Source organism: Lytechinus variegatus, chromosome 1 (assembly GCF_018143015.1).
Source record: "Lytechinus variegatus isolate NC3 chromosome 1, Lvar_3.0, whole genome shotgun sequence".
NCBI lineage: Eukaryota > Metazoa > Echinodermata > Echinoidea > Temnopleuroida > Toxopneustidae > Lytechinus > Lytechinus variegatus.
The window spans coordinates 57,341,623-57,405,984 of record NC_054740.1 but is presented as its reverse complement, the minus strand read 5'-3'; the positions used below and the strand labels follow the sequence as shown (position 1 = coordinate 57,405,984).

Sequence of the window (64,362 nt, the reverse complement as noted above, 5' to 3'; positions counted from 1 at the left end):
GAGGGGGGGGGGGGGACGGTGCGAAACTCCTGTAGCCCTGGTTTGATGATAGAGATCTCCATGGGGGTTGCGGCCCCCCATTGGAATTGCACTGCAGCTTCACAATGCTTTGCCACTGCTCTTGGTGGTCGCAACGCAAATCAAATTTATACTACTACTACTACTACTACTACTACTACTACTACTACTACTACTACTACTACTACTACTACTACTACTACTACTACTACTTCTACTACTACTACTCCTACTACTACTACTACTACTACTACTACTACTACTACTACTACTACTACTACTACTACTACTACTACTACAACAACTACTACTTCTACTACTACTACTACTACTACTACTACTACTACTACTACTACTACTACTACTACTACTACTACTACTACTTCTACTATTACTACTACTACTACTACTACTTCTACTACTACTACTACTACTACTACTACTACTACTACTAATGACAGTAACATTATGATGTTAATAATGATGATATTGATACATGAGGCTTATAAAGCGCCCAATCCACTGTCTGTAGAATGCTCAAGGGGCATAAAGAAATCAAGAAGTAAAAAGAAAGGTTTTAATAACCCTTTTAAAGACTCGACAGAGATACAATATGTGATGTCTTCAGGAAGTCTGTTCCATAGTATGGAACACGCATGAGCAAAGGACCCCCCCCCCTCCCCACACCACCATAATATGTAATTAAATGACTTTCTATTCTGGTTGCAACAGTAAAATTTCTGACATTATCGGGTGCTAAGGTTAAAATATTATTTCCCTTTGTCTAGACTGCTGAATTATTAATTCATTCACTATCAATGTCTGATAAAAGAGAGTAGAATAACCATGGCAACATGGAAAGCGACTGAACTTCATGAACATAAAATCCTGCAGTGGCGGAACCAATAATAGATAGACATTATGGGGCGGGGTGCGACATTATTTTTCCCATCGCAGTTGTGGAAGCCAATATGAATCTTCAGGACTTGCATACTCTTATTCCGAAGACGCAGTATTCAGAAATATTGGTTTCCACATGCGATGAAAAAAATAATTTCGCGGGCGGGGTGAGGGCATCTATTTTTATAATGATATGGGGGAGCCATAGTTCTACCTCCCCCTCTCTCTGTCAAGGTGAAATATTAAGCATTTACATAACAAATTCTTATGTTTTCGTTCTTCTTTTTAATTAAAGGAGGGTGTGTCTTTTGTTTTTATGCATTTTCTCTTGTTTTTCCTGAGGTGCCTGCCACAGCAAGAGAAATGGTGCATAATTACGCAACCAAATATCCAATACCATTGTACATGTTGTACATGAAGCATAGAGCAATGAAGGTATAATTCCCCGTGTTTAATATCCATTTCTCTCTCTCTCTCTTTCTCTCATCCTATTTTAATATGCACAATTAAAATTCCCATTAAGGGGATCTGATAGCTGACGTTGTGTGAAATTACCTGTTAATTGAAGCGCAGTATCATATACACCCAGGCACTTCACTTTGGAGCTATCCACCAAAGTTCAAGGCTGCTATCATTGATAAAATTGATTACTGGTAGTTGTTTCCGTCTTTATCATTTTTCCATTAATCAGTATACGCCATGATAGGATGATTGGACCTAGTGATAAACGCAACCCTGAATTAGCCCTGAATGTAAACCAGGACGCGTGTGTATTGGCAAGGTGATATTGGCTTATAACTTCCAAACAAATTTATAATTGAAATAGGACACCGAAAAAAAAATCATTACGTCCGTACGCAGTATTATCACGTACTTACGTAATAAATACCATCAATATGAAATATTACGTACATACTTAAAAATATATATTTTTTGTTGTAAACAATATTCGGTTTGGGGCTTCGTAAATTTAGCTGCCAGGGTAACAAAATTACCCTAATCTCCTCAACCTTTTTCGTACATTAAAGTGGTACTCCGGGTTGAAAACATTTGTGTCTTAATAAATAGAGTAAAATACACATAGCGTAAATGCTCAAAAAAAAAAAATTAATGACAAAAATCTCATAACAAATAAAGAAGTTATTGGATTTTAATGTTTAGCAATATTTTGTGTAAACAGTGACTTTATGCACGCCGTGATGAATATCCATTAGATGGGCTGATGATGTCACGTCTCCACTTTCCTTTTTTTATGTTAGTACATTATGAAACCATTAATATTTCATATTTTCAAAACATGTATGTATGATATGTCTCCCTCTGATAAAATAAATTGCAGTAATGAATATCTAATGCATTAAATCGGGGGAGCGTTTCATGGAAGGACTTGTCGGACGTTTAATCCGACAAGTCCCATTTTATCCGACAGTTACAGTAACAGTGACTCTCAGCCGATCATAATCAAGGAAAGATGTCATGCAGATCTGACAACTTGGCGGACAAAATTGTTGATGAAACGGTCCCTGGGTGTCGATCAATATTTCAATCCTTGGAAGACAAAATTTGAAGACCCCCTCCCCCCACAAAACAGAATATAATTATGTAAGTGGAGATTATCAGTTTGCCCATTGTTTATCCACATTGTGCTGCACTCGACCCAGGTGAGGTGAATGGGTACCCGGTAGGATTTTTCCTTGAACGCTTTAGCGCCTATTAGTATGGCGGCTCAGCTACAGCCGCCGGGGTAATATTATGATTATCAAGTATCAAAGCGCAGTTGAGTATATGCACATAGTAACTGCGCTATATAAATGGACATATTATTATTGAATATTCGTGAAGACACGCAAAGAAATGTTTCCCCGAAATAATGAAAATCTTGTATCATAACTTCGTTATTCCGTGTACAATTTTTAATAAAATGTTCCTTGTTTTGTCTATTTTTTCTGTATCTGATCAAATCATATTATTTTCAGCCTTGCGTAGCCTTTTTATGCTCAAAATTAATATCAGAATCCAATGCCTCCATGCAGTATTATCGATCATTTAAACTTCTGACCATGATAATGCGTATTTATCATCAGAAAGTCATTGTCGAATGCTTTGTTGTACTGTCATATCTGTTATTTTTATGCGTAATCAAGGTATCGGATTGCTTTGGTTCTGATTTTTTTGACGAAGAATCGTAAAATATGTAGAAAGAGGTCAATGAATACAGTTAACAATGTCAGGTGTATCATCAATCATTATAAACAAGTTTATTAACAATTGATCTGTGATGATTTGTCAGTCATCGTACCCGTGTTTGGATCGACGGGCTTCCATAGCTCTCAGTTGTTCGTATGATGGTAAAGTAGTTCAGGTCTTTCCCTTGAAGGTTATGCGCTTTACCTTGGTAGATGTGGTCAAACCCACTTTCATGAAAAGAAAAGAGAAAAAAAAAACAAGCACGATATTTACGAAAACATGAATTATCAAAAGCTAACATACAAAAAACATCAAAACCTTGATACACTTACATTAAATCGGGTGTGGCTCTGCAATAAAAAATGTCCCTTTGAGATGGTTTATTATACACTTTTTTGCGCGTTTTATATACATAAATGCTTAATTTTGTTTAGGGGGTGCTGACACTTCACGACGTAACCATAAAATGGTAATATTTACATTTTTTACACACGTTTACTGTTAAAAATTGGGAAGGGAGGCCGAGACGACCTCTTCAGCTCACCCCCACAACCTGGTCCCACGGCCCCTATAGGGCCATTTAATGCACTTTTGAGTTACCAATTATGCTTTATGCAAATCAACAAGGAACAAAAACTACTCGCTGATTTGCAAAAGGGTATGTAGGCATGGATCCTTCTATTTCTTGTGAGATCGACCATGTACTAGACTTGCTAGATAAAAATTAATATAGAAGTCTCATAACGGCTTAACGCCTATTGGTGTATGCCGTCACAACCCTGCCAACTAGTCATTCCTACCCTACCATGGACCCTACGTGGCTTCATCTCATGCACGAACTCATATATAGAACGAATTTAAGTTTTTATATCGATATGTCAATGGGAATACATATAATTCGTAGTGGATGAACTGGATGAAAAAGGGATCAGTGTGTGACGTATGTTTAAAGCTAGTCGGCCGATTTAGACAAACATCTATTTATATCTGTAACAGTTTGACGCAAAGCAATTATGAACAAATCCACGTGTGACACCCCCAAAAAACAACAAAATTTGAGGATAGATATATTTTCGTCGCTTTTGTTTAGAGCAGGCGGAACAGAAAACATATTATTGAGTTATGAATAACAATGAACACAGAGAGGATATATAGTATTCTTTAAATTACAATAATGATAGTAATAATAATAATAATAATTATTATAATAATAGTTATAATAATAATAATATTATTATTAATGATAATAATAATAAATACCACTACTACTACTAATAATAATAATAATCATGATGATAATAATAATTATTAACATTATTGTAATGAAAATGATAATAAAAGTAATAATTATTATAATTATGATAATATTGATATTGACATAATTATTAATAAAAGTGATATTAATCATAATTATTAAAAACAATGTAGATTGATAACCGCGATTATTCCTTGACGGGTCATCTTGTCGGCCGTGGTCATGTGAAGTAGGCAATATAAATATTACCTTTGAAATATGGGATCATAACTCGCGTGCAGCTGTTGAGCATCAGGGGCCTAGCAGAGACAATTAAGTGATTTTCCAGACGTCGTGCATTCCAATGAAATGGGTTTGACATATTCAAGTTCAAATCAAATGTAGGTCATGGAGAGTATAGCTCTCATCGGATAGGGGGTCGTCCAGTGTATAGGCCTTATCATGAAAAGAAACGGATGTAATATCTCTCCTACAGCAAGGACGGCGTCACAGGGGAGGGGGAGGGGGTCATCGCTCCCTATGATTTTTCCAGAACAAAGAGGAAAGGGGTGGGGATAAAGATTAAAGAGAAGAAGAAACTAAAAGAAAGAAGGGCAAGTTTTAGAATTAGAGATATGGGTCATGCACTGCAAAATCTCAGGTGTTGATTTAACACCAGCCCGGAATCTATTTATGTCCACACCAGAGAAGTGTTAAACAACACCGGTTAACACTAATTAACTAAAATTAATACAATATACTTATTACAGAAAAAAGCAATTCGAATTTGTACTAATTCGCAATATCTATCACACACAAATCCATTATTCCATAAACTAAAGACTCTATTTTTGACATAAATTCATTTCAAAGCTTACTGCTTATGTTCAAATACGTAAATAACATGCTCCCACCTTCATTTCACAATTTTTATACTATGAACACATCTATCCATTCATACCCTACGCGGAACTCTTCTAATTTCCATTTAATCAACCCCAAATTGCTTATTGCGCAGAGATCCATAAGACACCATGGTCCTGATTTGTGGAACTCTCTATCAGAATCTATAAAAAGATCCACGTCTCTTTACTCATTTAAGGCAAACGTTAAATCTATGTTGATATCAGAATATTTGAAGTAAAATTTCTGTGTCGATGTGTCATCATTAAAGCATCATCACCATCATCCTCTCCATCGCCTTCATCTTCACCATTTCACCATCATCTTCATCCTTATCATCTCCATCTTCATTGCTCAAATTACATTACTGCTGTTTTTCATGAAATGTACTGTATATCGATTCTGCTGTATTAATGTATTATATTAATCAATGAGTTTTAACCTGGGGTTGTCATTTTTTCAAGCAATCTGCTTATGATGACAATCCTTCTCCTGCATCATAGAGGTATATTCTATAAGGTTTTTATCTCTGCGGGACACAACCACCTCATCCATTCATCACCGTTATTATCACCCTTTTTCACAATGCCCAGCTCGTCTAGCTTTTTCCCACATGCCCAGGGAAATCGCATGGTATAGATCATAAACAGTGGGTATTAACGAATTTTTTAAGGATCCTTTGTTCTATTGATTATCTATTACCCGAATTCATTAATTTACAAGGTCATAACTCATAATTAATTTGAGCTTCCATCCACCGCACGATCAATGAAGTTATGACGCCCATATTTCCGATCCTGCTGATTTAGCCCCCCCCCCCCGCCTTCGGATGAGAAAATCAGCAACGTGATTGAAATTGTGCGGCTGCATGGGGCTTCATGAATTGTAGCACCTTCATATCCTTACAAAGCATAGAAATGATGGCCTGACATTTGTAAGAGAAAAGAAGAAATTGTACTATGGCCTCTAAATTTCATCAATAAATTACTTATGATTTTATAACTCTCAAGCCCAACCTACTTCAATGCAGTACTTAATGCCCCATCATTCCAGACTGCCACATGACTGACCTGAGATGTTCAAAATGACGCAGGCCTCAGCTGTAACACTTCACAAAAATATCTTGGTGACTGGTCATTAAAAATCCCCTGATAATTTTGTACAGTAAAAGCGTTATAGTACATGATTGACGGTATGATGTTATGCATTATTTGTTTCTCTTTGGGTGTGTTGCATCAGGGACGTCCCTGATTGCATAATGCAAACAAGCGAGGCAACGAAGCAACTGGGTTTTCTTTTATATGTGTAAAACGAAATATAAGGATATAAGGCAACATGATGTAAAATTTTGAACCTGAATATTCGGGGAGGGGGGGGGGGCTTATACACACACCCGTATGCCGTGTGGCCATGGATGAGATGAGAATGAATAATTAATAATTAAATAATGATATTTTTTTATGAAAGTAGCATGATCGATAATGTAACTGCTTTTATGAATGACTAACGTAAAGAAGGCTCATGAATATTTTGTTCAATACTCTTGATGTTTACGGCAAAGCAATTTTAATAGTCCATGATCATCATTGCCATAATCTATTGAATGGGGGAAAATGTAGATCGTAATACTAATATCCATAATTTTATGGTGTAATAAAATAGCCGAACTTAATCATGCTTCTACTCTCTACTATTCTTGAAAATTTTTCCTGACCATTTAAAACTTTCTAAATGGGCAAATTTAAGAATCGTTTAGCCAAAGCGAAACGGTCAATGTTGTAAGTAATGTTATAGAAACTTTGATTTCCCATGGATTTTTTCTCCCCCCCCTCCAAGAAAAAACTGTTTCCACTGTTTTTTGGCTTGGACTTTTTGCAGAAAAAAAATCAAATCTGCATTTTTCTCCCTTGAGCTCTTCGGTTGATTATAATCTTGTTCATCAGAAGTATAAATATAGTGTTTTCTCCAATAATATACTGTATTCCTGATAGTTGTACCTTTATGCCTGACTTTACTTGACCGATTTTCAGATCAAGATGAGATTATTGAAATAATAGCGTAAAAATAATGTTGATGGGGACCATTGTCTGTAATCCGATTATCATATTCGCAATCATGATTATATCACTTGTAGCATTGTTGGTCGTGTTGAGGTTCCAAGAGAATGAATTTTTTGGTTGGATTATGTCACATTCGATTGCCCACCAGTGTCTCTTCATCGTTGCGCTTATCAGCACATCTGTCATGTTCCTTTTCGCTTGATCAAGAGCGCAATACAGTCTTCCGATTCACAAGAAAAGATAGCCATCTCATAAAAAAACCCGATTTGAATCTCATTAAAAAAATGATCCACTGAATTGAATTTAGATTCCACCAGGACGATAGTTATATTTCGCAAAACCAGTGATAATGATGAATATTGGAATTCACTTTTTTTTGTTGCGCGCGCGCGTACAACAGTGTTTTGTTACCCCTTTTCAGAGTTTAATTCTACCATAATTATTGGTCATGACCAGTCGACTGAGTTGAATCAGTTGATTGGCGATATTCTGATTAGATGGATTGGATGGGAGGGGAGGGGACTCCGGGGGGGGGGGGGGTCTTTCCTAGCATTACGTGAACTCCATACATTACATTGTATTACCTTCAGAGTTTTCATTTTCATATTCCTGCCATTAAAATTGGCTCGCACTGGTGACGGGGCTAGGACCCCTCAAAAGTTTAACGACTAAGAAAAAAAGAGGAGAAAATGAAAGAAAAAGATAATGAAAATGTAGCAATACGCTGTTGATTTCTGAATATTATGTCAAAATCTATCACAAAATGAGATGTTTGTATAAAAGGTCAGAAATCAAGCTCGTGAACAGATCTACACATGTAATAAAACGTTCTGCGATGTCACATTGCGAAGACGTAGTCAGAAGTATATGCATATCAAAGTTTATCAATAATGACGAGAAATTTGATTGACGCAGCGATTCCTCGTGAATAACCCATTTTGTTTTTGTATGAAGTTAGCTATAAATTATGCTTAATGATAATTAAAAAAATCAAATGTAAATTCATGTTAAATATTCACATGTGTTTTCATCCAATTCTAGTTTTTAACGCAAACACACTTGAAAAAAAGGAAAGGTATAATGGAGTAAAAAAAAATCATGATAAAGTGGTAAAAAGAAACCATGGTAAAATGGGTTGGTAAGAACATTCTCCTCAGATCATGAAGGTTGATGTAATGGTTTTTGTTTTATCTTTACATAATATACTTGATTTAAACCAGAAAGTAATTTGGAATATATGATTTTGACTTGATTATGAAGTCTACACATGTGGATGTGAATAAGCGGTATCCTATGTTATACTGCACCTTATTTGTATCAGGTTGGAAGGCGGTAGAGGGTGGGACGGTTGGAGTTGGAGTAGAATGTGTGTCTCTCTCCATATCGTTAACAACTATCACTGGCAATTGCATTAATGAGTGATGATAGTTCAATGGAATCCAGTGGAGTGCATCGATTGTATCATGTTTGCCTTGACATTATTCTGAACACGATGTCTTTAGGCTTAATATCTCACAATCCTGATACTTAAAGGGATGGTCCGGTCTGAAAATATCTATATCTAAATAAATAGAGTTGAATTCACAGAACAAAATGCTGAAAATTTCATCAAAATCGGATAACAAATAACGAAGTTATTGAATTTTAAAGTTTATCTATATTTTGTGAAAACATATGCACATCGTCATATATCGTGTATATATTCATAAGGTGGGCTGACAGAGGCGTCGATTATGGGGGGCAGGGGGGGTGATCGCCCCACCAATGAAATTATTGGGGGGCAAACATCGTTTTGCCCCCCCAATAATTCCGCATGTGCCAAAAATAAAATAGATTGTAATGTTACACAGAAATCAGCAAGCGAGAAAGAAATACACAACTCGTTCTTCGTCTAAAATCGTGCTCAAAATGTCCACTTTTCAGATTGGAATATCAACAAATTTCAGCTCGCGCTTCGCGCTCGCATCATTTCTGTAACAAAAAGCCATGCTTTCCATGACTAAATTTGTGAATATATCTTGTTCTTTATTAAGCTCATATTTTTTCAGATCGAAATATTAAAATTTTCAGCTCGCGCTTCGCGCTCGCTTAATCTGCTGGTGATATATGATATATATGATATATATATATATATATATATATATGTATGTATATATATATATATATATATATATATATTGTAAAGAAATGGATGAAGAGAACAACTCGTTCTTCGTCTAAAATCGTGCTCAAAATGTCCACTTTTCAGATTGGAATTTCAAAAAATTTCATATATATATATACATATATATATATATATATATATATATATGTGTGTGTGTGTGTGTGTGTGTGTGTGATCGAGCGCCTTTGGAAAATTGATTCATGATTTTGCCCCCCCCCCATCTGAAAAATGGATCGACGCCCCTGTGGGCTGATGATATCATATCCCCACCCCACTTTTTCTTTTGTTATTACATGAAATCATAAATGTTTCATTATTTCATACATGTTTAAATGATGTATCTCCATTATGATGAAATAAGTTGCGGCAATAAATAACTAAATTGACTTAAATAGTTGTCATTCCAATTGTTTTAGTTCTTGGTAGAAAAGTTTTGAATAAACCTAATTTCATATACTAGTAATAAAATACGAAAGAACAAGTGGGGATATGACATCATCAGCCCACCTAGTGAATATTCATGACGTTGTAGAAATGACTGTTTTTCACAAAATATTGAAAATCCTTGAAATTCAATAACTTCAATAACTGTTATTTGTTATCCAATTTTGATCAAATATTAAGCATTTTGCTCTGTGAATTTGACTCTATTTATTGAGATAAAAATATTTCCAGCCTGGACCATCCCTTTAAGCTTTTGCTTTTATACTTCGCAAGATAACATAAGCTCCTTGATTAGACTTACAAGCGAACCAAAAGCTGCAAATTATTTACTCTTTGCTATTGAACATTGCCAATATAGCCAAATTAATTTTGATTTTTTTTAATCATAATTGGAGAGGGTCGTTTGATGTGCTTCCCAATTTTTCTAATCCTCCCCGTATCTAATTTAATTCATCATTCAACATTCTCTTCATGAATAGTAAGAGATGTGATTAATGACTGTCTCCTTGAAATTTAATTCAATTATATTATGGGATCATATCTGTCATCAATCAAAGAAAGAACATAAAAGAGACTTGAAATGTTATGGGATTTGGGACCTTGCCTTGCCCATATACAATCTACTTGGAAAATAGATTGAAAACCTGAATGAAAAAGGATATAAAAAAGGGGAGGAATGGTAGAAGAGGGAGGAGAAAAGGGAAAAGTAGAAGTAGATATGAAGAAAGAAGAAGAAGATGAAGGAAAAAGAAGGAGGATGGGGAGAAGAAGTAAATCACATCAACAATAACAAAAAGGAGATACGAGTGATGATAAGAAATAAATGACAAACAAAATAGGAAAGGATTGGTAGCAAATTCTTTTCTTAACTTGAGTCAAACTTGAAATTGAATTATTGGGAATGTCTTTTGTGTGTACATCGTCCAAAGTTGAAATGTGGTTAACAGTTTTACAGCAAATAACATTGTTTTCCAGAATTCAACTCAGATTATGATCATAAATGTAATATTTTGTTTTAAAAAGTATAGGGGGTGCGTAACCATGGGAGCTCCATGAAACAGCGAGTAAAATAATCTCAGGCTTGATCGTTACTTTTATTATTTATCATTTAAACCATCTTATGGTCGCTGTTTAAGTAGGGCAGGTTTGCTTTAATTGTGGGAAATTCATTTTGACTTAAGGGTCACTTCAAGCATGTCATATAGTCCAGCGAATATTGGATGACATCAAGATGACCTTGAAACTCGTAATCATTGACCATCTGCAACGAGGAAGGTCAAGTTTTGACCCATCTAAAATATCAGACTCATCCACACTGTTCATTACCATGCATGCTGTTGGGATTCGCCCCTTTCTTATCATTGAGACAATTTTACCCGACAGCATGCAAAACTTAGCACGTCAGTGAAAATAATTTAAACCTGTAAAGCAGAATCTTTCAAAACAAGAATAATTTTCTTAAAATCACCACCATATAACGTTGAGGACCATGCATTATGTCTCGATCAATAGAGGAAAGAGGGTCAGTATAGATGACACTCTGGGATGGTTTCTTATTATATGACAACCTTGTTTGGCTTCCGTCCACGTCAGATGAAAATGTCACTATCCAACAAAGTCATCATATTATACACCCAAACAAAACCGAAAGACCTTACATGCGAACAATACAGAGAAAGTTTAAAAAACGGGGTACGGTATAATGTACTGTAAATCAGGGTATATATGATTTGAATTCTGACTGCCAATCAGCGATTTGGTTCGCTAATTTACCACATTACGCGTCGAATTAAGGCTGTCTTTGATATCAGATCAAATACAAGATAGCTCTTCTTGACGTTTTCAAAGAAAAACCTAACAATAGAAAGAAAACTACAATAGACAAACAAACAGAGGAAGAAAAGTGAAAGAAAGTTGTGGTATACAATTTGACAAGATTAAGTCCTAAATGTTGCGTAATGTTGACAGGTCAAAAAAAACAACAAACCTTTAATAGACACTCACTAGCTTGCATTGAAAATTGGAGGGAATGATGTAACAGTAAAATTCATACTATGGGCTCCGTAATACAATGTTTGCAATCAATCGTTAAATACCAATGACCAATTAAGATCATCGTTGCATGCGCACTCTGTTTAAAACACTGACTGGGAGCCAATGAGTGCGGTTCTTTCATAAAATTATTTGCAAACCATTGCAAACCTTTGTGTTATGGAGCCCAGGGGCCCGTAACACAAAACATTTTCTACGATTGATTCCACTCACTACGATTCTAACAATCAAGCGTACAATAAATATCTAGCCTTTGTGTTACGGGACCCAGGTCTACGAGCAGATCATGGTAACTAGGGTCAGGGCTAAAGAAACTTGGTCCATCAATGTCATAATTCTTCCTCTCAGTCCAACTATCACCGTCTTGGCTTAATACTTGCGTTATTTATCATTTCGTCTAATGCCTATAGATGGTTTAATTTCTACTACGTCTTCTTCGCACTTCATGAATGAAAATTAGGTTTAATAATTAATCCAAATCATCTTGGCCACTCTAGTCTTAGGCAAAATGGGTTTTAGACGAAATGGATATAACCTAACTGGAAATTAGACCCAATGATGAGTGTACGATCTGGTTGAAGACGAAATGGGATTATTGTGTGTTATGAGACCAAATGACAAAATACAACGAGCTGGTAATTACGTCCATTCGATGGAAATTAAGGATCTCCTTTTGAAGTTAATGGCCCGAATTCACAAAGGTGGTTTTTACAGAAACCATGGTTTTTGAAAAACCATGGTTTCTAAATGCACGGTTTCTAAATGCACGGTTTCTAAAAACCATGGTTTCAAACGAAAACACCTTTGTGAATTCGGGCCATTGGCTCATAATGAAGTCACCATTAGATCTACTAGGTGAATATTTATACTGTACTCAGTCAAACAAAACAGTGAAAATTTCATCGAAATTGGACAAGGAATAACAAAGTTTTGATTTTTGAATGTTTTGCATTATTTGGGTGAAACAGACCTGTACTCCCGCTCACTAACGTGCAAAAGGCGAACACGTGATGTCATCTCACTTTTAAATATGTGTTGTATGCTATTATATAAAATCATGTTTATTTATATTTGTTCTACCAATAAAGTAGAATGGGCTTGACTTTTGATTAATTGTATTTTGTAATCATTGCTGAAACTTATTTCGTTACAGGGAGATATCATGAATGAAATACTTGATTATGATGTCATGTATTAATGGTGTTAAGATAATAAAACGGAAAGGGTGACATTATATCATACACATATTGCATAATAAAAGATAACATAAATATCTTCACAAAATATTGCCGAACTTTAATCTTTATTTTTCAGCATCCTGCTTACTACATCATTATTTTCGCCCCTGAGTACCCCCTGTAAACTGAAGATGCAATACATGAATTGGGCTGCATTCAACAAGTTATTTTCGACCCCCCCCCCCCTTTCTCTCTCTCCAAAAGTTCCTCCTAGCTCTCTCGCCCTCTATCCCTCCACACTTCCATTTATAATCGTAACTTTTAGCCCATAACGCGACTAATCCTTTAGTCTGTGAAAGTGAATTGTTATCATACTGGTAGCTAAAGCCACACGAAAGGGAGGTCGTTAGTCGATACTCTTCAATAGTTTCTTAAAAACACATTTGTATGAAGAAAGTGACTCTCATCCCTGAAACGTGATTTTTTTTTCCAGATTGACCACAATCGTTATCAAGATTGTAAGGTAAATGGCCCATGTGTTGAAAATTCTCTCTCTCTCCAAATAAACTGAAGAAGAATCGATATTGTGACGTCATCGATGCCTCAATCACACCAAACGGTACCAATACAGCCCGATCAAAAATATCACGTTATTTTTAAAATGCACCATCTGATAATTTAGATGTATTTGGAAATTTTTGGACAGTTCTGAAACTTAGGACAAAACTGCTGTTCCAGTTCGCCAATATTCGACAAAGACCTTTTCTTTGTCATTACTTTGACGAACTTTTTTCAATACATTTACTGGTTTATTGAATCTTCCGTACATCGCATAGTGAAAAATCCCCAGGGAACAGAGGGTGCTTTCCTCGTGACAAGAAGTGTGTGACTTTTGTAATCAAGACGCGTGGATCTTATGATTATGAATTCCTTTGATGAAAAACAAGATTTTTATGATTTCCTGACGTAGGAAATCCGTAGAAGTGGAGATATGATAGAGTGGCGTTTAGTGCATTGTTAGGTGCAATGAGCTTCCGTTATGTCATAAACATGAAAATCCCTCTTTTAATCCGGCTATAGTCTTCCAAGGAAAAATGATTTCCAAACTGACTTGGTAAAACCATAGAGCTATTCAAAACCATAGAGCTATTCAAAACGCTTTCAAGAACGAACAGTTACCCAACAGCGGAGTTATTTCAAGGATTTGTATAGCTCAACCAGCGTATCAGTAAGATATACTGAAAACCAATATATTATTATTGAATGTTGAAATATTTACGGACTTAGTTTCTTGATTTTTGTTAAAGGGGAATCCAACCCAAATAAAAACTTGTTTTTATAAGGAAAAGAAAAATCAGATGAGTTGATAGCTGAAAGTTTGAACAATATTGGACAAACAACAAGAAAGTTAAGAATTTTTAAAAGTTGTAAATATTGGTAATCACTATACCCATGGAGACTTCAAATTGGCCACATATGGGATGTCATAGTGATGTAAGGCAAGGACTACTCTTCCATGTACTCCAATGCATTTTATGGCTAAATTATCATTTTCCCAAAAGTTTTATTTCAAATTATATTTTTCTTCCATGAGGACATGAAACAATATACTACCTGGGTTATATTTAGATTACAGCCCCAGGGTAATGGGTACTAGGGAGAAAACCACAAATCCCTGATAATAAAGTACATGGCCTACGGGAAAGTTGTCCTTGCCCTTGTCATAATTTACTTACCTAGTTGCCAATTTGAAATCTACATAGTATTAGTGATCTCAATTTTAAAACAGCAATAACTTTCTTGTTGCTTGTCCGATTTCTTTCAAACTTTCACCATTCTGTTTAATTTATTTTTCTCCTTCCCAACACACCATTTAATGGCCAAGGCTGGATTCCCCTTTAATGGTATAACGAGGTTTCTTAGAAATAAATGATTACTCGATATGTAAGGAATGATGTAAATATAATGGATGTGGATGGGTCTCATACAGATTATTTGAGGTAAGTCTCACTCGCTCTCCAAATAAACAAAAATAATGATAGTAATAATTGGGATAGAGGGCAAATCGACCGGTGCTTAAGAAAAGGAAGACAAATCAAAATGTCAAAAATCTTTCATTATTATTATTATTATCATGAGCACCCAATGTCTCTTGTTGAACCGTAACTCGAGCATACTCATAGAAGAGCAGGCAGAGACAAGTTATAAATTACTTTTTTCAGTGTAACTCTTTGAATATTTTATATCATTTTATTTTTGTCCTTGCACTTTGACTAGCTTTCATGATCAAATAAGGTGAATAGTCTGGTCAGCTTTGTATCTCTATCCAAAATAAATTAATATAGATTTAAAGTTTCTATCCAAAATTTGTAAATCCTTTATAAACCTCACGTGGGTTAAGATATTATTTGTCTTAGACTTATCTTTTTTATTCTAGTTGATTTTTTTGCATTTTGATTTCTGCTTCATTCCTTTTTATTCGTGTATTCTTTTTGATTAAAATCACGATTAATAAAAGTATGCGAATGTCATGATAATACAAACCCAACCCCCTGTCCGAAGTAGTCATACGATAGAGGCTGTACTGCGGAGAAAAGGGTGGGGGGGGGGGTTAGGGGTCAACAATTCCTCATATTGGTTGTTTATGGTAGAGTAGAGGGGTAGAAAAAGAGAGCCGAAAACGAGAGAGAGAGAGGGGGGGGGGGGGGTGAAGACAAGAAGAATAGGAGACAGAAGGCTACCCACCACGAGTATTGTTGGGCCTTGGAACTAATCAATTCCTGTCATATGTCGTTTTTGCTGTCATGGCCCTGCCCGCCCCGCCCTTATTGTAATAAAGTCAGAGGGAAAGCATGCTTGATGTACTGTTGGCTTGTACTCCGGTCTTGGACCCTGCCTTTTTGGTTTGGTTTGGTTTTATTTACCCTATAAAAATCACAATAAAATACATTGCACAAGATATGATATTAAATATAAATATATAAACATGCACTTAAAAATATACGGATGGATCACTCTATTCAGAGCCATTGATATAATGGCTCTGTTCTTCCTAGAGGTCCAGTGCCTGCCATGGCAACAGTCAGTACCATGCACGGGGGCATTACTTTTCAAATATTGGGGAGAAATGAAAGGGGAAAATAAAGGAAAATGAAAGGATTAGAAGGAAAGTTCTTTTCTATACCCCTTTGATTTAATCGAAAAAAAAGATATATAAATTATATGCGCCCATCAAATTTGCGTGACGCCGCCCTTGGACTTTGCTTAAACCGAACCCGTACCAACATCTATCAAACCAGGTACCATTAAAAAAATCATATACAGCCCCTGTATGGCCATTGCATTCAAAAGACTAACGAGAGTTAGCAGTACAATAACTATAATTAAATTAGTCCGTGTCGAGTGCAAGCAAACCAAAGCAACAATAATCGAACAACTCTACACAGGTAAATGGGATCTGTGCCAAACCTTCCGACTGTTCTGACAGTCCCATGTCTTGAAAGTTTATTTTTTGTATCATCTTCATGTTTCTGCTCTGTTCGACCAACATTGATTTAAAAGAGCTGAGAGGTCTATACATTTTGATTACCTTTCGACTATTATGACTATTCAAAATGTGTCTGACTGTAACAGTATTCTAGGTATGCTAATGCCCTATTCAATGAACTGCATTCCAGAAAGAATCGCTTTTGTCATGTTTGTATAACTCAAACAAAAGATCTAGGCTAATTGTGCCGTTTTCGGTATGCGTAAACATTAAGCATGTTAAGAATTCTCGAAAAGTCATAACTACTTACAGTTTTGTATACAAAAATATACCTCAGAATTGATTCTACGGATTTGTCATTGTTTCGTCTAAACATTTTCACATCACCATCGTGATTTGGCGCAAACTGGAATACTGACGTTAATGAATGAAACAATCGTTTTCATGTATAGATGCACATAGACTGAAAACAAATATAAAGATATAACTAATCTAATATTCCATTTACCTATCTTGTGCGGTTATGTTTCTGAATTTAGACTCGTCGTTAACATCAAAAGATGAAAATATTTCCTGACACCGTAATATAATATAAAGGGAACGATTAAACTAAAAACAAATTAATATTGAATAATTACTTATATATTTTCCATGGAAGCGTGCGAGTGGTTTTATTCTCCATGTTATGAGAAATTTGTTGTTCGAATCGTATACCACGGCGCGGTCATCCACATTTTGCCAAACTCCACAGCCTCATCAGTCTCGTAAGAGCAGTAATTGAATTTGAAAGCTTTGGTTATACCGTTAAAATTCTCCCAAGAGAGTGAAGTAAGTTTGCAGATTTTTTTTGTAATGCGGGCAAAGAAGAATCCGAATATATTGCCATCTAAACTATACCATTTTTTTTTATAAAGTGCTAATAGATAACGCGATTTTCTTCATATCTTAAAAGAAATCGTACAGCAATTCAATGTGTGCGATTTTCCCCCCTTTCTTTACTTTCTTTTATATATTTGGCTTCATTTGAATGAAATATAAATTTTTTCGTTGTAAATTTGGTCGCTGTAACTTGATTCCTCATTTGTTTCTACAATCAGCAGGTTTATAGTTTGTCATGAAATATGATAAACCCATAATACCATCATAATAATTAAGCATAACGTATCAAGATGGTTTTTGTTTTCCCATCGAAGTTGATTATTTTGTCGATAATAATCAGCAACCTTTAGACTTAATCATTAATTATCTCTTCCAGTAAACATTTTTAGCATCGAATGTGAAGGACATACAATTTGATGGCGACTCTGGACCAAGTTGAGTATGCAGTTAACATGATTAATGATATCCTTCTCGAGCAATGTCTGATAGCAATGTTGTTTTGTTTTGTCTACAGGTTGGCCAATTTGTTTCGTTTGTCATGCATCTGTATCATCGAGAAGATAAAATGGATAGTATTTTGAGCTGAACCCCCATTTTTCTCGAAACTGACATGTAGCTCGTTACAATCAGAGGGAAGAATAAAGTTGGTCAATGTGAGTTTTACGCCATATAATGTTTCGATTTAAATTGTTGAAAGCTTTGATTTATCGGGTTATGTACCCTATGCTTACGCCATGCATCGCATACGATTTAAGGCCCGGTCTCACTGCACTTACGGATGCAAAGCGGATTAAATCCGTTGGAAAACGCTATGCATCCGTTGTGTACTCGTTGCGTACGTGTTGGCTCTATCCATCGAGCATCCTTCCGCTGTGATTTCATCCGCGCAAAAAGTTTTGAGCTGCACAAAACCTATAGAACAGATCAACGGATAAACTTTCCGCCGGTACGATGTAATGTACATCCGCGGCATATACGAGAAACAAACGTTCCATATCCGCTATCATCCGTTAAACGTCCGCTGTATCCTCTGCACCCTCACAACTCAAGGCCCGGTCCCACTGGGGGGAAGTTGAATTACGCATGAATTGCGAATACAAATTTCGGTCATTCGTTGTCATCCGCATTAAATTTGGCCAAAAAAAATAAAAATCCACTTTAAAATTGCGGATACATAAAAGATGTACAGCGAACAAATTACGATTAAAAGCGGAAATATCACGAATAAAAACGAATTACCTTGCGAATGCTATTTTACGAGGGATATTGCTTGTAAAATTGTGGAATGTATTGCAGACATTGCGAAAATGTAACGAAAGTAATGCGGAAGTATAACACATGTATTGCGGACAAAAATAGGATGCTAAACGATTATTGCGGAAGTATTACGTATGCATAGAGAATGCAATGCGCACGTGGTGCGGAAACAACGGTCGCATTGCGAATGTGATACATTTGAATCGAGACCATATAAAAGAAGAGCACTCCACTGTGTCAACAAGGTTTTGGCCCCTTCGCCATTCTCCAGGAACTATTTGTCCATTCTTCAGCTGCCGGTCCACAAGCCTGTTCTGTAGGACTGGGTAGCGGGTGCGCATTAGGTTGTGGAGCAGAATGCAAGTCTTCAGTATCAGCCTGACTGTGTCGGCATGGTGCTGCATGGTGGTGAGAATGACTTGGAATCTATTCGCCTTGATACCAAATGCGTTCTCGACGACTCTCCTGGCCCTCGACAGCCTGTAGTTATAGATACGCTCTTCCCTGGTCAGGGCCTTTGCACTGTATGGCTTCATTAGGTATGTTCTCAGAGAGAAAGCATCGTCGCCCACAATGAAGTATGGGACATCTTGGGTGTCATTGGGTAAGGGATCTGGATTTGGCCAACCCATAATGTCGCCGTTCTCGAGACCTTGCTTCAGCTCACTTTGGTTGTATATTTGAGCATCTGATGCGGAACCGTTTCCTGATACGTCAGCCAAAAGAACCTTGTAGCCAGAACTGACCAGGGCAACTAAAATGATACTGAAAAAGCCCTTGTAGTTGTAATATTCCGAGCCTGAGTTTGGGGGAGCTTTGCATGCCACATGCTTGCCATCAATCGCGCCGATTGTGTGAGGAAAGTTCCACCTCTGCAACCAGTCATTGGCAATTTCACGCCATTCTCCATCGTTGGTAGGGCAAGTCATCTGTTCATCAAGGTACTCTTCTGATATGGCTGTACATTCTTCTCTGACAACTTTGCTGATTGTGTTGTGAGGGACCCTCCAACCGTACTGCATGTCCCTGTATTTTGAACCAGAGGCAAGATGGCGTAGGGTTATGGCCACTTTGAGTCCAGGCTCTAAGTTCGCTCTGAAGTTGGTCTGTGTCTTGAGCAGTCGAGGAGTGAGCCGGTTCACCAGTTCGTCAAACATGTCTGGAGGCATTCTCCTAAAGTTCTGGAAGGCACGTGGATCTTCGTTACGCAGCTCCACCATCAATCTATTGTACATGCCTAGATCTAGTCTTCTGCCAATCCAAGGTCTCACCCAGACCGCTCTTTGATTTCTCCTTCGCTTTCTTTTCCGTATTTTGATCAAACGTTGAACTTGGAAGAGAAGATTGTTATGTTGTTGGATGGCTGCAACTATCAAATGTCCGTGATGATCCATGGCAACATCCTATATTCTACACAACTGTTCTTAAAATGACGGTCAAATTTCATTTTCTGTTACATTTATATAATAATCTGGGTTTACGATGAATGTTTGCTGTTTGCTGTGTACTCGCAAATTGTTCGCGAAACAGTCGTAATACAAACGCACTATTCGTGACCAGTCTGTAAGCATTCTTTTTAAATTATTATAGCTTGGTATAAAGTCGTATTAGGCACGCTATGCATTCGTTTCGCATTCTATCCCAGTCCGCTACTTATCCGCAATCCCATGTCCGTTGCGGATATCACAGGATAACTGCGAAAATTCAGCGCATACATAGAGTATGCATTGCGTATGCATTGCGCATATAAACCGGATGATTTCCGCTCCCAGGAGTTTTGGGCAGCCCAAAACTCCTGGGAACGGAAAAATGTGCCTTTGCGGATGATTACGGACATGTGCGGAAAATAACCGTCTTAAAACAGCATACTTTACGAATATTGCGGATGTTTAGCGTCTGTAATCAAATTTTATCCGCAATTTATGCGCAATCCATCCTAAATGTCACTGGGACCGGGCCTTCAGATCCACTGAAGCTGAACAACGGATGGAGGGAGGAAAGATAAGGTACATGGAACGTCTATATACATCGTTGGTAGCACGGATAAACGTAGAAAGGATGTAAGCGTATGCATCTCGTAAATAAGTAATAAAAACCCTCCCCTTCGGAGCTGTCATCCACTTCCATCCGTTTTCATCCGCAAGGTTTACGATGAACAACCGTTAAACATCCGCGCTACATACTACCCACATCCGTGCTTTTCCGTTATGTTTTCGCATTTTTTCGCCAATATTGTCCATTTCTGGAGCGGATGAAAGCGGATGGGGCCACCCGCGAAATTTTGCTCGTCAGCTGTATGTCTCCTTAATGAATACGTTTGTATCCGTCGGCCAGTGGGACCAGGTATAGCGGTTCCTCGTTTCAAAGTTATAATCTACGAAGCTTCACTTGTTTTTTTTTTAAGTTGTATTTTATTGAATTCATTAGACAAACAATACAATATCATTATTTTTCAAGTAACACATTACAAATAACCCCTACGTGATTGTTTAAATGTTCATTTTATCATAATTATGCTATAACCTCAATTCAAAGGTGTATATAGGCCTGTAAACTAATTTCTCTTCGGTGTAGCTGTCTCGTACACTCTCAGAAATGTTTTAATCAACCTACCTGGGGCCTGTTGCATAAAACTTTTTACCTGAGAAATACCTGAGGTATTTTTTTACCAGAGTTTTTTCTCAAGTAAAAAGTTTTATGCATCAGGCTGCAGGTTCATTAAATGGGAAGTCCACCCCAATAAGAAGTTAATTTGAATAAAAAGAGAAAAATCAAGCAAATACATGTATAACTCTGAAATTTTCATCAAAATCGGACGTGAATAAGAAAGTTATGACATTTAAAGTTTCACTTAATTTTACAAAACAATTCATGCACATCCTGGTCGGTATGGAAATGGAGGGACCGATGACATCACCCAATTACTTTGTATTTTATTATTTGAAGTATTTTAATTTTCTCTTCATTGTGATGTGAAACAAAGATTCATTCCTTCCTGAAAATGACTGGAAATCATTGGCGGCAGAAGCCCCAAAATTTAGGAGGGGTCCCCCTGAATTGTTTTGATGGACACAGGAAAAAAAATTGACAAGGTTATCAACCTACATTTCAGTAGGGGATCGCCAAAAAATTTTGACAAGCAAAATAAAGAAAAGGTCATCAACCTCAATTTTAGGGGGGGGGGGGGCACAAACATTTCAGGGGGTCCACGTAAATTTGGGGGGGGGGGAACGAAGGAAATAAAATTGACAAGCAAAAAAAAAAGGTTATCAACAGAAAATTTAAGGGGGGACTGTACCCCCCCACCTCAAATTTTTTTGGGGGGCAGGACCCCCCGCTTCCGCCGCCTATGCTGGAAATACATTTTTTTTTCTTGGAGTGTCAAGACATGAAGTTTGTCATGCTTATCTTACATTCCCTCCTTCTACAGACGTTAGCAGAAAATTCAGACATTGGACAGAGATAGGTGTTGTATCAAAGGAGAGAAGCTTCTATATCCGATACGCCAGTTCGGTTCCGGGTTTTGAGAAGCGTCTATGTGAAATATCCGATACGGTTCTGGATGTAGACTGGCAAATCGTTGGGCTAGTACCTCAATGACACTCATCGAGACGAATGTGAAAGACACAGAAAACATACAGTTTTAAAGTGCAGTACTATATAAGGTATGTATAATGGCATTTTATGAATCTTCCGATCCGGGAAGGGCATATGCGTTAAAGGGGGACGCTATATGCTGAAATAATCATATCTTAATAAATATAATAAAATTCACCGAGCATCGTGCTGAAAATTTCTTCAAATTCTGAAAAAATCGAAAACTTTGAATCTTGAAGTTTAGCTATATTTTCAAAAAATAACTGATATGCATGTCGTCATGAATAATCATAAGGTAAAGTCATGATGTCATATCCCCGCTTTCCCTTTTACGTTATTACATGAAATTGTAATTATTTCATATTTTAATACATGTGTGTATGATATGTTTTCTTTTATAAGTTGTAGCAGTTAATATCTAATGGATTAAATCAGTTGTCAATCTAATTTTTTTTATAATTATTGGAGGATGAAATCTGAATAAACACATTATGACATCATAGATTTGCTCATTGAATTTGTTTCACTGAAATAATGCCAATCATTAAAAGGAATAATTTTGTGATTCCTTGTCCGATTTAATCAAAATTTTCAGTTTTTGTCTCACCTGCATAGCAGAGTGAGACTATAGGCGCCGCTTTTCCGACGGCGACGGCGGCGTCAACATCAAATCTTAACCTGAGGTTAAATTTTTGAAATGACATCATAACTTAAAAAGTATATGGACCTAGTTCATGAAACTTGGCCATAAGTTTGATAAAGTATTACTGAACATCCTACCAGAGTTTCATGTCACATGACCAAGGTCAAAGGTCATTTAGGGTCAATGAACTTAGGCCATGTTGGAGGAATCAACATCAAAATCTTAACCTGAGGTTAAGTTTTTGAAATGTCATAACTTAGAAAATATATGGACCTAGTTCATGAAACTTGGACGTAAGATTAATTAAGTATCACCGAACATCCTGCATGAGTTTTATGTCACATGATCAAGGTCAAAGGTCATTTAGGGTCAATGAACTTTGGCCGAATTGGGGGTATCTGTTGAATTCCCATCATAACTTTGAAAGTTTATGGATCTGATTCATGAAACTTGGACATAATAGTAATCAAGCATCACTAAACATTTTGTGCAAGTTTCAGGTCTCATGATTAAGGTCAAAGGTCATTTAGGGTCAATGAACTTTGGCCAAATTGGGGGTATCTGTTGAATTACCATCATAACTTTGAAAGTTTATTGGTCTAGTTCGTTAAACTTGGACATTAGAGTAATCAAGTATCACTGAACATCCTGCGCGCATTTCAGGTCACATGACCAAGGTCAAAGGTCAATGAACTTTGGCCGAATTGGGTGTATCTGTTGAATTACCATCATAACTTTGAAAGTTTATGGATCTGATTCATGAAACTTGGACATAAGAGTAATCAAGTATCACTGAACATCCTGTTCGAGTTTCAGGTCACATGATCAAGGTCAAAGGTCATGTAAGGTCAATGAACTTTGGCCATGTTGGGTTTTTTTGTTGAATAACCATCATATCTCTGTAAGTTTATTGGTCTAGTTCATAAAAAGTGGACATAAGAGTAACCATGTCTCACTGAACATCTTGTGCGAGTTAGAGTAGTTTTCAAAGTCAGCACTGCTACTATATTGAACCACGTGATGCAGGTGAGACGGCCAGAGGCATTCCACTTGTTTCTTAATATTGATATTTCTGAATCTGTACAAATCATGCTATTTTTAGCCTGGCGTGTCCATCACACTTTCATTTATTTTTTAAATAGAAAATTAAGTTATCATTTAGCATATTGTTTGTTTTGTTGTTGTTGATGTTTGTTTATGTATATTCGTTTGTTTTTAGGAATACAATAAGTTGTAGCCAACCTTATTTAAAAAGAAAAAAATATCCAACCAATGATGCACATTATTACGTATCTTGATCAATAAACATTAACAGGAACAGAGAGTATTGATTCTCAATCATCGTTCAAAGGTTTGTCAGATTAAAGTGCATTTTTTAAATTGATTTTACTCAATTCGAACTAGAATGAGATATTGTCGTCTTGTCATGATTATGTAATATTCTTGAGGGTTTCTCAGAAGATAACACCACTAGGTTACCTGTATATAGATTGCACAGGGTAATTATTCCTTGGAAAATTAGTGGTCTTGGTATACTTGTCTCGATTTATAAATAGAAAGATAATAATGTACTAAAACATGGTCGTACACGGAACTTTTTTGCTTGGGTGCAAGACGTGTATTAAGGGTTTAAAAAAAGCGACGCAGCAAAGCGACCGAGCTTGTTATTGGCGCTTTTGCATTTTGTAGAGTGAAATCATAGAGCTATTAACCTCCATGGTGAAATTTAAGGATTTCGTGCATACTATTGTTGTCGATATTAAAACAATTTTCAGTAAAGAAAAGGTAAGTTTTAAATATTTCGGGGCTGCTTACTGCCATGTATCGAAACAAAGAAGATACCAGGAAGATTCTCATTGTTTATCTTTACTGCACTCACTTCAGTCAGGTAAGATTTGTGTGCCAGGCGCGAATTAATGCATCAGTGAACGCAGACCATGTCTCAAGACTGAACAGAAATGCTGGTCCACTTTTCTTTCGAATCCTAGGTCTCATCTCGAATCACTTATTATTTATGGCAAAGACAATGTATATAAAAAAATATCACTGAAATTAATGACATTATATACTCATATCCTATTCTTCTATTTTTAACACATGGCCACGGTGCATGAATGTGTTGTAAACTGACACTCCATATACTCTTAAAACAAATCAGTCAAATTGACTAGAACAGTAGTCAGCTGGGTTCAACTGACAATTATATTCTAGTCAGAAATAACTCTGTTCTAATAAAATACGACTACAAATAGTCAAATATGACTAAAATAACAGTCGCACCCAGCTGACCCTATTAACTAGTCATTTTTGACTGATTTGTGGGGTTTTTTCAGAGTGGAAAAAAGTGTGATGATATTCAAGCCAATACTAAGATGATATACATCCCGTGATTAGATTGCATTGGTGTATAATGTCTGCTTTAACGTGATAAGAAAATTATTATATATTCTTCATTAGGCCTATCATGTGCATATCAATAGATGGTGCAAAGGTGGAACTTGAGATATCGCATCATGTTTAGTTAATAGCCTATTGTGCTGACGCTGTTATCTTTGCTATATATATCTAAAAACCTAGTTGCATGCATCTTGGATTGTTTTTAAACCTCGTTGCATATCATGGATTCCACATCACAAGGGTCATTGAATTTGGTTCTTATGGTGACAACGCATTTGCTTATTTATCTGCTCGCTGTGATTTTTTTCTCCTTTTATGATTTTGTTTGTGTAAGTGTTGGTTTGAATATTCATGTTTAGTTTTCTTGCGTAAGTTGTTTCTTTGTCAGTGTTTAGCATAGGCCTGGTGTTTTTAAAGCCCTTGTGAGTTATGAACCTGCCGGATTGCCTCCTGGGCAAGTTCTTTAAATTGCGGGTGAACAGGGGTGGTATTCTGAGATCCATTTTATCTCAGATAAAATAAAATATTTTATCTCCGTTAAAATCAGTGAGATAAAATACCCTTAAAATCTCTCCGAATTGGTATTCTGAGAACAATTTTATCTTCATTTTATCTCTGTAAGACACACCTATTTTTAAATTAATATCCAATTAGAAACGCGCTTTTATAGCTCTCACATATCACTCAACCAATGAAAATCCATTCCGCTAGGAGGTGTGGCAAAGAAGTCAGATTGCGTCAATTTATTGACTCCAAATACGCTTGCACTATACGCTTGCGCGTCTTTCAGAGTTTTCTTTTTAAAAAAATGACAATACTCTTGTCTTTTTTTCGAAGTCTATTTCGCATCTTTTCAAGCATCATTTCATAGACAATATCAGTCAAGAAAACTATTATGAAATACTTCCTGATTGTACAGGGATAACTTTAAGGTGTTGTTCTCAATGAATATATAATTTTTCTTCATTTTCTTGTCAACATTTTGAGTTCATTCACCTAGAAATATTGACGAAATCACCATCGCGGAGATAAAATAGCCCCTACCCTCTTTTAAGTTTATTTTATTTTTTCTTCAAAGTAACTTTGGCGCAAGCACATCACCCGCGTTGCAATGTCCAGATACGCGATGGGTAGGTGTACGCAGCCATTGTTCTGTTGCGTATCATCTGTAGATACGCAAGATAAAATTTATGCGCAAGATAAAATCTAAAATTTTATGTGAGAGATAAAATCTCATCTCAGAATACAATTTCATTTTAAGAGATAAAATAAAATATTTTAAAGATAAAATGACCTCAGAATACCACCCCAGGGCATTAAGATCAGGCACCAATCCCCATAGCTATAGTTATAAGTGCTGCTTAATGTAATTTCATTAATATTATTCTAAGTTATTTCTTGTACAGCGCTTTGATCATATTTATGGTAAAGCGCTATATAAGTACCTGATATGTATGTATGTATGTTATATAGGTACGTATTGAATTAATGTCACTGCAGGGATTCCGGGGGGGGGGGCACTTACATCTACTTGTGGATACCATGCGCGACCAAAAAACACGTAGAAATTATGTCTTTTTCACGATAGGGCACGTTACGTACGTAACGTGAAAAGGGTGACGAAAACACAAAATAATGAAAAAAGGGTATCTATTTCGCTAGGAAAGTTACGTGCTTAGGGTCAAATTTGTGGGGATGATAAAACAAAATTAAAATGTTTTATAAAGTATGTCCTTTTTGCCCCAACACTACGTGTTTAGAGTCCGATTTGCGCGAGGTGTGGAATGTGGGGTCGTACAAACTAAATGATGTGTAAAGGTAAAACCGACGACCAAAGACCCGTGGCATAAGAATAAAATATTCCTGTACTTGTTTCCAATAATTGTTAAAGGTAGGATTTTACACGCCAATACTTGTTAAGGGGTGCATTTTCAGTATATGGAAAATACGTGTTTAGGGTGCTTTTTGAGACCCCATGGTCGGGCATGGTATCCAACCGTGAATGGAAGTCCCCCCGGAGGGATTCCCTGGTCAGTGAGTTATAAGGGGGGAGGTTAAACGGGCAAATTCCTCGAGTGACACTTTTAAGGGGACAAACACGTGAAAGAGGAAAAGGGGTGACAAAACGGACAAATATATTTATATATTTTTGAGGATTTTTGGCGAGGCAACTTCAATGTTTCCCCAGACGTCATAATACGCCGCTGATTTACAGCATCATATATCTCCGTCATAGTTTACTACTAGTACAAGAAGCTATGATCATATTACGCGGCAATGACCTTAGCATTCTATTTTTTCTAGGGCAGTTGAATTTTATGCTGGTACATAATCATGATAATAAGTACTCCTGAACTTTTAGTACTGTAAGAAATGTTTCAATGTGCAGCAAACTTAATGGGGACGATTCTTCATAAAAAAAATTATTGACTAGCAAGATATGTGGAAAGTTAAAACGAGTCGTACATTATTCATAAAATTACAATTTATATGAAAGTAGATTATCTGTTCGCTATTCAACAGTAGTTAGCTGAATAAATTACCACATAAGTACCACAAACGAACAACATATTGTAAACGTTTGCATAAATATTATATATTTTTTATTTTGCGCCCTTCGATTAACACGTCATGCATTGCCCATTAAATCAAAGAGGAAAAACTACTCTCTATCTGCAGCATAAATTTTAATTTAAGAAAATGACAAAGACGTTCTATAGTGTGGGGGGGGGGGCATTAATGAAGCGAGCAAGCTTTTCACCATGGTGTTATGTTCAACACGGGTGTATGATTTAATGCACACATGAAATGAATTGTGAAAAAATGCAATAAAAAGTACGTTTTTCAAAGTAGGGCAACTCCCACCCCGGGGCCCGACGGCGTACGGCTATGCATTTGTTAGAGAGAGAGATCATCTTGCAAACACAATGCCAAGTTATTTTTCTTTGAATAAAAGGAGCGAAATATTACCCCGACAGGGCCCGGTTAAGCCACAATAGTGTGTGTTTTATCAGAATAAAGAGAATTGGTAAATCAGATACGAAGAGAGAGAGAGAGAGAGATATATAGAGGGGGGGGGGGGAGGGAGAGTTGGACATCCCCTTTGAGTGCGTTGTCAGAATTTACATGAAACTTTACCCGCCAAATTCTTTTCATTAGGGAAAATGTCTGACGCGTCAGCCGATCGTGACGGTGATCTAAGCAGGAGAGCGATGAATATCCTCGAGTTCATTGGTGAACTTGTGATCCTTCATCTCCACATTCTCTTGGTTACCATAGAGGCCTTCCTAATATGGATGATACCAAGTTTCCTGAGGTCGAAATCTCTGGAGGGTGAGACGATGCTCATTACGGGGGCTGGCAGCGGCATGGGCAGGCTCTTCGCGCTCAAGTTTTCTGCATTAGGTGAGTGGCTTGAAGGGGTAACCCCTGCCATACTTGGGGAGCGTTTCATGAAAGGATTGATATATGCTTTTTTCCGACAAGGTTTTCATTTATTTCCTAAAAGATTTTATCCAATATTAAACGCGAAAACAATTCATTTACTTTACAGCTGTACATCAGGGCACTAGAAACTTTTTTTCCACGGGGGATGCTGGTATATGTAATTATTATTGCAGGTGCTGATCCTGAAGATTATGACACAGTATGGTCTTCAGAGTTTGAAAATGGAAATAATCATTGTGCCCACACTTATGAAAACATGCTAAATGAGTGTGAAAACATGTGTGACCCCGCCCCTCCCCGTGTGTATACTACGCAGTGTGGTAACAGATTCTCACAGATTGGTGGCATTCAGTGAAATATTCCACAGTGTAAGCCATACGATGTGACCGCATTCTGAATACACCGTGTCACCATCATCATCGTGTGAACAACATAGCATCACAGTGTGGCTAGACTGGCTACCTTGTAGATTATATTCCACAGAATGGCTAACCTGTGAATACCATTTCGCTGTGCTACTTTTAATTTCATAGTGCATCCACACCATCCAGTGCAAACAGAATGTGTTCTGACATCACAGTGTGAATGGCAGTGTGAAATAACAATGTGGAACATAGTGTGAATACACTACATCGTTGTCCACACTGTGTTTCTTCCAGCAGGAACGTTCAAAATTTTCAATCGGAAAACTTTCTTTCTTATTCATTCGAATCCATGCAGGCGTACGAGTGGTATTGTGGGATATCAACGCCTCTGCCGTTGAAGAAACGGCGAAGATGGTACGCGTGAACGGCGGAAAGGCCTGGTGGTATACCTGTGACGTCACCAAGATGGAGACGGTCAACGAGGCTGCACAGAGGGTGAGGGAAGAGGTCGGGGACGTGACCATGCTGGTTAACAACGCAGGCATTGTGACCGGGAAGTACTTCCAGGATTTGAAAGAAGAGGATTACCAGAGGACAATGAATGTTAATTCATTGGCTCATGCGTGGGTAAAGACTGATTTTTTCCTGTAATTTGTTATGGAAGTTTAATTGCCACTTAGGAGAGGCTGCAGGGAGGGCGGGGGGGGGGGGGCAGGTCGCCTGCATGATTTTATTTTTAAAGAAGAGAAAGAGGAGAGGAAGAAAAGTGAGAAATGTCTGGGTTGAATAGCTCCATTCCATTTCATTCAATTAAAAGGGGGTGGGGGTATCCTTTACACCAACGCTGCGTCCATTAATTTCTCGCTGCGTCAGTGAAAAATTCCCGTGAAGCAGGAACTGCTACAGCGAACAGAGAGCGCAGCGAGAACTGTTATTGACGTGGCATAGTCTGCGTGATCTCCAGAGACACATTTTCCACTACGTGGATCTTGAACATGTCCAAAGTTCATGTAGCAGGAGCGCAATCTGAAGAGTGCATGGTAATGACGCAGCAAGGACCTACTTAGGACCTACTAACAGCTCAAACGACGAAGCATAGATATGGTGGAATGGAACGAGAAACAACTCTGTCCATGTCTATTGTGTGGCCGCCACGCACATTCAGATGTCACTACGTCCTATACATCAGGTGAAGTTCTCGCTACGTTGTTGAAGGCCCGAAGAAAACCTAGCACCCGGCACCACCTTCATTTGATTTTCTGAAAAAAATGTGAAATTGCCAAGTGCATGCTACGTCCGCGCCAGGTTCTTCTTAAGTTTCTACTAGATTTATTCTTCGCGCAAATGTGGTCCATGCTGCGTCGAAGCGGTTCCTACATCCAGCAGATTGCTATTGTTGTACCTTCGTTTATTTGGACTTAGCACCAACTTGATATGCGTGATGGCCGTGTAGTGGTCGCATAGAAGTAGTATAGGAGACATGGATAGAGACATAGAGTTGTTGCCACGTTCTCCCGATGTCCTCAACGTCGATGCAACGTCAGTTGTTAGTAGGTCCTTACTGCGTCATTACGCACTGTTCAGACGGCGCTCTCGTTACGTGAACTTTTGACATGTTAAAAGTCCTCTGGCGGATTTTCACTGCGCTTTCTGTACACCGTATAGTAGGCCCCACTGCGTCATGGCTATTTTTCTTTGATGCGACGAGCTTTGCTTCAATGGGGTATCAGTTGGCGGTACGTCCAAATATACAAGGTGCAGCAAGTCGAAGTCGCGTAATCTCCTGGATGTATTCAGAATGTAGCGGGGATCGTTTCGACGTAGCATGGACCGCTTTTGCTCGCAGAATAAACTTAGTGGGAGCGCCACACACCACGCATCATAAACCTCACAATGACTTAGCGCGAACGTAGCACGCAAGTGAAAATCTTTCGAGAAATCAAACAAAGTTGGCGCCACGTCTGAATTTCGACAACGTAGAGGGAACTTCGATCATCTGGTGTAAAGGACCGGGGCTTGATTTCGTATCAAACCAGGTTGCTAAAATAATGTACTGTAGAGTTATGGTTTTGCCGGGTTTATAGTGATGTGCCTCCTTTAGGCTCGATAGAGTCTGTAAACGTCATTCTTTCATATCTTCTTTCTTATACCACTTCCCTCTCCTACCCCCCTCATTATTCCAAACTTCACATACCCTCCTGTTTTAATCTGTTATAACATTGGCACACTGAACTTTCACCGTGACTGTCTCAGCTGAGTCTTCTTCCTCTTGCTATTTATTGCTAACATTACTTTTTATCTCTCTATCTTTATTCTGACTTAAGACCCTGAAGGCGTTCCTTCCTCACATGTTGGAGAGGAATCACGGTCATATCGTCACTATAGCTAGTATCATGGGTGAGCTTGTAGTACCAGGATTGAGCGATTACTGTATGAGTAAATTCGCTGCTGTCGCACTCCACGAAAGTTTGCTACGCGAGGTCCGGGCTCAGCGGAAAGATGGGATCCATTTTACACTGGTCAATCCTTACAAGATCGACACCGGAATGTTTGACGGAGCGAGGATCAAAAAGTCGTGAGTGGGAACACAGCTCAATATCCATGTGTTTTATTACTTTGCAAATGGGAAATGAAAGAAAACACTCAATATAGATTATTTAAAAATGAAACCAGATTATTTGCGTTTAAAATGAATCTCAAATTAGTGTTTAGATATGAAATAATAATAATTAAACAATTTTTTCCAGAGTCTGAATTGTTTATCTCTAGATTCTATAACACTTTCTGATTGTTTTAAGATCTCTTACTCTCCAAATGCAAAAGGAGCTAATCGATCTAATCTCACTACTCTCAGCCTAGTAAGATGATGGACCAGTCCTGGTGGAATGAGATTTCATTCTTTCACGAATGATTTTTGCCTTTTTTTGAGTGACAGTGTAAAAAATGACCTTTCACAAAAAACAGTAAAAATTCACTCTTAATGGATTGAAATCTTATTTCATCAGAACTTGATCATCTCATCTCATCTTTAGCACGTTTAGGGACCCGAGTCCTTTGCATTTAGAGTGGCTATAGACCCCACAAAATCATTCAAAGTGTCATCGGAATACAACATAGACCGGTTTTGATGATATAACAAAGATAGATAACTAAATAGATAAGATGAAAATTACATGGCTTTTGTTGGCATACCATCACTCCTCAACAGTCATTACTGGTTTGCGTCCAATATTTTGAAAACGCAACACTACCATAATGCTGATTCTATTGTGTTTTGATTACAGAGCAGAGTTGTTGTTCCCTACCCTTAAACCCGAGTACGTAGCTGACAAGGTTGTAGAAGCTGTACAAACTAACACAGACGTGGTCAGGACACCTTTCATCTTCAATATTGTTGTCATTATCTCAAAGTAAGCTCATTTTAGAACGTTTGATTTTATCCACTGAAATCACTGCTCACGATGGATAGCGCCATCATTCGCCATTGGCGATTCGTAATGTGTCATTAAAGGTCAAGTTCACCCCAGAAAAATGTTGATATGAATAAATATAGAAAAATTAAAGAAGCATAAATATTCTGAATGTGCCACATAGTTGGGACAAATAAGTGTATGTCATTGTCATGATTTTTATACATTAAATTTGTCAGATGAGTGATTCAGTACTTCCTAATGATTTTTCGTTTCATTTATTCGTCATTTCCTTCTGTACACAGAATACTACCTCTGAAGGCCATACTTCTCCTTGAAGACTTCGCTGGAAACGAGAAGGCAATGAAAACCTTTGTTGGACGTAGAGGGCAGACTGTCGATGAGCAAGCAGTGACAAAGATTGAGTGATTCTTCTTCTCTCGTCACACATGTCACATAATTATGACTCGACGAATCAAGCAGATAAAAGTCGTATTGATTTTTTAAAATGTAATCGCCGATGTTCGAGAGGGAGTATTAAACTCATCGTATTTCGAAATTCAATTTAACTCAGGCCTTGGTTTTTCGAATCCTCCATGCTGTAATGGCGATATTCTCAGAGAGTAACTTGTGCATAAGTGTTAAATTAGCAGATGATGAAATTTACTTATACTGTTAAGGATGTGTGTTACCATTTTACCATTTGCTATCCTTTGGTTTTACACCACATCTCAAAATTGTATTACATCTAATACCTCGGTCACAATTACTCTACGGCGGCCGTACAGCGATTCGAAAACAGCCGTTTTAACATTTTTTTGTACCATAAAATAAAAACAATTAAAACGGCCGTGAGGAATACATGTGACCTAGGTATAATATATTTGTAGTCCAATTTAAACAGAAATAACAAAGGTGAAGCACCAGTTGTATTTTCATAGTAAATTTTCTTTTAATGCTGAGCTATAAAATCACATGTTTTAAATATTTGAACAAGATTGATAGTGGAGGTTCCGATTATACTGACTAAGCATTTTCACGTGTACGCACTGAGGTTTCCAGCAAAGTGTGTCAACAAACTTATTTACTGCCCTTAATTTTAAGGCATTATTTGTTGCAAATATATCTCTCTTCTTCATGTCAGTGATTGTGGGAATATGTCAATGTCACAGTCGAATATTGTGTGCATATTTTTAAATCTTAAATTATTGTATTTAATTAATGTATATAGCCCTTTTTCTTAATTATGCGTAGTTTCCACTCACATGACTGGTGAATTATTTGTAGATATGGAATTCAATTAGTAAATGTACTTAAATATTTCTGCATTATATTATGTATGCTGCTAGTTCCTATGACTCATTTCCAATCAATTTATTTCAGAAATGTGCCATTGTAGCAAATGATTCTCTATTTGCTGTGTACGAATTTCAACAAATAGTACTATATCTCAAATTATCTTGTCTTGTTGTCATTTCACGTCTCATAACAACAAAGACGATTGCGATAACGACGACGATCATGATGATGATGATGTTGATGATGATATTGATGATAATGATAATGATGATGATCATGGTGATGACAATAATGATATTAATGATGGTGATGATGATGACAATAATGATATTAATGATGGTGATGATGACAATGATGATAATGATGATGGTGATGATGGTGTTGATGATGATGATGATGGTGATGATGATATTGATGATGGCGATGATGATGATGAAGAAGATGATGTGATGATGACAATAATGATATTGATGATGATGGTGATGACAATAATGATATTAATGATGGTGATGATGATGATAATGATATTAATGATGGTGATGATGATGACAATAATGATGATAATGATGATGGTGATGATGGTGTTGATGATGATGATGGTGATGATGATGATGACAGTAATGATATTGATGATGGCGATGATGATGATGTGATGATGATGATGATGATGATGTGATGATGACAATAATGATATTGATGATGGTGATGACGATAATGATATTGATGATGGTGATGATGACAATGATAATATTGATGACGACGACGATGATAATGACAATGATGATATTGATGATGACAATGATGATGATGATGACAATTATGATTATGTTGATGATGGGGACGATGATGGTGGTGGTGGGAATGTTGAATTTGATACTACTTTCAATGTTCTTACGAGTGAAAGAAAACGAGAGATATCGATGAAGATAATTCCGATAACCGCAACAAGGATCAGAAACATAAATAATGACGACAATAATAAGGATTTTGATCAAAATTAAGTCAAGTGCCCGCCAATATAATAACAGTGGCATAATGAAACAAGAATTTGAGGGACATAACATGGCGAACGAGGGGAATGGACACGTAGACCTAAGTGGAAAAGCGATAGAGCAAAAATATGTATTAATTTAAATATTGATAAATGTGACAGACTGAAAATAATACCTAGAAAGTCCTCAATATCTTAAACCCGATTCATTTTATTTTTTTTCTTATTTTTTTCTAGGTCGATTTTCTTTCTTTCTTTTTTAAGGGGGGGGGGGGATGTGGGTGCCCACTAACCATCTTCACCCGATGCTAAAAGTCCACAAGAACAGTACAAGAACAGTGGACTTCTCGTTCATGTGTCCAGTCACGTGACATACGTAACATGTTTAAGTACATAGGTCAATAACACAAGGTATAAGATTACGGACGATTAAAAAAAATCGGCTGATTCATAAGGTATAAACTAACAATTCGCATGAAAATGACGTAGTGATTTTTGATATTCCTTATCTACACCAGCAAAGCCTACATAAAACAAATACAAAAAAAATGCCTTATCATGATAATTTGTTTTTATTTAATGTGCAGAGAAGTTTAATGGGACGTGTATGTATTTACATAGGTATGCAAATATCGGATACGATATGATAAGACCGTCATGCAAACTACTCCAGTCAAAACCAAATTACAATTTAAATAGTTGTAAAGTGAAATATGTCCCGGGGGGGGGGTGTCAGGTCCTTTTGCTCTGGCCCCCTACCATTGAGCCCCCGTTTTTGGTAGGCCATATGCATTGATTTTCTTTTTCTGCAAAATATCAAAAGTGGATTTAGAGCCTTTTAGAAATGAGGTCTACAGATCTAGTCTCACCTTTATGACCAGTACATGGTTCCAAGGTTCTTTTTTTTCTGGGGGCAAAGATCATATTTATTTATCTTTTAACTCGGCCAGCATTTTTAATTTTCCAAACTATTTCACTTGTTCAGAGGTTGGGTCATTAAAGAGACTGATAGACAGGAAATTCAAAATAAGAAGTAGGACAGTGAGCAACCGACAACCTGTTAATACAGCCAGCTGATTTGATCTTAAGCTGATCGATCCATCACTGATAGAACCGATTAAATTATGCTTTCTCATAAATTCCCAGATGAAAGGACAGACTCGGTAAAATCCACTGAAGTGTCTTACACGAGCTCACATGGAAGTGATCCTGGAAATAGCAACGTTAAAATAACTTCACAAAGCTACCAAGGATATCAAAACGGACAATCTCCGAGACGAGAGACAACCTACGATGATGATGATGATAAATATGATGAAGACAGAGATGAGACAAAACCTCTTATTGAATCTAATCTAAAGGCTGGTAAGAATAAAAATAATAATACTTTTTCTAATTCATTGAGGGGATTACTATACCATGGAGACGAGTTTACCTCCCTATATGCCTTTACATTCCAGCTCAATGGAATAAGCAGGCATTGATCATAGTTAGGGCCGATATCAAGAAATAGAACTCTTGATATTGATTGTTTTTATTCTTTTTATTAGAAATATAAATAGGAATGAATGCTTTATATATAAATAAGTTGTTATTTAAATTAATCACCATTTTAGTATACAAATTAGAGAGCCTGTCATACGCCCACCACCCCGCTCTTCAAGCCATGTTCGACGACGAGAAAAAATTTCGCCACGATGGATTTTTTTGCTCGTCGACGTACGGAGGATAGGCGCCAAAGTAAATGTATTGTAAAATGTCCGTCTTAACACAGAACAGCAATGAAGCCTATGTCGAAAACTGTTCAATAAAAAAATATTTTAAAAATAGTTTATTCCTTTATTCTGGACAGACGATCAATTTGCAATGTTTCATCAGCTCAGGGGCCCGTTGCAGAAAGAGTTGCAATCAATCGCAACTCTAAAAATCATGCGCAACTTGATTTTCAACCAATCAACAGCGCGCATTTGGGACTTGCGGTTGATTTTTTGACTTGCGTTTAAACGCAACTCTTTCTGCAATAGACCCCTGAAACCATAGGACAATGTTGCTCTTCCGGCTCATTAATTTTCAAGAAAAATGACTTCCTATTGTTATTCTTCATTTAGTGAGTTGAATTTGAAAACACGTTAATTTGGTTCTTGAATCATCCGAGCGTAGCTGAGCGTAAATTCCATTTTAAACCTCGGCCCGGGGGAAGCGGAACCTGCCCCCCCCCCCCGATATTTTTCGCGATTTTTTACTTGCAAGTCTCGCGCAACTTTTGAGGAGACCAAAACTAGTGACGCCTGTGTAAACTACGAAACTGCATATTAACTAACATTATGTAAGTGCATGTTTGACCCCAAATTGCTCAAATACTGACGTGAATTCAGGTAAAATGTGTATAGTAACCAAAATTCGTCAACTTTACTGACTAAAATCAAATGAAATAAATAAAAAAAAGAAAAAAAAAGAAATACATCGTGACTGACCAGAAATATTGGTAAAGGAATTACTGAGTATCACATTAGACTTCGCTGGATTATTCATGCACATTGTATGAAAAATAAGTTTTGAATGAGAATTTCTTTGGCCGGACAAAATGATTATGTCCACGTGATTCGATAAATTCAATGCTCAAAACTTACACCGGAATTGATAAGGCGTGTCAAAACGGGACAGAAAGATAGACATGTACATAAGGTCAGTTTAGACAGTTCGGTCACAAAGTCCAATATAGTAGGCCTATACATTTATAATAACTTTGATGTTTTCTTTAATACCAGCCCCAAAGTTTATCAAATCGATCACTTGCTTTCAACAACTTGTTATCACGAAATGTGAACGATGTTATCCCCTTCTGCTGTGCAAACACAGTTAAGGGTCTGATAGTGCATCCTATTAATGCCTTGTGTACAGAAGTAAAGACATTCTCGCTGAATTGAAACAGCAAGTGTTGTATGTGCTAGTCTTTGCGTTGAGACCCACTTGTTGATGAAAGTTTCAATCAGAGTCTGTGCCTGCAGACTAGTAAACCCTATGACTCGTATTGTGAACTCCGGTTTAATATGGTATAAAATATGCTAAAAGTCTTCAGAATCTGTTTACACTGCGATGCTTTTTGTCATTGCTGGAATATTTCCCATGTTTTTGACGGGGGGGGGGGGGGGGCTTCCCCAATTATTTACGATAAACAAAGTAAAAGAGAGCAGGGTGAAATATTCAATTATTTTCTGAATATAAGTTTTGTTAATATTGCAAAATTGGTTTTTTTGCAATAATAATGTTAAATATTTTTGCTCGCTCGCTACATTTTATGAATTTACGCGATAAGCCATTTTTTTTATCTATAGCCCCCCTCATTTTTTTGCTCATTACGCCACTGATTTCAACAGATTTACAACCAATTTTTATTGCTTTGAATGACAAGTGTAATGATAAATTTATTATCTGATTAAATTGATGTCACATTTGGCTACCCATAGATAAACTACCAAATTTAAAAAAGAGAGGAGAGTGAGCAAATGCCTTCTTGAGTGGGGTGCAGATCACAAAACAAGAATATTTTTTACTTATGCCAGGCTGACACTTGCACGACTTTTGGCCACGATTTTGTCGTGGCAAGTCGTGCCATTTTTGGGGCACGAATTGGGAGGCTCCCGCACTGTTTACGACTTGGTCACGCATAGTTCACGACGAGTTCACGAATAGTTCACGAATGCGTGCCCGTCAGTGTCCACATTGACACGAACTGGCACGACGAGTTCACGCATAGTTTGCGCATAGTTTACGCACTTCCCGCATTGGCACGACGAGTTTGCGCAATTCGGACGGTGTCGTGCTGAACTATTCGTGAACACGACGTGAGCTGTTCGTGAACTATTCGTGACAGTCGTGGCATGGCGCGCACTGCCACGCACTGGCACGCATCCTCCCGCATCGTCCCGACGATTTCACGACGAGTTCACGAACAGTTTGCGCATAGTTCGCGACCCGGTCGCTAAATTTTGTAGTGACCAAAATTTTGAACATTTCAAAATTCTCGTCCCGACATGGCAAGCAGTCACGACATGTTTACGCACACTTCACGCCAGTACACGACTAGTTTGCGCACTGGCACGAAGTCGTGTCATACAAAAAATGCGTGACACAAAATCGTGCAAGTGTCAGGCTGGCTTTACACATGTATATGTGCACCAGTGTGTTGGCTCAGCTGGTAGAGCGTCTCTCTCTCAACCGGGAGGTCGGGGATTCAAACCCTGGCCGCGTCAGACCACGTTAAAAGATGGGAGTTGCTGCTACCGGCCTGTTTGGCGTTCATCATTCAAAGGGGGTAGAGCTATTCAAAGCCAATCTGGTGCTTAATTGGGCAAAACAAATTTTCGAGGTATTTCATTTGTGATGTTTATTTCGAGCAATAAAACATGGATTTGGATTTTGTATGTACCAGCTCTACAATAGCTTAATCTGAAATAGCAGTATATGAAAAGTTCCACACATACACACAACCATGGAGCTATTACTATGTACACAACCATTGCCAGAGGTAGATCCAGGATTTTCAAAGGGGGAGAGATATTCTCCCGATGAAAATTTGACAAGCCCCCCCCCCAAAAAAAAAGGAGGGAGTGAGGGGCACACTTGAGTCATAACGGTATATTTACATCATTTTTTTTCATTTTGGCTCTCAAGGGGGGGGGGCACATCCATCCCGTCCCCCCTCCCTGGGGAAGATCCGCCACTGACCAGTGCGTATAATCTTCAACATCTTAATTTGTAGCATAACTCACACAGGAAGAGGGAGAGAGAAGTCACAGAAGAAGCAGTGGTTTCAAAGTATTAATAGAAGTATCAAAGAAGTACGAATATAATAACTACAAAAATAATAATGATAATAATAATGATGATAACAGTAATGATAATGATAATAATGATGATAACAAATAATCATAATGATAATAATATCAATGATAATGATAATGATAATAACAACAATAATGATAATAATAACAATAATAATAATAACAATAATAATAATAGCAATAACAACAATATAAACATTTATAAAGCGCCAGTCTCGTAAAATTGTCAATTGTCATGCATTAAACAAATTTTTAAAATGAATTAATGGATATCCAATAAATTTCGGAGCAGGGTAAACAAAACAAGAATAAAAAAGCCCCCCATTAACTTTATGAGAATACTTACGATTTTCGCCTTGAAATCTTATACTAATATTCTTATTAATATTACCATGATTGGATTTTTTTTTTGTTTATTGTCCATAGAAATAACGGACTGCTTTCCTACTCGCTATGTTATCTGTACCATGGGATACATTGGGTTTGTTCTGGTATATTGCTTGCGTGTTACGGTAAGCATAGGGGTGGCGGCCATGGTGAACTCGTCCACGCCTCGTGCCTTGGATGACAATACGAGCGGTGAATACTGTTCAGATCGAGGAGGTATTAATAGCACTAGGCAAGATGAGGTAAGTCTGTTTCTGTTCCAGTGGGAAATCGATGCAATATGAGGACCAGTCATAATCTATTGAATCCTGTAATTCTGCAATTATGTTGATTTAATTGCATTCCTTTACATTATCATTCTGTTTACACTTTGTTGACATATATTTTCATTGATTATTGTAGTATAGTTTTGAGTTGTTAGATAAGTTGTGTTGTGTAATAATTTCTGATGTAAATGCGGAAATCAAATCAATCGCAATCTCTGCCACATACAATTAAATAATATCTTACTATAATTAATGTCTTGCCATACTTCAAGAATCATCGTGTGTATAAGAGCAATTCACCAAATCTAATTCAATTTATTTGTTTGTTCAGAATAATATGGCATGTTTTTTCATAAATAAAATACGAAATTAAACTTATCGTTTTTTAAAAAGGATATTGGTGAGTTCGACTGGGACAGCGAAACACAAGAGTTTATCCTGGCCGGATTCTTCTATGGCTATATGTTCACTCAGTTGCTTGGCGGATGGCTCGCAGACAAATTTGGCGGGAAATTTATTTTCGCATTGGGCGTGCTGTGTACGAGTCTCTGTTCTCTGGTCTTCCCCGTCGCTTCCTACGCAGGACCTGGCGTCGTGTTTGCGACGAGAGTTATTTCGGGCCTGGGAGAGGTGAGACTATTCTGTATATTTTTAAAAATTGACATCAACGAAAGCGAAGCAATTTCTACCACATTCCATTAACTTTCAGATTTGGTTTAGAGGCCCTAATTTTTTTTACGACATTAGATATTGAAACTTTGAAATATCCGTGTTTATATTTATTGAATATCAAGTACTATATATGGAAAGAAAGAAAAATATTATCGTTAATTATTTTGAATTTCTTTTCAATTATCTGTGAGAACAAGCAAATCTTTTGTTAGATTCTTTGTTCTATTTAAGAAAAGTTGCATAGCCTGATTGATCCTATAATGCCACTCTCATATCATTAGGCCTATTGTATTATTTTAATATACGTAATGTGAAATATTACAGCCTTTATATACATACACATATATAAATACATATATGTTGATTAAGACGAATTAAGAAATGAATGATATCATATTTCATTTTAAACAAATAAAATATATAATGTGCCACGGACGTCATCGCTTCTCCTATTTACATATAGGCCTACTGAACACGATGTGTACGAGTAAAAATAAGTGAACAATTTCAAAGCTCTTTTTTTTCGATTCAATTCGGATGAAATTTCATTTTTATGCATGCTTTGTTTTCCAATCTGAGTTTGATTGAATGAATAAAAACGATGTGATATTACATTTACAATTACAACAGGGATTTACATTTCCAGCCATGTTTTCACTGTTCAGTAATTGGGTGCACCAGGAAGAGCGAGGTAGATTAGCCGTTGTTACCTTCTCAGGTGAGCGACTTTCCCTCTATTCCTACTCCTCATAATAATAATAATAATAATATAGGATTTGTATAGCGCATGTATCCACCTTGCTAGGTGCTCAAGGCGCTCCTTTATTACCCCGGCCAAAATATAGTCTACCGATTCTGGAGCGCACTGCCTTTTTGAGGAATTACTTCCCCTGCCGTTACCCATTACCTCACCTGGGTCGAGTGCAGCACAGTGTGGATAAATTTCTTGCTGAAGGAAACACGCAATGGCTAGGATTCGAACCCACGACCCCCTGTTTGAAAGGCGAGAGTAAGAACTACTAGACCACGACGCGCCCATCATTATCATTAATAATTAATAATAATAACGTTTTATTTACCCAGGGTAGCCACTTCAGTTAGGAAACTGCTCTTCCAGTGGGCCCTGCATAACATAATTATGTGTTATTTATTACCTTCTCCAATCGTAATGCTGAACGCCTATTAAGAAGACAGAAGGTCCCGCATTTTTTTAAATGCGGGTATGACTCAGCGAGGATCGAACCCACGAGCTCCCATTCATGAGGCGGACGCTCTACCACAGAGCCACCTTTCGTTATCCATTATCATCAGCGCCGTCATCCCTATCATCATCATCATCATCATCACCACCACCCTAGTCATATATAAACAGTGGCAATATCAGCAGCAGGGGCATGGGACGAATAAAGGGGTGGGGGCTGGTTTGGAAATAATAATGACAAGGAAAAAACCCGAAGGGTGGGGGCGGGGGCTCATGCTCTTAAAATAAAGGTATTTTTGTCAAATTTCTAGCATAGCATACCGACCTGATTTTCAGGGGGCAGTGGTGCTGCGGCTTTGGTGTATATCTTACTCAGCAAACTCTTGGGGATGATCCAGCACACTAGCAACCTCGCTTTCCTTCCATGATCACCAGCAACAGTAGTGGCAGAAGCAGTGGCAACATCAACATAATCATTATCATCATTAGCATCATCATCATCACCATCATCATCATCATCATCTTTATCATCATCATCATCATCATCATCATCATTATCATCAGCATCATCATCATTATCATTATCATCATCATCATCATCATCATCATCACCACCACCCTAGTCATATATAAACAGTGGCAATATCAGCAGCAGGGGCATGGGACGAATAAAGGGGTGGGGGCTGGTTTGGAAATAATAATGACAAGGAAAAAACCCGAAGGGTGGGGGCGGGGGCTCATGCTCTTAAAATAAAGGTATTTTTGTCAAATTTCTAGCATAGCATACCGACCTGATTTTCAGGGGGCAGTGGTGCTGCGGCTTTGGTGTATATCTTACTCAGCAAAATCTTGGGGATGATCCAGCACACTAGCAACCTCGCTTTCCTTCCATGATCACCAGCAACAGTAGTGGCAGAAGCAGTGGCAACATCAACATAATCATTATCATCATTAGCATCATCATCATCATCATCACCATCATCATCATCATCATCTTTATCATCATCATCATCATCATCATCATCATTATCATCACCATCATCATCATTATCATTATCATCATCATCATCATCATCATCATCATCATCATCATCATCATCATTATCATCATTATCATCATCATCCTCAGTTCTAGCAGCAGTGGTAACATAATCATTAGCAGAGTCAACATCATGGGCCAGGATCATCAGCGTCCACTCACCATGGTAACCGTGGTCATCACTATCATTAGAATCATCATCAATCATTGTCATTTTAATTAGCATCATCATCATCATCGTCGTCGCCATCATAGTTCCTTTCACGTTCCTCCTCATTTTTGTCATCATTTCCACCGACGGTCATTGTCGTAGTCATCGTTTTCATCATTACATCAACACCACTTTATCGCGGTGTTGATCATCTTTATTCTGTATAATTATCATCTCCATCATTCTCATCAAAATCTTTACTGGCTTTTGGCATCAATACCATCGTCGTCTTTCCATTATTACCCCCAATAATGCCACAATCACACACACCAATGAAACCGTCTACAAACCAATCGATGATATGTCATTGGAAATAACGCAATAGCTTTGATCGGTCTGATGTTGGTTTCGTCGGTGTAACTGAACCTACAGCCTTGCCCTTACTACGTTTTGATTCTTGTTTCTCTCCATAGGTTCGTGTCTTGGTAATATCCTCGGTCAGGCAATTTCCGGAGTGACTGCATCCACTGGTGTCTTGGGAGGATGGCCATTGCCATTTTATATATTCGGTAACGGGTACTTTCATTGTCAAAACTAGAGCCTTGTATGGTGCCGTGGCCGAGTGGTCTAGGCCAAGGCCCCCGACTACAACATGAAAGATCGGGGTTCGATTCCCGGCATGGCCCTGGACCAAGGCATTATCTACATTACTCTTTAATCTTACATCAAGATAATAAAACTGATGTAAAAAGAAAGAGAATATCAACAACTTATAGAAGACTGAGATGAGGTTTGACGATCGAAACTGGGGAGGGGAGGGGAGGGGAGGGGAGGGGAGGGGAGGGGGGGGGGGGGGGGAATGGTCTTAAACAATCCCATGTACAGTTGTATATCATAACTGGGATTGGGCCCTTAAATCAAGATAGGCGAAATGTTTTGTTATACAGAAGCTACCAGCTCTGGTTATGTGCCGCATTATATCGCAACAAATCTCCTCGTTAATAATTGTGTTTTATTTTTTTCACAGCAATATACCTAGTAAGACCTTACATGAAATAAGTGATTGTATATTATTCTAATCAAAAGATTCAATGGTTACTTCTTCGCTTTGTTTTTACTCTTTCTTTAAGTGAAAACTATTAAAACTATCGTTTAAATCTTCCTTGGATAAAAAAATAAGATACTTCCTTGACCCCCTCCCCAAAAGAATACCACAAGACTAGTTAGAGAACAGAAATCACGTAAGATTTTTTGCTTCGTATTGTATTATCACAAATTCGAATCTTGAATAATAATTTTTTGAATTAACTGCACAATCAAAACAAATCAGTCAAAATGACTAGTTAGTCGGGTCAGCTGGGTATAACTTATTTTAAGTCATACTTGACTATTTTTCTAGTCTTATTTTACTAGAACAGAGTTATTCCTGACAAGTATATACGTCAGAAATGTGACTAGACATATCAGTTGCACCCAGCTGACTTCTGATCTAGTCAATTTAACTGATTTGTTTTAAGAGTGTGTAGTTCAGGTTAATGTCACATCTTTACATTTCATTATTGAGAGCTACACTCCTTTTAAACTTTTGACTACGATTTTATTTCTACGGCAGTTTGCTCAACCAATTGTAGTTATTTAATTCCTTAATGCTTGCCGAAGCCATGGAAGAAGACTATTTCTATATTACTCCCTTTCTATATATTCTCTTTTAGGAAGCATAGGACTTGTCTGGTTTGTAGCTTGGTTATTTCTCGCATACAATACCCCTGCAGAGCACCCAAGAATTTCTCTGGCTGAACGAAAGTATATCGAATCAGGGGTATCAATAAAAAAGGTTTGTCGTGACATTCTTCTTTCATTGACTTGATTTAATGGAATAGGTCCGTATCAACCTAAAATCCATCGAGAATAACGCATGTATGAACAAAAATATGGGAAAGAGAGAGAGAGAGAGAGAAAGAGAGACGAAGGGGTAAAGACTATTAATTGGGGGATGCAGGCAACTTATCCTGTTTAATTTGTCATGTTGGTACATTCATTATCCCAATCCTTCGCGGTCTTACGATATAAAACTACATATTCATTATTGGTGGAAGTTAAAAATTCATTCTTATTACAAACCCAGTTCCTAAGATGGTCTGAATTATAGTTTGAAAAAGTGAACTCCAACAACAGGGGGACGTTTCATGAAAGTGCTTTTATTTATTAATTTATTTATTTATCTGTTTATTTATCTATCTATCTATTTATTTATCAATTTATTTATCAATCTATTTATTTATTCATTTATTATTTGTGTAAGAGCGGGGAAGCCCATTGAACAATCCAACAAGTCCCGTTTTATCCGAAAGTTACCATAGGAAGAGTGGCTTTCAGCCAATCAAAATCAGGGAACGATGTCGGATCTTAAAAATGTTGATGTAACGCTCCCCAGGACTCTATTCAATGTTTTCTTTCTATCCTTTTAATTACGTGGTAATAATGGATTTTTCATACTTGCTGATATATGAAACTTTGATTTGGGGATCATTCTTCTGCTTGTAGACTGCTAAAGTGAGAGTTCCATGGAATAAGATTTTGACATCCATGCCGGTTTGGGCTCAGGTGATCGCTCACATGACTGCGTGCTGGGGCTACTTCACACTCCTAACGAATTTACCAATCTACATGAATGATGTACTCAGATATGACTTAACTATGGTAAGCTTCCCTTCCATCGTTATTAAAAAAATGTATTAACAAAACTGCGTTAAATCCACGTTTTGATGCATCAGACATACTGCGCTTTTTCAAGTACATTTAATATATTGAATTGTATTGATTGTACTTATATATGTTGCCATATTATAGTTTGATTCTTTTGATAAAAATGTTAGGCCTACACTCTAAAACAATTTACTCGTCAAAAGTGACTAGTTAATAGGGTCAGATGGGTGCAACTGTTATTCTAGTCGTATTTTACTGTTTTCTAGTCGTATTTTGCTAGAACATAGTTATTTCTGACAATGTCAGAAATGTGACAAGACATATCAGTTGCACCCAGCTGACAACTGGTCTAGTCCGTTTGACTGATTTGTTTTAAGAGTGTATGTTCTGCAAAGACATCTATTAATTTTCTTGATCAGGTTTTGGGAAATGGATTTAGTGTCATACTCTAAAATAAAGTATAATTTCATCTCTGTGAGTTTGCGCTTATGATAAAGTCCGTGGCGGTGCTACAGGGAGGGCGCCTGTTATTATTTTCCACGAGGCGAAAGAGGGGGAGTATTTGAAGAAAAAAAAGAGGAAAATATGGAAAAAGTGGATGGGAGAAGGAAGTCGAGCCTCAATTCGAAAAATAATATTCGTGCAACTAAATACAAATATAGAGAACAAATGGCATATAAGTGACGATAAATGGCGATAAGATTTCGCATTATATACGTCAGACAGAGATTCACCATTCAACGAAGCTATATCTTTTTTTAATTCATATATTGTCATTTTCAAAAATTCATTTAAGTTCTATTGTTCTTTATATTTTTCTTAAATCCAGGCTGGTATATTATCGGCTGTACCGTACGCAGTGCAATGGGCATCTATGGTAATAGGGGGGCAGCTATCTGATCATCTTATCAACACTGCATTCATGTCAAGAACAGGCATTAGAAAACTCTTCGTGACAACAGGTAGGTTCTTGATAAAGACATTCCTAAAATTACACACGACTTTATGAGCGACAGGAATTTGCATGATAGGCATAAAAAGGGAAAGTGGGGCTGCACACCTTGGGGGTTTCGTGTCCCCTGCCTCCCCACCCCTCCTTTTTATGAGTACTTTGATTGTTTGAGAAATATTATTAAATGTAAAAGCATTAATAATAATAATATTTGTATTTAAAAGGATGGTCCAGGCTGAAAATATTATATCTTATTACATAGAGTAGAATTCACTGAGCAAAATGCCCAAAATTTCATCAAAATCGGATAACAAATAATAAAGTTATTGAAGTTTAAAGTTTAGCAATATTTTATGAAAACAGTCGTCATGAATATTTCATTAGTGCCATGGACTGATGATGTCACATCTCCACTTTCCGTTTTCTTACGTCATTATATAAAATCGTATTTTTTTCTCATTATTTCATACTTGTGTGAATAATATGTCTCCCTTATAATGAAATAAGTTGCAGCAATAAATATCTAATGCACTAAATCAGTTGTCAATCCAACTTGAATAAACCTAATTTCATACAATAAAATACAAAAAAACAAGTGGGGATGTGACATCATCAGCCCACGTAATGAATATTCGTAACGACTTTTTTTTACAAAATATTGCTAAAATTTAAAATTCAATAACTTTGTTATTTGTTATCCGATTTTGATGAAATTTTCGACATTTTGCTTAGTGAATTCTACTCAATTTATTACACTATAAATACTTTCAGCCTGGACCATCCCTTTAAGAAACGCTATTCACGCTTGTACCATAGAAAAGCATTCAGGGAATAATCCTGTCATATTTTGTCTGAGTATCCCTATCTATACATTTTTCTTCTCCATGTTCTCGTCATGGCAATGGCTCCTATATATCTTTCCCATTCTTTTATTTTTTCACATAGTTAACAAATTAGGAGGCGCAATAGGTCGGTGGAGCGGGTTTTTTGGATTCGGTGACCTGGGTTCGATTTCCAACTTGGTGCTCTAGTGTCCTTTGGTAATCCTCATTCCCGGTCTTCATTACTAGGTCACTCGGAGGGGACCTTAAGCCGTCGGTCCTCTGGTTGCTTGCTTAAAAGCAATTTCGTGCTTTCTTAGCACTCAGATAAAAAAGCACCACCTTACAACAAAATAAAGAAACATACTACCAATTAAGGAACACAAGTAATGTATTGTAATTACACAGAACTAAACGTAAACAATCATCACTTTGATGATGTAAACAAGGGTCATAATTCAAAAATATGTAAACATTTCCTTTGTGTAAAACTTAACGTTTTAAAATTTGACTCTGCGAAAAAAAATATTCTTAAGAAATATATATTTTTTTCCTAATGGTGTTTGATCATTTAGGACTTTTCGCATATGGGGTCACGCAGGTTCTAGTTGCTGTTGTAGGCTGCAATGGCGCCCTCTCTGTTACATTCATTTCTCTTGGACTTGGAGTAGTTGGCGTCGCGTTCTCGGGATACCTCCCGAATACATTAGATCTCGCTCCCGCCTATTCGGGCAGCATCGGAGGCCTGGTGCAGAGTGCTGGACCAATCTCGGGCATCCTTGGTCCATATCTTGTCGGAGTGTTCACAGAAGACCAGGTAGGTAGTTCCAAATGGAATGCTCTATGGTATCCTAAAAGGGACAAAATCTTTAATATTGCTGCGATACGATATAATTTTTTTTAGGACCGATCATTTTTTTTAACTCGAATATTATGATTGCCCATTTAGGCCTGTTGTCATCTCGTGTAAAAGAAAAATGAAATATTCGACATTGATTACGTAAAACATGTATATTAAACTACAAAAAGTTAACTTATTTACGGACTTTATAGTTCATATTTCATGGTTCTCCAAAATGATTACCATGAATTTTAAACCTACAAAAATCACGAACTTAATGTCTCATGTTTTAACTGAACCCTCTTTAATGAGTATGATAATTCCGTTTATCATCAAACTATTATTCCCCTGTTTTCATTTTGGCAGAGAAACTTAGAGGGATGGCAGTATGTATTCTACATTTCCTTTGGAGTCACTACTTTTGGAGCCATTTTTTACCTCATCTTTGCATCCGGAGAGGAACAAACCTGGGCATCAAAAAACACTCAAACACATGAACACGATGAGAGCGATTATGATAAAATTTGAATCATGCGATACGGAGAACTGAATAACAGGTTCCTGATCGACCATTATCATTCTCAGCTTTGGAAATTCATCAATGTCATAGATACGGAGGAGATAGTCACGGGTCCTCGTTTTGAAATAGTGATAGATTCGACCAAATCAGTCTCGAATCCATTACCTGAAGAAGATCATCATGCATGTCATGGGTACTGATTAGTAAAGAGTATTGAGTGTCCGATCCGTCTCAGCTATGCATATCCATCTATGTCATCTTTGATGTAGAGAAGATCGTCGGATGTTCCGTTTTACAAAGAAGACCCCACTCAAGACAATCTAAAATAGACTATCACTTTCGTATTTACTACGGAGAAGATTTCCCAGGGGACCGTTTCATGAAATGATTTGTCGGACGTTGTCGACAAATCCTGTTTCATCAGATAGTTACCATAGTAACAAGTGTCTCTCAGTATCGGTCTTTTAAAGAGTAATGATCGATCCGACCCAACCAGTCCCAAATCTATCAATGTCATATATCAATGTGGAGCGTTGTGGCCCAGTGGACGAGTCTCCAGACTTTGAAAAAGAGGGTTGTGGGTTCAAATCCCAGCCATGGCGTAGTTTCCTTCAGCAAGAAATTTTTCCACATTGTGCTGCACTCAACTCAGGTGAGGTGAATGGGTACCCAGTAGGATTTATTCCTTGAAACGCCGAGTCCTGGAAAGGCTGCTTGAGCTACAGCCAGGGTAATGATATCCAAGTCCTATGAGGAAGCGCATAGGGACGTTGTTCATGTGTTATGCGCTATACAAGAACTGACTATTACTATCATTATTAGTTTATTGGTCCCGTCTTTTAAAAAGCAATGATTGATTCGACCCAAAACAGTCTCAGCTATGGAAACTCATCAGAGTCATCATTTTATACCATGCATATAGAGTATGGAAACGAAGAGAAGCTCACTTATTGACCAAGTTAGTGATGTACGTGTGGTTGTTGTTTAGAAGATAACTATTTGAATAGACGTATTGAGATGTTGGTGTTACTGGCTTTCCATTTGCTTTCGATCGATCAAGTCAGTACAAACTGTTCAAGACAGGTTCTTGGCAGCATATACTAATATAGGGAATATTTGCGGTTGATAGTTGTGAAAGGAGTTGCTATGGGGTGTTGGGATGGGAAGGTTAATTGGATGGGAAATAAACAATGAAAACGTGTCGAGAGAGCAGGGCTCATATTTTGTAAAACAATGTGAAGTTCTTAAAGGACTGTAAACCAGATGAGACTTGACGACTCAAAGAAAAGCGGGACAATAGATATATTCATGAAGTGCTGTCAGGAAATTCTCTTAAGAACAGCAAATTTATGGATTAAAAAAACATTTCAAATTCTATTCCGTTCATTTCTGTTATAAATTCCACAAAGTGCAAGTAAGAAGGAGTAATTGGTGTTTGGGATATCTGCAAACCCTTACTATTTTTGTAGATGTTGCAATGCGTCTCAGAAAATTGATGATAACCTTTCTGTGAATTCAGTCACATTATATTCAGAAAACATTTCGTACACACTTGTACAGGATATGAAAAAAAATGTATATACATGTTTTCAACTGTTATGGTTATAACCCATCTAAAATGCAGTTTATGGGGAGCTGGTAGCCGTTTATAACGCTGTTCGTGAGTTTAGAGCGACTTTAATCAAGAACGACTGGTGAACCTTTTTATGCGCTGAATGAACATTAATTGTGAATATTATTACCACAAGAAAGGATCACCAGTCGTTCTTAAAGTCACTCTTAAAGGTCAAGTCCACCCCAGAAAAATGTTGATTTGAATCAATAGAGAAAAATCAGACAAGCACAGTGCTGAAAATTTCATCAAAATCGGAGGTAAAATAAGAAAGTTATGACATTTCAAAGTTTCGCTTATTTTTAACAAAATAGTTATATGAACGAGCCAGTTACATCCAAATGAGAGAGTCGATGATGTCACATACTCACTATTTCTATCACTATTATATTTATCACTATGTTTTTTATTGTTTGAATTATACAATATTTCAATTTTTACGAATTTGACGATTAGGACCTCCTTGCCTGAAGCACAAAATGTTAAAATAGTGGAATTCCATGTGTTCAGGGAGGAATGAAACTTCTTTTCACATGACAATGACGAGAAAATAAAAATATTTCATATTTCATATAATAAATTACAAAAGAAATAGTGAGTGAGTGATGTCATCAACTCTCTCATTTGGATGTAACTGGCTCGTTCATATAACTATTTTGTTGAAAATAAGCGAAAGTTTAAAATGCCATAACTTTCTTATTTTACATCCGATTTTGATGAAATTTTCAGTGCTATGATTGTTGAATTTTTCTCTTTTTATTCAAATCAAGTTTTTGCTGGGGTGGACTTGTCCTTTAACTTGCGAACAGCTTGATGAAACGGCTCCCATGTCGCATTGGACGTCCTACAGCTTTAAAATTGTTGTGTCACAGTCATACGGCGAAACAGACTTATCAAGACTTTTGAGTGTTTCCAATGGCATACCACCGGATGGTTCGCGCTGATATGACTGCAGCATGACATATGGTGAATTTTCGCCAAACAGTATTTAATACATTTCTATCAATTTTATGTTGTTTTCTTATCAAAACCAAAGATTATAATCACGTCTTTTCTATGCACATAGACCTTGCCAAATACAGTCTTTTTCTGATCTTTTACGTAGACCTTGCATCGCCATTGTGTAGGCCTAACTAATCTTAACAAAGAGGCTTTATGACTAAAAGGCATGTTTTGTCTTCAAGATGTTTTTTTTATATTTCTAAACTCATGTAATTGTGGTTTTATACATAGTTTTTTTTAATCATGAGATATTAGGATCAGATTGTCCCAACTGGGAAATTCATTTTGTGCAATTATGACATGGTTATGAAAATAAACAGTACCAAGGTAATTAAAAATGAAAGACTAAAACCAAGAAAGAGTTTGAAAATTGTTTTGAATTATATATCGTCGGCAAGAAATGGTGAGCTATTAGCAATAACCTCGACATTGTACGGCCTAATAATCAAAGACTGAGAACAAACAAAACAAACAACAAAAAACCTTCGACACTTCCAAAAATTCCGTGACACTGTGAATACTCAAATAAAATCAAATATGAGAATAATATTCTAAAGATCTTAAGGGGTGATAAATTGCTGAATAATTCTTTATTATTATAATTGACTTGTTCGATATAAAAAAATGTAAGTTACAGCCGTCAGAATTGACTTTTCTTTCTGTCTATATGCTTAATTCCTGCAAATATCCACAGGAATGCGAATTGCGGTAAACACGATAATTAATATGTACTTTGTAAATAAAGGAGTGAACGTGACCGACTATTGCTATAAGCTATTCCTTACATCTGATAGGCTAAAAAACAAAGAACTTTTCAAGTAACTGCATTATTATGGTAATATATAATGGTGCATGTAGTTTTGATGGAGAAGAACGATGGTGATAATGGTGGCAGTGGTGATGATGATGATGGTGATGATGATGATGGTGATGATGATGGTGATGGTGATGATGATGATGATGGTGATGATGATAGTGATGATGGTGATGATGATGGTGATGATGATGATGATGATGGTGATGATGGTGATGATGGTGATGATGATGGTGATGATGGTGATGATGATGGTGATGATGGTGATGATGATGATGGTGATTATGATGATGGTAATGGTGGTGGTGATGATGATGATGATAACTCTCACGCTAACAACAATTACAGAATTCTGCAGCCCCTATTGTTACCATCATCAGACGCTCTACTCTCAACCCTCGTTCTGCCACCACTGCATTGGTTACCCATTGAGTATTATCAGTATATCCTTGGACCTGCCCCAGAATATAATGTTAATTTGTTGATGCCATACAATCCTCCTCGACACTTAAGATCTTCAAAATTGCTTGCAGTTCCTAAATCCCAGAAATCATGGGTGAATCGGTCATTTGCTCATGCTGGACCATCCTTGTGGAATCAGTGGCCATATTCCATCCGTAACATTTCAAATATAGATTGTTTCAAAATTGCTCTAAATTCCATATTATGTTTAAAATTGCCTTCAAGTAGTTTCGTCTTCTTGTCATGATTGTGTTTATTTTATTCTTCCTGCTCCAAGTATTTTTCTTGCCTCCTTTTCTCAGCGCCTTGAGCACATAACCAATGTGGATTGACGCTTTAGAAATATTCTATATTATTGTTATTATCATCATCATCATCATCACTATCATTATTATTATCATTAATATTATTATTATTACTATTATTATTATTACCATCATAATGGTGATGATGATGATGATTATGACGATGACAGTGGTGAAATAGATGATGATGATGGTGGTGGTGGTGATGGTAATGATGAAGACGATGATGGTGATGATGATGACGATGATGGCGGTGGTGGTGATGATGGTGATATAGATGATGATGATGGTGGTGGTGGTTGTGTACAGGATGAAGTTTTTGTAATTTCTCAATTTGTTATTATGACCTTCTTTGTTTCATCTCGTAAATCGATGATATAGATGTGGATTTACCGATTGAGGGCGTATTGCTATTTATGTCTGGTCATGGGAAGCGTGTCGCTTGCCCATAGTTGTTGTTTAATTTCTTTATTTTGTTGATACGAGCCCAATTACGTGAGTATTATTTGTTTATCTTAACGTTTATTAGTTATGTTATCAGATAGGCCGAGTGGCATGCTGAAATATGGTTCTTAAGTAATGACATTAATGTGTCAAAATTATGTAGGTCCCCGGTGTAGGTAGAGTGAATTTGTTAAAATGAAAACACCGTATACGTGTACATTACGTAAATGTGAAGGGTAAATGTGTCTTACGTGGCGTAGTTGTGTATGGAAGGCAAAAAACTTGAACTTGGCGCCTTCGGGCACGTGATGAATGTATTGTTATTTACTACGTTGGCATGTGCAAGAAGTAAACATAGACGCATTTTAAAGACTTATTTAATTCATTTTCAGTTAATAGAGATGTTTGACACAAAAAGTGAATTTATAAGGTTAATTTACATGACATTCAGTAGGTCTATAGTAATTGATATGACCTTGTAAGCATACCAAGGTCACTCTCAGTGTTGTCGAATGGATTTGCAAGTTGAAGTGAACGTCAACATTATTTGTTTTTGTTTTGGAAATCTGATACAATAGATATATTATTTCTATATGGCTTGTTTATGCTCAAGTCCGTTTACTATCAGTATTTATACTTATTATTGATTACTCTGTATTAAAATTGCAGATTGAACCACTCACACTGTCTGCATGTATACCACCATCTAATTTTTGGGTACTGTTTGTTTGACGTATCAACAGTGGTGGTGATGATGGTGGTGATGGTAATGATGATTTCGATGATATAAAGATGATGATGATGACGATGATGGTGACGATGATGGTGGTGATGATGATGGTGATGATATTGGTGATGATGAGGATGGTGGTGATGGTAGTAGATTTGAGTCTCAACGCCTAAAACATATATAATGTGGAGGATAAATGCGTCGTATCCATCCCCTCCAATTTGCCATGTGTGACGTCATATGGCACACATGTGTGTAACTTCTGTAACCCCATTCCAAGAAAAAAAAACCGATATCAATTTTTTTAGGTGAAAACCTGCCTTGAGAACAACAAATTTTCCCATTAAAAACAATACTTGTTTCAGGGCATAGGGGAGGAGGGTTGAAAAATAGTGTAATACACTTAAACAAATCTCTTTATATTAACATAATATAACCATGGTAACTTATTTGTGTTTCATTCAATGTTGATTTTCTTGTGGTTTCCCTGCTTGCCTTCTCGTTATTCATTTTTGTAGTCCATGAACTGCGTGATGTCTTTAACGGAATAAACCGTATAACTTATTCCCAAAGACTGGTGCAACGCTATCAAAAAATTACGGCAGCTGGTAAATATTGTCACACGCAACAAACATTTTGGAAACAGGCCAGATGACTGAGCCAATTATTGCTGGGAATATATAATAATAATTAAAAAATATAAAAATAAAATGTGAAAGTAAAAAAAAGACAACACATTGGAAGGAAAATATTGACAGCTTTTTGGAGTTAATGACCCCCCCCCCCCATCCCGAGTGAAAATTTATTCTATTTTCGAGATTGAAAACAGAAAAACGGTAATTTTTCAATATGTTTTATTCAGGAATAAACTATGTGAAACGGGAAAACAGAAAAAGTGTTCACTTTTCCATTTTACTGTTTTGTATATTAATTGTTAGTTTTTCCTTTGAAAAACACAAAATTGAATTGAAATGTTCGTTTCCTTTTTCTGTTTCGCCTTCACGAAAGGAAAAATTGAATCGTAACTCACGTTTCCTTTTTCTGTTTTGCGTTCACGAAACCAAAAATTGAATTGAAATCTCGTTTCCTTTTCTGTATCACCTTCACGAAACAGAAAATTGAGCGCGCCTTCTCGTTTCCCTTTTCCGTTTCGAAATCAGAAACACGAAATATCTGATCGTACCTCCGTAAGGGCACGATTAGATAATTCCTTTTCCTTTGGCCAAGCGGAATATTGAAGACTGTTGAAGCTTTTGCAAAAAAGGGGCGGAGTCAGAACTCAGCACTTATGGCTGGCCGGCCTTTGAGACCTTGATGTTAACAACTGTCAACCTTATCCACCCTCCGAAGGAAGCGGTTTTGAGATTATTTTTTTATCTTTTATCATTTGAAATTAATAGGAAACAATGAGGCCCTGAACACCATAATGTCAATACCACACTGCGGGTAAATTTAATTCAAGTGCAAGTGCATCGAAAAGGGACAGTGTCATGTCGACTTCCCAACTTTTAAATGTCTTCTATTCTCATTTCAGATTTTTATCATATTAAAGAAAAGAAGGAATGACTAAATCATACAGACGGATTTCCTCTTGAAAATACTTTGAATCGTAGGCCTAACAAGCATGCATGAGAGAACAGGTTTACATGCTAGTCACTGGGCCTCTCTTTGTTCTAGATATGAATTATTGGCTTGCCGCTTAGCTTTGACCTCTGAAAGGGACAAGAAAGGGGGCAAGGGCTGGTGGTTGAGAGGCACCACACCCCTTTTACCTTTGACTTCAGTCATGTAAAATATTCTTGGGAGCAAATAAGTATATTCTTTTTGGCGACAGAATTTCAAACAATTTGTTGCTTAGTCAGAAGGAATCATTTCGTGGGTGATTATGGCCTAATAATCGAAAATAATGTCAAATTTACCATTTCCCTTTCTTTTTTCATTTTCTTGGTCATGAAACTAATTTTTGCCCCCCCCCAAAAAAAAACAATCGAAAACACAACGGAGGATTAAGTCAAGTCATATACCGATGGGTCTGCGCATAGGCATGCAGTCATGGGGAAATCTGATTATGGGCAAAACATTTATATCAGGTAAACGACCCCCCCCGCGGGGTTTTCTTTTCGAAATGGCAAAGCCTGTTATGTTGGCCTTAAACTCATTTAAAGTTTGAAAGAAAAACGATAGCTTTCGAGTTAAAAGAGGTGATCCAGGCTGATGATATTTATATCTCAATATATATAGTAAAATTCAAAGGGCAAAAATGCTGAAAATTTAAAAGATTTGCATTATTCCGGTAAAACAGTTCTAGGCATGTCTCATGAATATTCATTAGGGGGCTGATGATGTCATATTCCCATTCGTTCTTTTGTATTTTATTATTTGAAATTAGTTTTATTCAAAACTTTTCTCCTAGAACTATAACAATTGGATTGACAACTGATTAAGGGCACTAGTTTTTTATTGTCGCAACTTATTTCTTCACAATGGAGACACATGTTTTTTTATACACATGTTTGAAAGAAACAATTACGATTTCATGTAATAACATAAAGGGAAAGTGGGGATATGACAATCAGCCCACCTAATGAATATTCATGACGATGTGCATATAACACAAAATATTGACAAACTTAAAAATTCAATAACTTCGTTATTTGTTATCCAATTTTGATGAAATTTTCAGCATTTTGCTCTGTTGATTTTACTCTTTTTAAATATAGATATAAAATATTTTCAACCCGGACCATCCCTTTAAGACTTACAGAGCTGAAGAAGACTGAGAGTGATCGTAATGAATTGGATAAAGTCTGCGACTGAGAACTATCACAATACTATGGTCTAATTAATACCGAGATGAATATTGATCTTCCATGGTCTGATGATGCCGTGAATTGAACCGCAATCTGTGAACTATATATTCCGGTTTCCGAACTATACAGATCTATTTGTCAAAGCCAAGTATTGTTGATTCAGTATATCAATCTGATCCTAACTCACGACGAATAACCAGGATTTCAATATCCATATTTATTCAATAAAAGAATATTTCAATTGATCCTGCATTTGGAATGGACAACCTTGACTGTGGCAAAGTAAAGTCAACACGCAGACACGTTGTAATTTAACAACAAAGTTCATGACTGACTTTGATCATATCATAAAAAGGTTAAGGCCATAGGATTTTACCTGCACTGTTTCATCAAACATTTTCGATCTGATGATGAAAGACACAGAAATAAACTTTTATCCATTTTCAATTTTTTCCATTATTTAGTATTGGTATTTCCTTTTCCGTAAAATTCTACTCCTTTCTATTTTGACAAATTTTGTCAACCGATTCTAAATCCACCGTGTGAGAAGATTAACACTGTCGCTTCTACGAAATTTCTTTTATTTTCACATATTTGACTTCCCTTCAGCTTTATTAGTTTATTCTCGATATGTTTCCCTTTTTGGCGACATTACCTTTGAAACAAACTGTTTAAACTTGTATGGCAGAGGAGCAAATAATTTAATAGAATGAACACGATAACCCAATTTACTGAGAGGTAATTTGTTGCCAAAGTAAACACCGATATCGCAACACATTCAGCTAAATACTTTATTGATGCTGTCACTTAATCAAAGCGGACATCCGAGTTGATAATTATGTTTGTCATTTTCTACAACCCACGAATAATTGTGATGAATGAGACAGAAAGAGCCGTGTGATGTTTACAAAAGAAATAGCATTTATTCATAATATCTCCCTTTTTAAAACTATATTGGTTTTAATATATACACGAATAAAAATATTCATGAAAGACACCACATCAACCACAGCCACCGCAACCAACAACCACAACAAATATACTCTGCAATGTCATGCACTCAGAATGTTTGCATTAGACCTTAATCCTGAAAAGTTCAATTGGCTCATTACAAAGGGAGAAAGTGGGTGGAAATATATAGGTCTAGGTAAATTATATTAAAAAAAAAACATCGATAGCAATGTAGTACAGAAGACAATGATTCTTTTTTTTAAATAAATGGTCATAATTATGATGATGATGATGATAGTAATAACAATAATGATTCTAGTAATAAAAATGATAATAATAATGCTAATAATGATAACAATGATAATATTAATAATAATAATTATAGTAATAATGATGACAATGACAATAATAATAGTGATAATAATAATGGTAATAATAATAATGATCATGATCTGATAATAGTCGTTGTGATGATATCAATGAAAAGTAATTAGCCTAATAATAATAGCCAGAATAATTCAAAAATATTTGAAAAAATGATAATGATGACAATAACAAAAAATAATATTATGACGAATAATGTAGGATAGCAATATGGAAATGCTTTTAACAGTGTCATTTGTCCCTAATATTTTGCTCAACGTAACCCCTCGGGGAGTCGGGTTAAAATACCGTTCCAGGAATGATTATCGTTCTATATTAAAACGAAGAATAATCGCCCATTTCAGTCAATTGAAAATATATACAATTATTCATAAATGAGACAATCTGCTAAGAAGAAGAAAAGTTCAATATACACTGTAATTGCGACGTTATTTCAAACGAGACTATCAGAGTATCTAAGATTTAAATATATTTCAGTCCAGCAAATGTAACTATTTGATAAGTAATATAGGAATATAATATTATTTACTGATTTATTTCAGATTTTTATCCTTTAATACAAAGAAGAGATATTACAAAAATAAATGTTAATCACTTATTTATGATCATTTTTCATGACTTATTCGTTCTGCCACAGTACTGGCTTCCCGCGATAAACCTTACATCGACTTGTTCATATACAGTTATCATAAAAAAAAACACCACGAGCATAACAAAATGAACACAATTATTGTTAATGAAATTAAATTCCAAAGACATGTGGGGTCGAATAAAATCATCTTAAACTGAAGTACACCCTAACAAAATGTTTCAATTACTTCCTGTTACAAGTAAGTTCAAATTAGGTTGATCTCAACCAACATGTTTATTTATATTTGTGATCTCATTTGTAAACTTTACCAGGTGAAAGGGAAATCCCCGTATGGAAATAATAAATTTCAATTCAATTCAAGATGATTTGAATGAGAAGAGAAAGCTCAAACAAGTATATTAAACTTATTTCATTATTATCTGATGTAAAATAAGAAAGTGATAATATCTCAAAGATTCACTAAATTTTACAAAACTGTTATGCATAACATTTATGCATCATTATCCATATTACCATGCAAATGAATTAATGAGTATAGATCACACAATCATTATTTTCTTTGCAGTGTGCTGAATAAAAAATAAAAGAATTCTGTGTCTTTTTTTTAGATTCGAGAAAAATTATGACGAATCTACATATCCAAGACCGAGTCATCCATGCTTAATATTGTCACTGATATAAAACTAATAGAAATATTAAATAAAATATTTGAAATAATACAACTCAGTTAGCGAGTGTATTACGTCAATGTTTTCCTTATTTTTTATACCACACGTTTCCCCAAAATAAGCGAATGCTGTAACTTTCTTATTTCACATCAGATCCTGATACTTTCTCAGCGATAGTTTCGATTCATTTTGTTCTTTTCATTCAAATCAACTTGTTCGTGTGGAAGAACGTTGCTTTTAAAATGGGCAAAGTCTAATATGCGGCGTATTGGAATACTTTTATCACGCTAATCAGACTCGTTTGAAGAATTACTGCTCTCACTGGAACCACCGGAACTACTGGAACTACCGGAACCACCGGAACCACTGGAACCAACATTGCTTTCTTGAGTAGTAGTCGTAGTGGCGGCCGTAGTCGTAGTTGTAGTGGTTGGTTCTGTAGAGGGTTATTTGATAGAAGTGTGTGTGTGTGTGTGTGTGTGTGTGTGTGTGTGGGGGGTGTGGGGGAGGTAGTGGTTATAAGGGGGTTGGTGGAGAGAGGGTAAGGCAACAAAAAATTGAAATGTATTACATAAAACGCAGAAATATATAAAGATGACAAAAATGTTTGAGGCTATTTAGATCATTTGCCACATTGAGAAGTGATCAGGAATTCAATTAGTAAACGAAAAAAAAATGAAATAGACGGAGATGACTAATATAAAAGAGACAAGTGAGACACTGAGAATGGTCTGAAAGACAAAATAAACAATGCAAAACCACAAATCTGACAAATCTGTGTATTTTGACTGAGCAATGTGCTCGAATTTTACCTGAAATTCCATTCTGGAAATGCATAGGGCCTAAATTGCTGTACATGATCATGATGATAGTAATAATGTTATTTCTCGACTCATATTTCTGTCAATCGCAGTAGTCCGAATAGCCGACAACTACAACATGTTTCTATATCCATGAACATTTCTCATGCTGACGTAGTCATAACAATCGAGTTATAGTTTGCAGATAATGCATACATCTTGTTTTATATTTTTAAAAAGAAGTGTGACGGTATAAATGGAAATATCAGTTTAGCACAATATCTATTTTGACAGTGAATTTAATATAGGAAAACAACTATGTTGAAAAGTATTTGTCAGGTAAAAAGAAGGGCTTCTGCAGCTGAGGTCTAGTCGATAATGGGTAGTTTCGGAACTTATCACCACTCGAGATGGATAGCGCTATCAATCACCCGTCATGATAGATCACACGTATAAATGATTGATCGCAATTTGTGATGCAGTAACGCCGATGATAATGTGTGTTATAAACAAAAGTTTCTCTCCTGGAGTTATGCTTTTTATAACAGCTCCATGTCTCTAATATGGAAACTTTAAAATTCCAACCAGGGCACCGTAACTCAAAGATCAATCGCTAAATAAACTGACCAATCAATATCAATGTTACACGCGCATTAGGTTTAAAATACTGACCAGGGACCAATCAGTGAGGTTCTTTCATGTTTACAATCCATCGCAAACCTTTCTGTTACGGAGCCCAGATGTTTGGGTTTGGACAATCATCCCTCACCACGTCCACATCCCATATGAAAGATGATTGTGTGATATGATCTTAGACCTCACTGTATAACGAGTGAGAGATGATGCCATGAATATAATCTTGTATCCGAGATCGTCTAATCGATTCTGATCGTCTCTTTCTCAGAGTGCAGACATATAGGTCATGGCATATTATAATCTCTTTTAAAAATCATCTGACGTTCTCTCCCACGGGATGTAGACATGACAAGATCCGAGATCTTGTCATCCGATCATCTCTCGCGCAGGATGATGTAGACAATGATGAGATACAAGATCTTGTCATCTGACCATCTCAACATGATGTAGACATGACGAGATCCGAGATCTTGTCATCTGATCATCTCTCTCACAGATGTAGATATGACGAGATCTTAGATCTTTGTCATTTCATCATCTATTTCTCAGGTTATTGACAGAGGTCTAAGATCATAACATCTTAATATCTCTTTCTCAGGATGCAAACAAACAGAACGAGATGATTATCTGAACATTTGGGTGGAACTTTTAAACTTCCATATTCAATATACATGTATTGCTATAGCATGAAATGCTCCTAGCTGATCACAACTGATTATGTCTGAGTGGTACTTTGATAGTGCTGTATCATTTGCATTAAACTACGACGGATAATATCTCGTCACAGTACACAAAACATGCATTGTGCACTGTGACGAATCATACAATGTCCACAATATGGACTGTAACATGTGTTACCTACCTGAAAGACAATCATGAACATACTTGATCGCCCATGTGTAATACTGATCACACTGGTGAATGATAGCGCGATCTATCTCGTGTGGCGATTGCATCTCAAAACGAATGGTAGAAAAGAAAAACACTCGAAAATAATTAATGGAAGGATTCCTCTATACTTACCCACAACTGTAACAGTAAATGAACATGTGCCTTGGTTTGATGAACTGTCCGTGGCTGTCACAGTAACTGTCGTTTGACCCAGAGGAAAGGTGTCTCCTGGTCCTAGTGGGGCATAGGTTAATGTTGGTGAAGGGTCGAAATTGTCTGTCACAGTCGCCGTGAATGTTACAGTTGTTGAATCGGTGGTGAAGTCAGCCGGGCATGTGACAACAGGTTCCTGATTGTCTGACAAAGTAAAATGATGAATACAAAATGCAAAAATCAATGACAGTTTTCACTAGACAATTGGAATATGTTCAATTCTATTCATTATTGAACATTTATTTTCTTCCTATTGACATTACACAGGTTACATCAAGTTTCATATAAAATAAACAAATCAATAATATAGCAATATTACAAAGAATGTAAACACACTATATAACTTATGTACATGGAAGAAGACATAAAGCGTGGAGCGTTGTGGCCCAGTGGATTAGCCTCCGGACTTTGAAACAGAGGGTCGTGGGTTCGAATCCCAGTCATGGCGTAATTTCCTTCAGCAAGAAACTGATCCACAATGTGCTGCACTCAACCCAGGTGAGGTAAATGGGTACAGGTAGGAAGTAATTCCTTAAGAAGCTGTGTGCGCTCTGAACGCCTAGCTTAGCCAGGTAATACAGGAGCGCCTTGAGCACCTAACAAGGTGGATATGTGCGCAATATAAATACCATTTATTACTACTATTATTATTATTATTATAAAAAAAACAGAAAGCATGCAGGTGATTGTTTGGGGATACGCCTGAAACTAAACAACAAAATACACAAAGAAGGGCTAGAGATGGGAAAGAAATAGAAAAGAAATAATAGCTGATATAAGTTATCATAAATTAAACAGGGCCCTCTGGAATGATTGTTGAAAGACAACAAAAGGAAACTTCCCATTTTGTTTGAATCATAATCAAATTATTTGATATTGAATTCATTCTTCATACCAACAAAAAATACAACAACATAAATAAAACCAAAACCTTTGAGATATTTTGGTTTCTTCGCTCGCATACAAAATTGGGTTATTACGTTAGTGACTTCTTACCTCCTATGAATAAAAGCCTGCTTACAAAGAACAAAAAAGACCTGATATTATTCGTTGAAGAAAAACAAAAACAATGCTAATGATTTGAAAAAAATGCGTTGACAAATTCGGGGGTTGCAAGAGCAGAAAATATTCATGAAAGAATCTGACAAGTATATAGGTCCTACGTCCTTAACATCACAACCTAAAACATCCATCATACTGTGAAAAAAAGTTTTATGATGGATCTGAAATTTCGTTACAAAATATTTTATTTTGTTGATTAATTTTGTATGGAAAACACCAATACGCATTTAGGGCTTTGTTTTTAAAATATGGCATATATTTTTAAATAAAGATATGCACATTTTATAAAAATATGCAGTTTAGGTCACACGCTGCTCAGAATGAATGTCACACGGGTAATCTGTGTCATACATGTAGCGTGGACATTACACGAAACTATATGAACAGAATGTTCTGAGCGAATGGCACATAGCGACAATCTTCGTCAGAGTGCGGACATAATGCGAAAGTATATGAACACAATGTTCTGAACGAATGGCACATAGTGGCAATCTTCGTCATAGTGCGGACATAATGCGAAAGTATATGAACACAATGTTCTGATCGAATGGCACATAGCGACAATCTTCGTCAGAGTGCGGACATGATGCGGAAGTATATGAACACAATGCTCTGAACGAATGGCACATAGCGACAATCTTCGTCATAGTGCGGACATAATGCGAAACTATATG

At 36.8% G+C, this 64,362-nt stretch overlaps 4 protein-coding genes across 4 annotated transcripts in view; 2 read left to right on the top strand and 2 right to left on the bottom strand.

Moving 5' to 3' along the window:
* Positions 1-18,891: 18,891 nt before the first annotated feature.
* Positions 18,892-19,983, bottom strand: LOC121431117 (putative nuclease HARBI1). Its single transcript, XM_041628621.1, has one exon. The coding sequence runs from the start codon at positions 19,981-19,983 to the stop codon at positions 18,892-18,894; it is 1,092 nt and encodes a 363-aa protein (XP_041484555.1).
* Positions 19,984-22,198: 2,215 nt separating this feature from the next.
* LOC121417918 (retinol dehydrogenase 10-B-like) lies at positions 22,199-34,070 on the top strand. The gene is made up of 6 exons (XM_041611649.1): positions 22,199-22,428; positions 28,560-28,805; positions 29,568-29,839; positions 31,537-31,787; positions 32,497-32,622; positions 32,928-34,070. Exons 2-6 carry the CDS (start codon positions 28,565-28,567, stop codon positions 33,049-33,051), a joined length of 1,014 nt encoding a protein of 337 aa, XP_041467583.1. The 5' UTR covers positions 22,199-22,428; positions 28,560-28,564; the 3' UTR covers positions 33,052-34,070.
* Positions 34,071-35,897: 1,827 nt separating this feature from the next.
* On the top strand, positions 35,898-49,863 carry LOC121406484 (sialin-like). Its single transcript, XM_041597496.1, has 10 exons — positions 35,898-36,277; positions 40,183-40,385; positions 40,803-41,039; positions 41,712-41,799; positions 43,946-44,041; positions 45,185-45,306; positions 46,017-46,172; positions 47,008-47,140; positions 48,527-48,768; positions 49,159-49,863. Exons 1-10 carry the CDS (start codon positions 36,037-36,039, stop codon positions 49,318-49,320), a joined length of 1,680 nt encoding a protein of 559 aa, XP_041453430.1. The 5' UTR covers positions 35,898-36,036; the 3' UTR covers positions 49,321-49,863.
* A 10,510-nt stretch (positions 49,864-60,373) lies between these two features.
* The window catches only part of LOC121431108 (hyalin-like), a 20,009-nt gene continuing 16,020 nt past the window's right edge, over positions 60,374-64,362 (bottom strand). The window contains exons 5-6 of the mRNA XM_041628609.1: positions 62,546-62,770; positions 60,374-60,522 (exon numbers count right to left, since the gene is read on the bottom strand). Of these exons, the coding sequence (XP_041484543.1) occupies positions 60,374-60,522; positions 62,546-62,770 (374 nt within the window). The remainder of the gene's footprint in view (positions 60,523-62,545; positions 62,771-64,362) is intronic.

Bases quoted from the DNA above. Each gene is read 5' to 3' on its own strand.
- LOC121431117 (XM_041628621.1), bottom strand. From the start codon at position 19,983: ATGGTGGAGCTGCGTAACGAAGATCCACGTGCCTTCCAGAACTTTAGG.
- LOC121417918 (XM_041611649.1), top strand. From the start codon at position 28,565: ATGTCTGACGCGTCAGCCGATCGTGACGGTGATCTAAGCAGGAGAGCG. The intron at 28,806-29,567 runs GTGAGTGGCTTG...GAATCCATGCAG, and splicing joins GCTCAAGTTTTCTGCATTAG to GCGTACGAGTGGTATTGTGG. The intron at 31,788-32,496 runs GTGAGTGGGAAC...TTTTGATTACAG, and splicing joins GGAGCGAGGATCAAAAAGTC to AGCAGAGTTGTTGTTCCCTA.
- LOC121406484 (XM_041597496.1), top strand. From the start codon at position 36,037: ATGCTTTCTCATAAATTCCCAGATGAAAGGACAGACTCGGTAAAATCC. The intron at 44,042-45,184 runs GTAACGGGTACT...ATTCTCTTTTAG, and splicing joins ATTGCCATTTTATATATTCG to GAAGCATAGGACTTGTCTGG. The intron at 46,173-47,007 runs GTAAGCTTCCCT...TCTTAAATCCAG, and splicing joins TCAGATATGACTTAACTATG to GCTGGTATATTATCGGCTGT.